This window comes from Panthera pardus, unplaced genomic scaffold (genome assembly GCF_024362965.1).
Source record: "Panthera pardus isolate Hobbes unplaced genomic scaffold, ASM2436296v1 HiC_scaffold_17, whole genome shotgun sequence".
NCBI classification, from domain to species: domain Eukaryota; kingdom Metazoa; phylum Chordata; class Mammalia; order Carnivora; family Felidae; genus Panthera; species Panthera pardus.
Genome location: NW_026526732.1, coordinates 127,800,326 through 127,872,414, shown reverse-complemented (window position 1 = coordinate 127,872,414; position 72,089 = coordinate 127,800,326). Strand labels below are relative to the sequence as shown.

Genomic DNA, 72,089 nt, shown 5'->3' with positions numbered 1-72,089 from the left:
CGGTAATACTTTATGCTTTCTCTCTCTGCTCCAGGAACTTAAACTAGAGCTTTTATGTCCAAGGAGATATTAAGAGTTACTCCCCCTACATTGAGGAGGCCCCTGCATATGACCTGGAAGACCCCAAAATTCAAGGGGCCCTCTTGTGCATAGAATGGGCTGGCTCCTGTAACTGGGAAGGTCTTGGCTCCAGAGATTGCTGATGTTTTCAACCTAGGGGAGGAGGCATCCATGCCTGAAAATTCTGCTGGCAACATCTTGCACCATCTGAGGGAATAATGCCTGGAGCTGGGGTTGGGAAATGTGGTCTCTGTGAAAACCTCTACACTACTGATACCTTCCAATGACAAAGACACTAATCTTGTTCCAAGGGAGGGACTGGATGCCATCAGAATCTGGTCCCTGGGTCTTAGAGGAATGAATGTATTCTTTGATTCTCTAGCAATCCCACCCACAGAGGCTGCCACTGACAGGTCCCTGGGAATCGTGGATTATATCTAGTAGAAGAAGACAGTCTTCTCTTTTCACCATTGAACAGCAATAAGAAAAGGGTGGGCTCCAAAATACTGCTACTTTTCATAAATTCCCCTTTTTTCCCTGAGGAAACAGCATGGCTAGCCCAGAGTTCTTTCCCTTTATCTCCCCACAAATCTCACAAAGCCATGGCCCACCCATCAGGGAGGGGTGTTCCCACAGAAACTGCAGCCTATGACCCAATTTAAAAGAAGAAAAAGAAGAAGAAATTTTGTGGGAAAAGCAAGAATGATGGAAAGACCTGTTATTTCTTCTTTCTAACTAAAAGGAATAAGCTTAAAGCATGTTAGCCTTGGATAATCATCACTAATACGAGTTTAAAGGAAAACAATGGTACTATTTTAATAGCAGATGACAACATTGAAAACCAGGCAGAAATTAGGGATCAAACTAAAACAGTAGGACCTGGTTACCTATTATGAAAATATAATGTAAAGAATAATATTTGGTGGAATTATTTGAATATATTAAGGAAATGCTATATAAATCTAAGCTTTTATAGTTTATATGTAATATGTAGCTTACAGAAATTGTCTTTAGTATCTAGACTCATATAAATATAAGCAGATTTGATATCTTGGTAATAATAGTAATACATACCTCAATAATTCCTTTTACACCCAGTTTTAAGCCCCAATATCTCTGCAATTATAGTCATCTAATCTCTCCTATGTTTGTATCTCCATCTGACAAATTCATTAGAGACATAATTTCCCCTGTGTGATTCTGGGGGCTGTTGTAAGGATCTAATGAAATAATGGATGTGGGAACACTCTACAAAAGCTAAGAGTACCATAAAAATGATTATTCTAAAAGCAAAAACAGTTCATTATGCTAGGCTTCTTACCAGGGGGACTGAGAAAACACTGATTTTCACAGGAAGAAGAAAATCTATACTTGACCACGTTAAAGACCTAACACACCGGATTTCTCACCCATTCCCCCAGTGTGGATCATCTGTTCAGGAGGCTTTAAGGGGACATCGTGGTGTCAAATACATCGTAAAGTTCGTATTTAATGTACAAAACCTTTCCTTTGCAGCACATTGGACGAGGGTGGGAGAGAGTTAACCAAAGAGAACTGAAAATCACGCTGTAGCCTCTGCTATTATATGCACAAAGTTTCCTGCAAGGAGCAGCCAAGTTCCCGGAGAAGAAAACAAGTGTGTGTATGTGTGTGCGTGCCTGTGTGTGTTTGGCTTCATCATCATAAAGCCCTTAGGTATCCTGTGCCTTCATATCCTTCCCACCCTCCGAAAAGGGACAAAGCATCCACATTTCTGAGTGCAGGTCTCAGAAATCTTTGGGCTTCTGTCTGCAGTTCTGCCCAGTTATTAAAAGGAAGAGTGGGGGAAGGCTGTAGAACCCCATTCCCCTGGCACCCGGGGCTGCTCGGCCTGAAGCAGGTGTGGCAGCGACACAGGTGGTTTGTTTTTCAGGGTCAGGTTGGCACATTTCTAGCCCAGGGCTCTGGGTAAATGTTTAGATTTCATTGTCAGTAGCATAGCGTTCAACTCCACAGCGTCAAAGGCAGGCCCCTGCATGCCACCCTCCTACATCCTTTGTCTCCTTGCCTGGCCTGGTGGGAAGTCAAGAGGTGAGAGAAGAGGAGAGAAAGAAAAGGGAGGGGTGGGGCGGGGCGGGGATGTTTTGCAGCGCCTCCAACTCTCCCCAAGAACCACTTTTCAGGCCCATCAAATTCCTTCCCCTTCTCTCTCCTGTGGGCTCGCCCTGCCCCAGCACTGGGAATCAGGCTTGTTTACACAGCTCATTATGCGCTCTTTGCAGTTGCTATAGCAACCACCAGGGGTCAGTTTATAGAAGGAGAGGAAGTTCACTTTTGGGGAGTTAGCTTTCCAGCTCCTGTGCAAAGCACAGCTGAAAACAAAAGACCCAGACACCCATGGAGGAAACACATTGAAAAGTTTCCTATGAGCAGAAGCATCATTCGGAGCATAAAACTTCACTCAGCAATGCTTTCCTGCTGAAAGGGCTGTTCTAGAACAGCTGATAGGAGAGTGAAGGTCTCCCTGCATCTCCACATTTTCCTCTCCCGCCCTCCTCCCACCCCTTTGCCGTGTCTTAATCGCCCGTAGGCAGTCCTTAGTAGCTAGGAGAGCAAGAGCAGCAACTAGGGTTCATTTAGAGTAGTAAGTTTCATTAATATAATGTATTAACTGAGAATTAGGAAGATCTTTGGAAACTATTACTACTCCCATCGTTCTCATGGGGAAGGAGGCAGCGCGCCACTGGAACAGATTACCTATCTCAAGGTCCAAACCAAACAAAATGGAGCCCCTCCAGCTATAGGGAGCGGGCTGGGAAAACCCCCAGGATGCCTTCTGACTAAAGTCTTTCCAGCTCACACCTGACTAGTTAAACTGATTTAGCAAATAAAAAATACAGGACGCCCAATTAAATTTGATTTTCAAATAAACAGTGAATGGATTTTTGTATAAATCCATTCCCCACAGTATTTGGGACACCCATAGAGTAAATCTAACCAAATCCAACCCTACCCTAACCTTCTTCCTCACTATCACTGCCTCCAAAAAAAGTACAACAGAGGAGTTCTCTCAAAAGCAAATCAAATGCCAGGTGTGTCCATTTAGAATGATCTGCCCCTTGGATTATCTTGCTGAACTTTTAAAAAAAAAAGAAAAGAAAAAAATGAAAGAAAGAGATTATTTGCATATATGCAAGTAGTAAACCAGAGGCAAGTCAACCTACTAACAGGCAGATGAGTTTATTACCTTCCCAGATCCAAACAGCAGCATAAATGACCTGATGGCTAAATAGAAAAGAATTCAGTACTGGGTATCTACTTTTACTTTTTTACCAATAGTCAAAATCAGCTTTCTAAAGAATAATGATTTTCATTTCCTTGACAGGAAAAACATTTTTAAGGTGTTTTTAGTTTTGTTTTGTTTTGTTTTAGTAAATAACATCTGTTTCTGAGTGTTATATTGGGAAGTTTGAGTGGAGCAAAGCCCAGTAGAGCTGGTATACTGTCGCCCTCTGTTTGGTTCTTTGTGGTTTTGGTGCCTGTATGCACATGTCCGTGGGGAGAAAATGAGGTTTGTATTTATCAAACTCACACTCCTCACAGCATGCCTTTGCTAAGAAGACTATGTGCCTTCACCAAGGGAAGGCTGGCTCAATGAAGGTTCTGCTGAGTCTTGCAGAACTTCTGGAAAACCTAGACCACTAGTGGTAATGCTATAACTCATGGCACCTTTACATCTGGTTTTGTTTTTTTTTTTTTTTTTAAGTTTATTTATTTACTTATTTTGAGAGAGAGAAAAAGAGCGTGTGCACGATTTGGGGAGGAACAGAGAGAGAGTGAGAGAGAGAGAAACCCAAGCAGGCTCTGCACTAACAGTGCAGAGCCCAACACGGGGCTTGAACCTGCCAACCATGAGGTCACGACCGGAGTGGAAACCAAGAGTTGGAGCCTAACTGACTGAGCCACCCAGGCGTCCCACCCCTGTTTACATCTGTTTTGACCCTAAATTCAAAAACCTAAAATTTAGGGCAAATAAATCACGAAACATAAGCTTGCGTGAAAACAAAAGCAAATCATAGAAATGATACATTTGGTAAGGCCCCAGCCAACTCAGACTACAAAGGTTCCCACAGCTCTAAACTGAAACACGTAATTAAAGGAAAACTGTCAAGATAAACATCATGTACAATAAAAATGTTCTCACCTGTTGCTAACTCTGAAACTCTCAATACACTTTTCACCAAGAAAAAAACAATGTTATTTTAGAAGGGATGCTTCAAGTCTAAAGCTTGAGTTCTAATCGTGTCTCTTTACTTCTGAATATGACCCTATGAAAGTCTGTGGCCAGTCTATGACTCAGTTTCCCCACAGGCAAAATGCAAATACCGGATCATTATTAAGTGCCCCTTGCCTAACTGAAGGGGTATTGTGAGAATATCTATAAATCACTCTGAGCCATTCAGACAAAAGGCAGGAAGTTATGAAATGTGATTATTTGCACTATTCATTTTTAAACAAGGAGCTTGATTTAGGAGTTGGAATCAGTCGAGTTTAGTTTTGTTTAAAGCACTGTGAAAGGGCTTAATTTTTGAAATCCTATTTTCATTTATTAAAAAAAAATAGTTCTTTACTTTTTTTTCTTAATCATTGTTAATAAATCCTACATTTGCAGCTCAAGCTGTCAGACAGTGTCTCTTTAACACCATTCAACAGCTGTTAAATGGGATAATCACCTGTTTATCCTCATGTCATTAATTCAAATGCTAATTGCACTCCAGACTCTGGCTTTTTTTCCCACTCAAGCCAGACCAAGCACCCAGAGCTCTGAAAGGATGCTACAGTAATCAAGGACCTCTATCTACTTACTTCCAGAAACACAGATGAAATGGCAATGTACACGCACGTGTGAGCGTGCACACCAGTGAATATGCTGTGTATAACAGTGAAAAATTAGAAATGACTTAAATGTCAAGTTACAGTAAAATAAACCAAAGTAAACAACCGTGGAATACAGCATTACACAATTATTAAAAGGATCCTTGTGGATATGGTTAAATAACAAGTTTAAAAATACCTACTTATTTATGGTGAGTGACAAAAATCGTAGGCAAAGCTACTGTATAATGACAAACATGGGGGGGGGGCTTTTGCACAGAAAAAGACAAAGAATATGTGGTAATCTTGGGACTAAAATCAATCACCATTCAGAGGACTAAGAACAAGGACAATTCGAGGGCTAAAGATACAGAAGTTCCTATTTCCTCTGAGCTTCAATTCTGGAGGAGAAGGACAAAATGTACGTTAAAAAGTCAATACCCGGGGCACCTGGGTGGCTCAGTCGGTTAAGCGGCCGACTTCAGCTCAGGTCACCATCTCGCGGTCCGTGAGTTCCAGCCCCGCGTCGGGCTCTGGGCTGATGGCTCAGAGCCTGGAGCCTGCTTCCGATTCTGTGTCTCCCTCTCTCTCTGCTCCTCCCCCGTTCATGCTCTGTCTCTCTCTGTCTCAAAAATAAATAAAAAGCGTTAAAAAAAAAAAATTAAAAAGTCAATACCCAAGATACATTTATACAGTGATATCCTAAGAAAATTTACAAAGAGTTATGGGGTAGAGAGACCAAAGGGTCTGCTTCCATTTGGGTTGTTGGGGAGGAGACACTAGAGACAGTGAGAAGTCCCTGGGGCTGGAATAAGCTTGGCATGGTCAAGGAACAGATGGCAGATCCAAGGGTAGTAGGCGAAGCGCAGAGTGGTAGAAGGTTAGTTTGCAGAGAAAGGCAGAAGCCAGGTCATGCTGAGCGAAAGGTGCAAGGGTAGAAACAGAGAGACCAGTAAGCAGTCACCACGGGATCCTAAGGACAAGAAGGGGAGATGTGGACTAGGGTGGCAACCATGGAGATCAAAAGGGCTGGGTGGACTCAGGAAATGTTTCGAAGGTAGAACTGGTGTGAATTGCTGATAAACCAGATTGGGAATGGGGGTACAAGGGTGTTGAATAAATAGAGAAGAATCCTATACCAATCTTAGATTTTTGATTTTGGGCCTTAACAACTGAACCAATTGTAGGACCATTTCCTGAGCTGGGAAAAACCAGCAAGGAGCAGGCTGGTGGTAGAAAACTAAGAGTGGCATTTTGGTCATTATATGGTTGAAATGCTTATTAGATCTCCCAATGGAGATGTCAAGTAGTTACCTAAATTTTGATGGTATTTAAAGCAGTGGGTCAAGATGGAGTGACGTAGAAAGACCATGTAGAGAGGGAAGACATGCCAAGACTGAAACTAGAGATTGGGCTCCAGAGAAAGAGCCAGAAAAGAGATGATCAGTGAATGGGAAGGAAAGCTAGGGGAGTATGGTGTGCCAAAAACAAGAAAAAGTAAAATTATTTTAAGAGGGGCACCTGAGCGGCTCAGTTGGTTACATATCCAATTCTTGATTTCGGCTCAGGTCATGATCTCGCAGGTTCATGGGTTCAAGCTCTGCATTGACTCAGCGCTGACAGCTCGGGACCTGCTTGGGATTCTTTTTCTCTCCCTCTCACTCAACCTCTCCCCCCACTCACACATACACCACACACTCTCTCTCACAAAATAAATAAATAAACTTTAAAAAATTGTTTTAAGAAACAGAAAGTTATCAGCTGTATCTGATGTTGCTGAAAGTTTGAGAACTAGAAGTCAGCTCTGTTTTGGCAACAAGGTGACCCTTACAAGATCAAGTTCAGTGGAGCAGCAAGAATGGGGTGAGGTAGTGGGTACAGTGGGGCCACAGGCCACATGCATGGGTTTTCCAGGGAAGGGGAGCAGAGCTATGGGGCACAGCCAGAGTTGTGTTGCTGCATTAACAGAAGGCCATTTGGGGAAATGGTTTTAGAGCTCAGATATCTTCAGGTTGCAAAGTCCGTTCCAGTCATCATACTGAAACTCCAAGGTAGTTATTTTAGAACTATTTTTGATTAAGTAACATTATGGGCCTTTATGTTATTAATTAAAGTGACATACCAAAGCGATAAAAATTTCTGAGTATTCTAATTTACCCTTAAATTTAAAAAAACCTACTTAAATTATTTTTAAACGCTGGGTGTCTTCATATGTAAGAGAGAATATGAAAATGGATTTAAACAAATGGATGGAACTTACAACTAAAGAAAAGTTCAGAAAAGGAAAATCATGGAGAATGTAATTTCTTTTAAGAATAAAGGAACAGGTTGGGGCACCTGGGTGGCTCAGTTGTGTAAGCAGCCGACTTCAGCTCAGGTCATGATCTCACAGCTGGTGGGTTTGAGCCCCACGTTGGGCTCTGTGCTGACAGCTCAGAGCCTGGAGCCTGCTTTGGATTCTGTGTCTCCCTCTCTCTCTGCCCTTTCCCCACTCACACTCTGTCTCTCTGTCTCTTAAAAATAAATTAATATTAATTTATTTTTTTTTTAAGAATAAAGGAGCAGGGTGCCTGGGTGGCTCAGTTGGTTAAGTGACTTGATTTTGGTTCAGGTCATGATCTTCTGGTTCATGAGATCAAGGCCTGTGTCGGGGTTTGTGCTGACAGTGCAGAACCTGCCTGGGATTCCTCTCTCCCTCTCTGGCCAGTTTGAAGAATTTTTTAAAAATGTGTAATATAAGCAATGTGATTTTTAAAATCATTGTAAACTCTAGTTTTTTCTAGATCGAATATTGTTTGTGTTATTTTCAGGTACATTTCCATGCTTTGTTATTTTATTTTATTTTTTAGCCACAAGCAAGTCATAAATAAAGTTAGACGTTTCAAAGATGTCTTAATCATTAGAATGGAACAGTGTTTTTTTTTTAATTCACTTTAAAATTGACACATCTAGGTTATACTTCTTTCTGGGATTTAGACATCTACCTACACAAAATGTGTATTTCAATCATGTATTCCCTGCACACCTACTTGTATTTATGATTTTGCCAAGGGGTGTGGAATCCTGATTGGTGTACAAATTAAGACTGGGAAGAATTTATGCTTCTGTATGAGGCAGTTTAAAGTAGTGCTAAAAGTACAAACTTTGCAAAAGACCATGTAGGGTGTCATTCTTAATCACTCTACTTACTACTTGTGTGGTTTGGCCCAACTATTTACCTTTTTGAGCCTTGGTTTAATCCCTACATCAGAGAAATTATAATACCTAACACTTCAAGTTGCATAGGGATTAAATGAGATAATATATGGAAAGCTCCTGGACATGATCTGGGGGATTGGAAAATTCTCACCAAATTTGGGAATCTTGTCTTAGCCTTAAACTAAATGAAGTCCAGACTCTAATACCCTGCCTACATTGAGGGGAGAGACAGAACAGAGTGCTTGGCACACAGACAACATTCAGTAAACATTTGAAGGGTGATGAGTCAATTAACTGGCTAATTAATTAACATAACCAATGACTTTCCATAAATGAACAGCAAAATCACAATGCTTTACTTCTGCAGAGGTTTTACAGTCTCTCCAATGAATGAGTCATGTCTAGAGGGCCATATATTGCACAAGGAGGCATGGAAGCTAAACAGGGCAAAGGTTATGAGCTAAGGAGAAAGAGGTCTCTCTACATTTCCAACCTTTTTGTTCTTTCATCCAATTTGTTTTCAGTCAGTGCTCTAGGCTTGTCTCATTGGCTGCCCACTGCAGTCTCTAAAAAGGGAAGCCTTGGATACCATAATATTTCCACCACCATTCTTCCCACCTTCCCTACCTTACCCCTATCACCACCCAGGGTACCGGATGCCTTCGATTGAATAATGAGTCAAAAGCTTGTCAATCAGAGTCTCCCTCAAAATTTTCAACTGAGAGACATAGACACAACTGACAGATAACGATGAACTCTGTGACCAGCAGAGGTAATGTTGGAAAAGTCAAGGTTAGTGGCATTATTGAGCCACATTCACAAGGAGTAAACAAAGGCAGAAGGTAGAAAGAGAAACAGGAGTGGATGTGTTAAGGAAAAGCAAAGATGAGGAGCCATGTAGCTCCTACTCTGGCTCAGAGTCAGAGTTAGTCTAGGTCTTAGAACTGGGTCCTGAGCTCTAGAGGACCTAAACATTCACAGCTGTTAAGTATCTTCTCCTTTGGCCAGGGACATTAATCTTTGACACTGCTGGTTGGGTCAACAGGGTAATCTGAGCTGTGAAATGGTATATTCTCTGCTCCATCATCTGGCCCATATGAAGCCTTACTGTGAATATATTATTGAGCAATAAGATGGTAGAGCACAGAGTCAACCTTTCAGATACTTATTCCCAATTAATTCATATTGTCTCATCATGAGTTAACAGTCTCAGCTCCAAGGAAAGACAGTCACTTCAATAAATGGTGTTAGAGGGGTGCTTGGGTGGCTCGGGTGGTTAAGCATCAGACTCTTGAGTTTGGTTCAGGTCATGATCTCATGGTTTGTGAAATTGAACCTCAGGTTGGGCTTTGCACTGACAGTGAGAAGCCTGTTTGAGATTCTCTCTCTCTCTCTCTCTCTCTCTCTCTTTCTGTGCCTCTCCCCCAGCTCTCAAAATAAATAAATAAACTTAAAAAAGTAAAATAAATAAATAAATAAATGGTGTTGGGAAAATTGGACAACTACATGCAAAAGAATGAATGAAACTGTACCACTTTCTCATACCATATACACAAATAAACTCAAAATGTAGTACAGGCTTGAATGTAAGACCTGAAACTATGAAATTCCTAGAAGAAAACATAAGCAGTAAACTCTTGGACATTGGTCTTAGCAATATTTTTTTTTGAATCTGCCTCCTCAGGCAAGGACAACAAAAGCAAAAATAAACAAATGGGACTATGTCTAACTAAAACCTTCTGCATAACAAGGGAAGCCACCAACAAAACAAAAAAAGAACCTACTGAATGGGAGAAGATATTTGCAAATGATATAAGCGAGAGATTAATATCCAAAATACATAAAAAGGTCACATAATTCAATATCAAAAAACAAACAAACAATGCAATTTAAAAAATAGGCAGACGATCTGAATAGACATTTCTCCAAAGAAGACATCCAGATGGCCAACAGACACATGAGAAGATGCTCAACATCACTCATCATCAGGGAAATGTAAATCAAAACCACAGAGAGATACCACATCACACCTGCCAGAAAGGCTATCACTAAAAAGACAAGAAATTACAAGTGTAGGTGAAGATGCAGAGGAAAGGAAACCCTCATGCACTGTTGGTGGGAAACCAAACATGGAAAACAGTATAGAGCTTCCTCAAAAAGTTGAAAATAGAACTACCCTATGATCTAGCAATTCCACTTCTGGATATTTATCTGAAAAAAAATGAAAACACTAATTTGAAAAGATACCTGCACCCCTATATTTATCACAGTATTATTTACAATAGCCTAGATATGGAAGCAACCTAAATGTTCCTCAATAGATAGTGAAATATTATTCAGGCATGAAATCTTGCCATTTGCAACAACACAGATAGACCTGGAGGGTATTTTTTTTTTTTCAACGTTTTTTATTTATTTTTGGGACAGAGAGAGACAGAGCATGAACGGGGGAGGGGCAGAGAGAGAGGGAGACACAGAATCTGAAACAGGCTCCAGGCTCCGAGCCATCAGCCCAGAGCCTGATGCGGGGCTCGAACTCACGGACCGCGAGATCGTGACCTGGCTGAAGTCGGACGCTTAACCGACTGCGCCACCCAGGCGCCCCCCTGGAGGGTATTTTGACAAGTGAAGTGAATCAGACAGACAAAGACAAATACACAAATACCACATGATTTCGCTTATATGTAGAATCTAAAAGACAAAACAAACACACAAAACAGAAACAGACTCATAGATACAGAGAATAATCTAGTGGTTGCCAGAAATGATGGGTAAAGTAGGGCAAGAGAATTCAAAGTTACAAACTTCCAATTATAAAATAAATAAGACACTGGATGCAATACACAGCATAGGAAATGAAGTTACGAGTACTGTACCAACCTTGTCTGTTAACAGATGGTAGCTAGATTGATGGTGGTCATTACTCTGTAATGTATATAAATGCTGAATCACTATGTTGTACACCCAAAACTAATACGATATTGTATGTCAACTACACTTCAACTTAAAATAAATAAATAAAGGGGTAACTGGGTGGCTCAATAAGTTGAGCAGCAGATTCTTGATTTCAGCTCAGGTCTTGATTCCAGGGTCATAGGATCGAGCCTTGCATCAGGCTCCACACTGAGTGAGCATGGAGCCTGCTTAAGATTCTCTCTCTCTCTTCCTCTGTTCCTCTTCCCCTTTACCCTGCTCATTCACTCTCTCCCTCTCTCTCTAAAAAATAAAAAAAAATAGGGGTGCCTGTGTGGTTCAGTAAGTTAAGTGTCTGATTTTCACTCAGGTCATGATCTCAGAGTCAGTGAGTTCGAGCCCTGCATCAGGTTCTGTGCTGACAGCTCAGAGCCTGGAGCCTGCTTTGGATTCTGTGTTTTCCTGTCTCTCTGCCCCTCCCCTGCTCATGCTTTGTCTGTCTCTCTCTCTCTCTCTCAAAACTAAATAAACATTAATAAATAAATAAATAAATAAATAAATAAATAAATATAAAAGAACCTATATAAAAATAAATAAATAAAAATTAAAAGCCTGAGCCCTGAAGTACTCAGGGAAACACTGAAATTTGAGGATTTTCTGCCTTTTACTTGGGTGTATTTTTGCAATACTAATGTATCTTTACTTGATTTCCAGTTGTGGGTCTATAACAGCCCAAACCTGGGTCACCATAGCCATGCTGTCCACTTTCCATGACTTGTTCTGTCAGTGAGTACTCATTTCTCACATCCATTGAAGTCTTGAAGGTGCAAGAGCTATTTATTCAGATAAGTCACATAGCATGTGCCAGAAACAAAATTGCTTTCTATGGTATTTAGTCATAGAAAAGGCCAGGTTTCTTTCTTTCATTTTTGTATATATGTAAACTTAAATCTATCGAGTCTAAAGAAAGAAAGGAAGACTGTGCACAAATTCTATCACATTCTAAGTTTGCCTGGGAAAGTAAAAGCAAAACTCTACCAAGGGACGCGCATACCCGTGTTACACCGTGTTCATAACAGCACTATTCACAATAGCCCAAATGTGGAAGCAACGTAAGTGTCCAGCGGCAGATGAATGGATAAACCAAATGTGGCGTATACATACAATAGAATATCATTCAGCCTTAAAAAGGAAGGAAATTCTGACACAAAGGGACAAATACTGTATAATTCCACTTACATCAGGTACCCAGAATAGTCAAATTCATAGAAACTGAATGTAGAGTGGTAGTTGCTAGGGGCCAGAAGGAGGGGGAGTGGGGAGTTAGTGTTTAATGGGTATAGGGTTTCAGTTGGGGATGAATAAAAATTTCTGTGGATGAATGGTAGTGATGGTTGCACAACAGTGTGAATGTAATTAATGCCACTGAACAGCACCTTTAAAAATGGTTAAGAAGGTAAATTTTATGTTGTGCACATTTTAACCCAATTAAAAAAAAAAAAACTCCACTGGGGTGGAAGCATTAGCATTTTGCCCTGCAAAACCCTTTCCACCTACCCATATGTATGGTCTTTATGATAGAGATTTTTTAAATTTACTTTTTTTTTTTAATGTATATTCATTTTTGAGACACAGAGCTTGAGCAGGGGAGGGACAGAGAGAGAGGGAGACACAGAATCTGAAGCAAGCTCCAGGCTCTGAGCTGTGCACAGGACCTGACGCAGGGCTCGAACACACAAACTGTGAGATCATGACCTCAGCCAAAGTCGGACACTTAACCAACGGAGCCACCCAGGAGTCCCTTAAGTTCACTTTTAAAAATGGAGCTCACATAGGAAAAGACCATTTCGGGAAGGGACAGAACCTCTTGCTTTCCTCTCTGGGCATAGAATGCCAGCCAAGTAAAACCATGGTTGAGTTAGAATCTGAACAGGGTCAGTTCATTTTGTTCCTTAAACTCAGTATTTCTCTTCCTCAAACTCCTCTCCATTTCATTGCCGGCACAGAGTGATCAGATCTCCACCCCAGGCCTGTGCTGATGATGTCTTTGGCAGGACTCAGGCTGGAGCTTCCTCCTTCCCCGAGGAGGGCACTGCCCAACTGGCAGCTTTAATGAAAGGCGTTTTGTTTGAGATATATAGAGTACAGTCCGACTCACATGCACTAAAATTGTAATTAATAGAGAGCTTTCATCACAATGAGTGTGAATGTTGAAATGAAAGGTTGAAAGGTTTCACAGTATTTCCTAAGGTACCATTTAAAGTTCCACTTAAAAGGGGTGCCTGGGTGGCTCAGTCAGTTAAGCGTCCGACTTGAACTCAGGTCATGATCTTGTGGTCCATGAGTTCGAGCCCCGTGTCGGGCTCTGGCCTGATGGCTCAGAGCCTGGAGCCTGCTTGGATTCTGTGTCTCCCTCTCTCTCTGCCCCTCCCCTATTCATGCTCTGTCTCTCTCTGTCTCAAAAATAAATAAACGTTAAAAAAATTTTTTTTAAATAATAAAGTTCCACCTAAAGTCTTAAAAGTCTTAATCACTGTTGTTACCATTACTTAAAAATATTTTTATTTTACTATTGATGATTGCTAGAAATGTATAATCGCTCTAAATATATAACATTCCTAAATACGCATGCTTCTTTTGTAGCCCAAATAGTCCCAGGCTTTCAGCCTTTGATGTTTCTCTTTCCTTAGCAATCAAATAAATACACTCAAGCCACCATCTCATGCAACTGCACAGAAACCAGCCCCCTCCCACTATTTAGGATCCCAGGAGGATTTGTGCTCCGTGCACAAATATCAAACCTCTTTTTCCTAGAGATCATTGCCAACTTCCTGTTTCTGGGTCCAGGCTTCATACCAGGTGCTGGGGTCCTCACCACTCTCAGGTACCATTGTCCTATACCTTCTTTCCCTGGGGGCCCCAAGCCTATTTATCCCTAGGACTGCCAGGAAGAAAACACAGAATTCTTATTTTGTTGTTTTCATTGGGTGGAAAATGCTCTCATGACTTAAAGTTTTGCTCAAATGGCACCTTCCTGATGAGGTCTGGCCATGCTATTTAAGATTACAATCCATTGTTCTCCCACTCCTGATCTTCTTACCCTACTATCTTAGATTGTGCTTCCTGGAGCAAGTCTCTGAGACTGGCATGCAGGGGATTCTTGGAGAGTGCTCATGGAACACACATCTGTAAGGAAGTAGAAAGGCAGGGTCAGAAAGAGAGAGAAGCTGGCATCCAACATGGCTGCCATTGAGGCTCAACCAGCCTTCTAGAGAGCTTCCTAGTTGGGATGGTCCTCAGAGTAAAGGGATGGGCCTTTGTATCTCCAGGTCAGCCAGGCAATTCTCCTGAGCTGCATGAGATACAAAGGCCCAGACAATTCTCCTGAGCTCTTGGGTGAACATATCCTTGGGTGAGGAAATTTTCAGAGGCTGAGAGCAATTCCTGGTGAGGGGTGCAGCTCTGACCATTAGCAGCTAATAATAATTCCAGCAGCTGGGGGATGGGTGCACTTTGGCTCTAAAGAAGGGTCTGGGCTGAGCACCCGCCATTCCTGCTCTACTTTTTGTTTTTTCCATGGCTCCCATCTCCTCCTACCATGCTATATGAGTGCTATAACATCCTTACTCTTGCCTCTAGTGTTTATTGATTGTCCTAGCTCCCTCTACCACCGCCCCTGCTACAATGAAGCTACATGAGAGCACAAACACCAGGAACAGTGCCTGGCACAGAGTTGGCACTCCATAAATATTAGTTAATAAATGAAAGGAGTCATATGTCTCAGGTTAAATGCTTAGATAAGACTCAGGGTTACCAGCCATCACTGTAGGGAAGGGAATGGAAGATTTTTTTCTCTCTCTTTCCAGGGTAAATCTGAGGGGACTTTTTTTCCTCCTTCCTATTACATACCAGTGGTTTCTGTCCACTACCAGCATGACTTTCAACTAGTCACCTGGTTTCCCAGGGGCTCGCCCTCCTTACTTGGAAGTGAAGTGAATTCCAACTCCTCTTCCTGTTTACTTATTCTAAGAATTTGTTGAGCACCTGCTGTTTGCCTGGCACTTTCCTTGTTATAATTTTTTAAATTCCAATTCTAGAATTCTGGGAAGGAAGTATAGCACCACATATCGCTTTCTACTAACCGTTCATGAACAGAGAACTATAGATCTTATTCTGAGGAAGAACTTTAGGAAGCAAGTTCTGACAATTTGCAAGAGCACATTCTAGAACTTACAGAAACACACTGTTAAAAAGTCTTCCTCTTTTTTTTAATTCCTCCTGTCATAGTTAGTCTATGCATCTCTTTATAAGGAATCATTTTTCATTGAACTCTGAGTTTCTCTTAGGAAAAACAAAAGTTTATCTTATGGGAGCGCATCCGAGTATCTGAAATATAGCAGGCTCTCAATAAATGTTTGTGGAAAATAATTAAAGGGCCCAAGCACTTCTAGTTTTAAAATCTTATCCTTCAACATTCTCTTTTCCTCAATAAATGAACTTTGTTAAAATAATTAGGGGCACCTGGGTGGCTCAGTCAGTAAAGCATCCAACTTTGGCTCAGGTCATGATCTCGCATTTGTGAGTTCAAACCCTATGTCAGGCTCTGCGCTGACAGCTCAGAGCCTAGAGCCTGCTTCAGATTCTGTATCTCCCCCTCTCTCTGACCTTCCCATGCTCATGCTCTGTCTCTCTCTGTCTCTCAATAATAAATAAACATTAAAAAAGAAAACAATTAGACTATACCCAAACATTGCACTGATATGCCAGTATGCCAAGATACATGCAGCAATATGCCAAGATAGATGATTAGAATCTTACTTTATGTCTTTAGAAAATTAACTTGATTAAAATTGTTTAACTAAAAAAAAAAGAAAAAGAATCTGACTTTGTCTTATGCATACAAAAAGAAGTCAGAAGTATCTATATCTGCTTGTAGATATTCCATCAAGTCTATAACTACTTTGATATAAGTGTTATTACTTTTAAAATGTGGTGGGCCTGGGGCGCCTGGGTGGCTCGTCGGTTAAGCGTCCGACTTCAGCTCAGGTCATGATCTCATGGTCCGTGAGTTCGAGCCCCGCGTCAGGCTCTGTGCTGACAGCTCAGAGCCTGGAGCCTGTTTCAGATTCTGTGTCTCCCTCTCTCTCTGCTCCTCCCCTGTTCATGCTCTGTCTCTCTCTGTCTCAAAAATAAATAAACGTTAAAAAAAAAAATTTTAAATGTGGTGGGCCTTCAGTTTCACGTGAATGATCATGTGCAACCCTTGTAACAATTCTATGATCCATTTCACTAACAAAGGGACTGATGTACAGAGAAGTGGTTTGTCCAAGGTCATAGAACTTGGTAGAATCTGGATTCGTAGCTGGTTCTTTCTCAGCAGTGATTGGACTCCTCTATACTGCCAGAATCAATACTATAATTGATTCATGATATCCATCTTAAGAAGGAAGAGAATACTAATGGAAACACTAATGGGAGTGGGGGGAGAAAGAAAGGAAAACTTACATAGAGTGTTTTGAAAAGTTGAAGGAAGAAAAGTAACATTTAATGGGTATAATGCAATGCCTATGGAGGCCAAGCAGATTATCAAAATATCAGTGGTAGGGGTGGGGGTGGGTGGGATGCCAGAGGAGGTTAGGGCCAGATGAAAATTCCATTCTCGGGTTCCTGGGTGGCTCAGCAGGTTAAGCATCTGAATCTTGATTTCGGATCAGGTCATGATCAGTTCATGAGTTCGAGCCCCACGACAGCATGCAGCCTGTTCGGGATTCTCTCTTTCTCTCTCTCTCTCTCTCTCTCTCTCTCTCTCTCTCTCTCTCTGCCTCTCCCCTGCTTGTGTTTCCTCTCTCTCTCTCTCTCTCTCTCTCTCTCTCTCTCTCTCTCTCACTCTGTCTCTCTCAAAATAAATAAACTTAAGGAAAAAAGGAAAATTCCATCCTCAACTGAGCCATATTGTGTACTTAAATGATTTTTCCGTAATAATTGTCCTCTTTCTCTTGCTCATTTTGTAGGTACCTGCCACTAATTCAATCCCAAACTCAACCAGTTAACTAAAACTCCACATACTCTCAACCAGTTAACTAAAACTCCACATACTCCACTAGGGTATTATATTAATCTTCTCTTGAAATCTTCTGGAGGCTTCTGATGACAAATTGAGACTGATGGCCCAGGGTGCAGCTGTCTTCCCTCTACCCCTTTCACCATTATCATGAAAATCCCTTCCATCTTTTTTATGCATTTGTTCCCTCTCTTCCAGCAATCTATGTCTTCTTGTTTTACTTCCTTGTTTTGGAGACACTAATCCTCTAGTAGCTCCTTCAGTAGCAGAAGAGGTCAATGTTTTAAGCTTACACATGTAGAAAATGTCTTCATTATTCTCCCACACACTCAGTTAAGAGTCTCTCTCCCTGATTCTCATAGGTCAATGCTTTATTTTCATTTAGTATATTTCAGGAATATATTATAAATGTGTGGGTTCAATCTGTCATCTTAACGCTGAAGTTCCAACCAGGCATTTCTAACTCCCAGAACAGAGCATGGAATGCACACATTGAGCATTCCAAAGGTCACTGGAACAAGAGTGGAAGGGCAGGAGGCACTCACACATGAGATGAAAACCACACTATTACAACAAAGAATGGGGAGAAAAAAGGGGACCAAAAATCTCTGGACTGACTGACTTTCCCCTTACTCTTTTGTGCTCCCTCATCACAGAAGACAGGGGCAGCCTCTTCACCTGTTTCACAAGGTCCCTTAGTATTTTCCCAACTGCCTGGAGGTCATCTTCCCTGGTGTGGGTAGACAATCAGGTATGTTGGCAGAACTCTGTCTCTTACCTGTTGGGGTTTCTAGTTTTGCATTTGTTACTTCATTCTTGGAACTGAACAATAATTCTGCCATCCTAAAAGGCATAAGATGGATCTACTGGATCAGAGTAGATTACCTCAATCCCAGGATCCAGACAAACTTGGCCCTAAGCTTAAATCAGGGTCCTGCCACAATCGTTATTGGGCATCCAGGATTGTATGCAGGGATAAAATGGTGCATGAACCCTAAACTGCAAGATAGAGCAGTCAATACTTAACACTTACCAGAGATTTGTTTCCTCAACAAACATTTATTTTAGATACAAAGACCCTTTGATACAAACTACACAAGGTGATAAATGGAGTTCCTCAATCACTGTCACGATCATCACCAAACACATATACACCCACAATTGTTCATGACCCACTCAGTGTCTCTTTTCTTGGAGACAGAAAATCCCCTTAGGTGGGTTTAATAAAAATGCAAATTCCCCCTGAGAGTACTTTCAGAATGAGTAAAAAGAGGTGCCTGAGAAGAAAGAGAACCAAGAGTGAAGGACTGTGGCTCCCACAAGTCAGATGAAGAAAATGGTTTGGGGTGAGCCAAAACTGAAAAGAATTCTGGGCAGGTGTGATGTTAACAGTTAAAAGGGACCCAGTGAACCTGCCTAAGAAGAGAAGGATGGAGGAAGTTAGACTCTTAGGCTAGTTTAGGAAGACTGCTCTGAGTGAGGAGAAGGGAACAGAAAGGGCTAGCAAGCACCAGATAGGAAAAAACAACAACTCACTCGGCAAGCAGCAAGTAGCCAGTGAGAGAAATTCTTTCCTGCTCTTCCCCAACCCCTCATTCTAAAAGTAATTCATCCAGTTCTCTCTTCAGTTCTGGATTTAATATGCACAGATTAGAAAAAAAACATCTCCACTTCCCATCTTTTCATTTTTTACTTTTCTCCAACTTAAAAAAAATTTTTTTAAACAATCATACAAGTTAGAAGAATGGTTCAAAAAATACTCACCCTAGCCACCTAGACTCAATATTCTTCCACATCTTCAGGCTGGAACCCTTTAAATGTGACCTTTCATCCCTAAATACTTCTGTGTACATCTCCTAAGAAGAAAGGTGTCCATCCAAAGATCCACAGTGTAAGAATCCCATCTAAGAAAATTCACAGCACTTCCCTCCTATCATGTAATACCCAGTCTACATTCAAATCTCTCCAGTTGTTCCCACAATGCTTCTCAGAATAGCTGTTCCTTTTCTGTTCTTTATCATCAAATTCTTCTTTGTATTGGTATCATTTTGAACCAGGATCTGATCAGGGTATAAACATACCACATCTGATTGTTATGTCTCTTTTGACTCTTTTAATCTTTTAATATAGATCAATTCCCCCACTTTTTATTCATAATATTGATTTTTTTTTTCAAAAGCCCAGGACAGTTTTGTAACATTTCCCTTATTCTGATTTGGCTGATTGTCTCATCATACTGCTGTTTACCTTATACCTAGTCTATTTCCTCTCAGTTGAAGGATAGGCCTAGAAGCTTGATTAGATTCAAATCAAACATTTTTGGAAAGAGAACTTCATAGGTGGTGTTGTGTAGTTCATGGGGCATCCTCTCCAGAGGTTGTCTCACCGTAAAGGCTCCATCAAGTTTGGTCACTTGAGTAAAGTGATGACCATCGGATCTCTCTGTTGTAAAAGGCACCTTTCCTCTATGCAATTAGTAGATGAGTCTGGACTCATCTGTTGGTATGTGTGAATATCTTGTCCCCCAATAACCCTCCATCCAAAGGTTTAGCGTCTATCCATGATCCTTCCTGATAATAATTATGACCTTAAAAGCCTATTGATTATTCAATGCCTAAGGGATGAGTAGGAAGGAGAAAAAGGAGTGTTGAGGGAAGGAACGGAGGACAAGGCCCACTTCAATTTTCACTGAACTCTTTTCAGTGTCATTCCTCCTTTTAGGAAATGCTGGCCTGAAGCAATGAGCAAAGAAAGCCATAAGCAAGATTCTGTCACTTTAGGAAGAAGTGAATGCATTGCAATGAGTCTAGACATCTACCTTTTGTTCTGAACTTCATCCCCAGCTGTAGTCAAGAAAGAACTAATAAATCAGGGGAGGTATGCCTCCATGCCCTCAAAACTAGGTATCTAGACTATGGATTTCCATACGACCAGGAGGAGGTAGTGACAGATCAGCAATCTGGACATCTTCCTAAAGGGCTTGTTTACAGAACACACTCAAAATAGCTATTTATCCAGGACTTGCAGTTCCAAATCTTTACTTCTTTCCAAATAGTATTCACCACACTGTCCAGAAACAGGTTTCTTTGAAAGAAACAAGTAGTCACTTTGTTGACCTGTTGAATACATGCATTGTCTTAGGTAAATTACTCTCTTTCAGAGTTTAGGAAATTAATTCTGTCCCCCATGAAGAGTTTGATGAATGCCTACGTCAAAGAATATTTCACACCTACTCATATCTTTAAGTCCCTTCAGGTTATCTCAAAGCATATGTCTTTTTTTAAGACATCCAATCCTGAAAACTTTGTTCCAATTCTGGGGCACTCTGGTTCTAGTTAAGACAAGCAAGAACCTAACCCCCAAAACTGAACTTAAGAATTTACTTCAATAAACATCAGGAGCAAATACAGACCCTCTGGCAAAGAGTTTAAAATCTAATAAGAGGGGTAAGTCACATAGAAATTCTATGGTCCACAGTACACCATGAGATGTGGTTGGACATGGGCAGAGCTGTGAGGAAGACAGCCAGGCAGATCACCTCTCTGACTTGAGGAATCAAAGAAGGTGTCTCCTGGGGGGCTCCCCCAGGAATGGAAAATTATTCCCCACAGTATGAACAGACTCCTGGGACGTCAGCCAGTGCTGACTCACCAGGTAATTATGAAAGTCTAAACGTATGCTGCTCTAGACAAGTTATGGTTTCATGACTCCCTGGAGAGGACTATAATTATTTCAAGAAGACCATTTTTTTTAAATCCTATAGTTTAAAAAAAAATGTATTTTAAAAGGACACAAATTCAAATTTGCTTTAGTTTTTTTTTTTTTTTTTAATGGATGCATGATTTTTAAGAAGAGAGACAGAAAGGAATTATATTTTCAAGCTAACAGCAACAGGGTGCTTCAGCTCCTAATGGGTCGGGAATTTGGAATCACTGCTCCAGACAGCAGATGCTAGATAAAATGATGAATAAGCCAAATTCTTCAGATGCTTTTTTTATAAAGGACTATCGTGTCTCTTGTCAGTAATTTCACCCCACCCCTGCCTCCCAGCCTCCCGGGTCCCTACCATCTTTTAAGTCATGTCTTGTATGCTACCCATTACCCACAAACTAATTTCACACAAGCCTTGCATTTTCCTCCTTCAGAAGTGACTGCAGATATGCCGGAGACTAATGTTACAGGGGCTCAGAAACACTCAACTAAACCAAACATTTCAACTACTCAAAAAGGAGCTGACAAGTTACTCAAAACATATGAAATTTTCTTCCAATTACACAATTTCATTATCCATATCAGCAGTGGAGGATTTTAGGTGCTGGAAGCAAATTCTGACCTTAAAAAATAAAATTCAGGGCACCTGGGTGGCTTGGTCAGTTAAGCATCCGACTTCAACTCAGGTCATGATCTCGTGGTTCATGAGTTCAAGCCCCGCATCAGGCTCTGTGCTGACAGCTCAGAGTCTGGAGCCTGCATCAGATTCTGTCTCCCTCTCTCTCTCTCTCTCTGCCCCTCTCCTGGTCATGTTCTCTCTCTCTCTTTCTCTCTCTCTTTCAAAAATAAATAAACATTAAAAAAATAAAAATAAAATAAAATAAAATTCAGGGAGAAAAATGTCAGCCCCATGATTCTGATACATCATAAAGTTGTGCAATTATTTTCTAATACATAACTAATAATATTGTTTCTGATAATGATAGAAGAGAGCATCAGTCTCTTATTTAAAAAGTTTAGGTCTAAAAAAACTTCCTTTATGTTACAGAAGGAAAATTCTGCTTGAAGGGTCTATTCCTGTCCCTTTGATTATCTTCTTTTACTCTTCCCTTTCATCATGAAAAAAAAAATAAATAAATAAAACCTGTGCCCTCTCTTGTTATGTATAACATGTGGCAAAGAAACAATGGGACATGGTGGTGGTCCTATCCTGGCCTCAAAAACAGAAGAGCTGATATAAAAAGTGCCCCTTCATTTTGGTGAAGTTTAAGGTCCATGACACTAACCACAATTTGACTAATGGATTTCCTGCCAGCTCTACCTGAAATATTCTTGCCATGAAAAAGGTCATTTCCCCTCTCCTTTGCCCCCAAACACAACAGAAGTGATCTGAAGAGCAGTCACCTTAGTACCTGGGACCATCAAAAACAGGAGCATTGAATGAATGAAGGCGTCACATGTTAAAGATAGAGTAAAAATAATTAGGAAGAGAACAGCCAGAGAGAGGGCCCAGATTGAAAGCAATCTCCAAGGCAGTGATGTTGACCTTCGTCCAATGGCTTTCTGTGACTTCTATCCCTAGTCACGTCTTTGTCATTAGAAGAAATGTGGGCAAATGTGAGGCTGTGCAGATGGACCTTGCAAGATAGTCTGACAGAAGAGAGGACAAAGAAACCATGAAGCCACTACAAGAATTATAAATATTAGTGTAAATGATGTAATTGCTCGAAGTCTATTTATTAGAGGAGAGACACTGCAAATCGCTTAAAGGATGATTTAAAGAAATACAAAAACTCACATACAATCTAGTACCTTTCTTTTTTTTAATTTTTTTTTTACATTTGTATTTGTTTTTGAGAGACTGAGAGAGACAGAGCACAAGTGGGGGAGGGGCAGAGGAGAATGAGACAGAATCCAAAGCAGGCTCCAGGTTCTGAGCTGTCAGCACAGATTGCGGGGCTCAAACTCACAAACTGAGATCATGACCTGAGCTGAAGTCGGACACTTAACCGACTGAGCCACCCAGGTGCCCCAAATCTAGTATCTTTCTAAACTTGAGTTATTGAATAATTACTACTTGATCTAAATCTTTTTTTCTTCTGTTTCTGCTTCTAACTTTTCTGCTTTCTTTGAAGGTTTTAAAAATAAAAAGACTATCGGCACTTTCCTTTGTATATACCTTGCCATAAAGAAACCCCTGATCTGTCAATAAGTGATCAGTAAGAACTTCCAGGAAGAGACAACATCACCAAGTTGGTCAGAGCCAAGGACCCCAGGTCAGGCTGCAGGGATCCAATGCTGGTACTGACCCTGACAAGTGGTTTAACCCCACTCCACCTCAGTTTCTTCATCTATACAATGGAGACAACTAAAAACACCTGTCTCATGTGACTGGTGTGTGGATTGAATAATTCAGGTCAAATGCTTGGTACTGTGCCTGAGAGCAAATCAACAGTATGTCATTCCTTGGTGCTATTATGACCATTATCACATGCCTCCAGAGCAATCCCAGCAAATCTCTGAGCGCTGAGATCTTTCTCTGCTTCTCCTGGAGAGCTCTGCAGGAAAGGAATTTCCTCTTCCAGGGAGCTTTGGCTGTAAAACAAATACTGAATAATAAATAATTAAATAACAATTAAAAAAAGAATGTAGACATTTACACAATGGGCAACCACAGAGCAACACTGGCTTCTTCTAATCCATAAATGTTTCCCCTGGCAGCTAGCTTTTTAAGAGTCACTTATTTTCCCACCATTTTAACCAAACAGAAGAATTCAAAAATAAAGTTATCACATGGTTTCCTTAGCATCCAAATTTAACTCAGTTGAAGGAAGGGAAAGAAGGAAAGGACTGAGAGACTTGATGGCTGGTTAGAAAACGAGGAGGAGCATTCTTATATTAAAAATAAGTCCCCTGGGCTAATTCTTACTTAAATGTGTCTGTTCCATATACTAGATTTTTTTTTATTTCTTTGTCCAGTTATTTTCTTTTCTTTTTCTTTTTTCTTTTCAGGTGTTTTGTTCCCTTAAGTAAAGTGTTTTAGTTTATAGTTCTGGGCTTGATACGCCTTTTTTTTTTTTTTTTTTGACACGGATGAATCAAGTCTGCTTCAAAATCTGATTTTTTATCTATATGAGTTCACCAAATGACTAGTCAGCATTAAACAAAATGATCAAGTTAATACAAATCCCCACCAAATTAAACTCTTCTATTTAGTAGCAAAATCAACTACTTTCAGCTCTTGGTAGACAACCAAGCTAACATGGATCCCCATTTCTTGACTGATCAAAAAGTCCTGTCTCAGGGTTCCCAAAAGGTCCTTGAGGTTCACTAACTTTCCACATAGGGCTCACCTGAACCTTGGGTGACCCACCTCTCATGTGTACCCTCTAGAGTATCCAGTGGTTGAGTTCTCTCCCTACCCAAGACAAAATTGTGAAGGGTCTGGGGTGTGGACCAGTTAAAATCACAACCGCTCAAGGCACAGCAGAAATGGGCAGAATTGCCAGCCACAGCGCCTCCAATGGTCTATCGTCCTTCTGTAGAATCATCTGTAGAATTAGTTTTACTTATATTGTGATTCTAAGCATTAAATCTTGCCACGAATCCTTTATTGCTCAATGTCTACCACCCGCCAAGAGGTAATAAAAAGTTGAATCAGATGCTCCTTTCTTAGGTTCCCAAGAGCTAATAATTTAAAATACAGATTATTCACAAAGGCTTCATTTTACTCCAAACAGAAATGTGCGAGTCAGTTTAGCTATTGCTTTTAATCTGTTTGGTACTGACATGGTGTGCTTCTCTCACTGTCTACTCATCACCTTCAGAAATGAAGTTCTTCTCATGTATCCTGGCCTTCTTAAGCAAGACAAAGTTAGGAAAATGCCTTAACCAAAGGATAATGCTGAAAAGATTACAGTAAAAAAGAGACTGAGAAATCAGTATATTAGCACTGGTGGCTGAGAACTTACCTTGCTAAATCCATCCCCACTAAGGTTGAGATGATAGTGTCAGTCTGACTGGCAGAGCTGTTCTTAGAAAAACAAAGCAAAAGGTTCAAAGCCACTTCCTAGAACCAATGGCTTTCAGATTTTTCCAGTTTCCAGTCAGAATATATTGACACCTTGACCCAATACCCAGACACATGAACTGAAACAAAGGTTTCATGAGTCAACATCTCCCCCAACTACAGGCAGTGCCCAGTGGTGTTTACCAATTCTGCTTGATTTCACTTTTGAAATGTTGGTTGTGACTTAGCAACTGATTTCACTACACTAATGGGTTGCAGCTCACAGTTTGAAAGAAACATGCCCCAGAAAATCACCTCCTATGCTACATAGGCCAAGCCAAGTGCTTATGAGGCAAAGACCAACGTTCCAGTTCCCATTTTAGTCCCTGATTAAGCACTGTTTCTCAATCACTGGTGTTAGAGAAAAAAGTTATTCTGGCACTTGCTGAAATGGTAAGGAAGACTTTATCCAAGACTGTTGCAGTAGAGCAGAAAGATGGAGCTCAACCCTGAGTATAAGAAGGATGAGTGAGGATTTGTTATAGCCAAGGAGAAAAGTGAAGGATCACCAAGAGGAGCATCAAGGGTAGGGGATTACTGCTAACCTGACCTAACATGATTCTTGCTAAGAACTGGCTAGGCAAGCCGAGGACAGGATTGGGGCCAAGGTCAAGGCCGAGTTCAGAAGAGGGTTCAGAGAAGTCTGACTAAAGTTTGGTGAAAGGGAGAGTCCTTTTTACCAGCAGTGGTCAACAGAAAGATGGGCAACATTTTGTTATTACTGTAAGAGGAGAAACCTTCAAAGCAGAAACTGAGGTGATCTCCCAGCAGGCCACACTACCTAATAGCTCAAACATAGCCAAAGGGACTTCTAACCAAATCTCTGACATCCAGAGGTTTCCCTAAGATGACAGGAAAGGAATTAAGAGATCAGAAGAGGAGACTTCAGCAAATGAAAGATTTAATCAGTTTTTGAAAGATGGAAAGCAAAGAGGAAAATGGTAAAGATTTAGCAATTAGCTGCAAGTGAGGGTGTGCACTGGTGGGCAAAGGGGTACAAGAGCATGAGAGGTGGCCAGTCCTCCTCCAGAACCTGCAGCTGTCAGCCTTTGAGGAACCAGGCACCCAGAACGACAGGTGTGAGTCTCAGGCCTCGATGCGGGAGCAGATCGAAACCCTGAACATGAGCTGCTCAGGCCTCCATGTGCCCTTTCCTGCTCCTTTCTGCTAGCAACTACCCCCACCCCATACACAGTACTGTGCTCCCACCCACACCTCAGTCAGGGATGGGAGACTGTGCCCTGGAGAAAATTAACCTGGGATTCTCCAGACTTGGGGATGTCAGACACAGTGTAAGGTAGGAATAAGTGAAAATGGAGGACTGGCCAAATTTTTCATCCATTTTAAGTTAATTTGTGTGTATGGTGTAAGAAAGTGGTCTTGTTTCATTCTTTTTGCCTGTGGCTGTCCAGTTTTCCCTACACTGTTTATTGAAGAGAGCATCCTTTACCCATTGTGTATCTTTGCCTCCCTTGTCATGAATTGACCATACATGCATCAGTTTATTTCTGGGCTCTGTACTCTGTTCCACTGATCTGTGTCTACTTTTAATGCCAATACATACTCTTTTGATTACTATAGCTTTGTAATATAGTTTGAAATCTGGGAATGTGATGCTTCCGGATTTGTTCTTCTTTCTCAAGATTGCTTTCTCTATTTGGGATCTTTTGTGGGTCCATTCAAATTTTAAATTGTTTTTTTCTATTTCTGTGAAAAAAATGTCTTTGGAATTATGATAGGGATTGTATCGAATCTGTGCATTGCTTTGGGTAGTATGGGCATTTTAACTATTAACTCTTCCAACCCATGACCATGGGATATCTTTCCATTTTTTGGGTGTCATCTTCAGTTTCTTTCATCAGTGTCTTATGGTTTTCAGGTCTTTACCTCCTTGGTTAAATTTATTCCTACATATTTTATTCTTTTAATGTATTGTAAATGTGATCATTTTCTCAATTTCTCCTTTTGATAGGTCATTGTTAGTATATAAAAATGCAACAGATTTTTGTATATTGATTTTATACCCTGCAACTTTACCAAATTTGTTTACTAACTCTAACACCTTTTGGCAGAGCCTTTAGGGTTTTCTATATATAAAATCATGTTGTCTGCAAATAGTGACAGTTTTGCTTTTTACTTTTCAATTTGGATGCCTTTAAATTCTTTTTCCTGCCTAATGGCTCTGGGTAGGACTTCCAATACTATTTAGAATAAAACTGGTGAGAGTGGGCACCCCTGTTTTGTTCCTGATCTTAGAAGAAAAGATTTTCACCATTGAGTTTGATGTTAGCTGTGGGCTTGTCATAAAACAACTTTACTATCCTGAGGTATTCTGTTTATACCTACTTTGTTGAGGGTTATCATAAACTGATGTTAAATTTTCTCAAGTTTTTTTTTTCCTTTTCTGCATCCATTGAGATGATCATATGATTTTTATCCTTTATTTTGTTAATATGGTATACCACCTTGACTGGTTTATGGATATTGAACCATCCTTGCATCCCTGGAACAAATCCCACTTGATCAGGATGTATGATCCTGTTACTATATTGTTGAATTTGGTTTGCTAATATTTTGTTGAGGATTTTTGTATATATATTCATTAGGGATAATGGCTTGTAATTTTCTTTTCTTATGGTGTCCTTGTCTGGTTTTGACATCAGGGTAATGTTAGTCTCATAAAATGAGTTTGAAAATGTTCCCTTCTCTTCATTTTTTGGGGAGAGTTGAGTATGTTTTAAATCTTCTTTTAATGTTCAATAGAATTTACCAGTAAAGCCATCTGGTCCTGGACTTTTGTTTGCTGGGAGATTTTTGATTACTGATTCAATCTCCTACTAGTAATCAGCCTATTTAGATTTTCTATTTCTTCATGATTCAGTCTTGGAAGATGGTATGTTTTTAGGAATGTATTCATTTCTCCTAGTTGTCCAGTTTGTTGGTATTCAATTGTTCATAGTAGTCTCTTTTGATTATTTTTATTTCTTTGATATCAGTTATAACTTCTCTTATTTCATTCTGATTTTATTTATTTCATTCTGATTTTATTTATTTGAGCCTCTCTTCTTTGTGAATCTAGCCAAAGTTTTCTCAATTTTGTTTATCTTTTCAAAGAGTCTGCTCTTAGTTTCATTGATCTTTTCTATTGTCGTTTTGGCCTCTATTTCACTTATTTCCATTCTGATCTTTATTATTTCCTTCCTTATACCAACTTTGGGCTTAATCTGTTCTTTTTCTCATTCTTTTTGGTGTAAAGTTATATTTTTTTTATTTGAGATTTCTCTTATTTATTGAGGTAAGCCTATCTCACTATAAACTTACCCCTTAGAAGTGCTTTTGCTCCATGCCACAGCTTTTGGTATATTGCATTTCCATTTGTGTTAGGGTATTTTTCTTTTTTCCTTTTTTTATTATTTTTTTAAATTTTATTTTCTATTTTTTAAAATTTACATCCAAATTAGTTAGCATATAGTGCAAGAATGATTTCAGAAATAGATTCCTTAATGCTCCTTACCCATTTAGCCCATCCCCCCCCCAACTCCTCCTGTAACCCTCAGTTTGTTCTCCATATTTATGAGTCTCTTCTGTTTTGTCCCCCTCCTGTTTTTATATTTTTGTTTCCCTTCCCTTATGTTCATCTCTTTTGTCTCTTAAAGTCCTCATATGAGTGAAGTCATATGATTTTTGTCTTTCTCTGACTGACTAATTTCACTTAGCATAATACCCTCCAGGTCCATCCATGTAGTTGCAAATGGCAAGATTTCATTCTTTTTGATTCCCCAGTAATACTCTATTCTATATGTATATATATATATATATATATATATATATATATATATATATATATATACACACACACAAACATCTTCTTTATCCATTCATCCATCGATGGACATTTGGGCTCTTTCCATACTTTGACTATTAATAGTGCTGCTATAAATATTGGGGTGCATGTTTCCCTTTGAAACAGCACACGTATACCCGGGGATAAATGCCTAGTAGTGCAATTGCTGAGTTGTAGGGTAGTTCTATTTTTAGTTTTTTGAGGAACCTCCATACTGTTTTCCAGAGTGGCTGCACCAGCTTGCATTCCCACTTTTCTCCTTTGATTTCTTCATTGATCCATTGGTTATTCAGCAGCATGTTGTTTAATCTCTACATATTTGTGGGGTTTTTTTCCAATTTTCTTCCTATAATTGATTTCTAGTTTCATATCTTTGTGATTAGAAAAGATATGTGATATGATTGCAATCTTCTTAAATTTATTGAGACTTATTTTGTGACCTTAATATATGATCTATCCTTTTGTGGCTTAATATATGATCTATGTCATGCACATTTGAAAAGAATGTGTATTCTGCTGCTTCTAGGTAGAATGCTCTGTATAGATCCATGAAGTCCATCTGGTCTAACGTGTCATTTAACACCAATGTTTCCTCATAGATTTTTTGTCTGGATGATCTATCTATCTATCGATGTGAGTGTATTATTAAAGTCCCCTACTATTATTGTATTGTTATCAATTTCTCCCTTTAGGTGTTCCTATGTTTGGCGCTTAAATATTTACAAACGTTGCATGTTCTTGTTGGATTGACCCCTTCTTTATTTTTTATTAGTCTTTGTTTTAGAGTCTGTTTTGTCTGATACAAGTATGGCTACCCCAGCTTTTTTTTATTCCATTTGCCTGAAACATCTTTTTCCATCCCTTCACTTTCAATCTGTGTGTGACCTTCCATCTGAAGTGAGCATCTTGCAGGCAGAATATACATACATTCCTTGAGATCATTTCCATAGCCTCTAGATGTGTGATGAATCTGAAGCTTGCCCCTCAGGATGAAGCTCCAGGGCAAGAAAATAGGCCTTTTTCAAGTTAAGACTAGGGGTGCACCTCATTCTGCTGTCTCTATGGTGCTCTGGGTGTGGTGGCCTGCCAAGAACTATCTCTCTGATTGTTGCAGACCCATAGGGCCCAGAAACACAATCCCACTGGCCACCATACCCAGGAGCTCAAAGGGCATCCCCTGTGTGGTCTGCACATGCCCACAAGCTTTGATAGCGCTGCAGGAGTGGTATAGAAGCAGGATGCTTGCCTGATGGCTTGGGCAGTGCTAGGGGAGCAGCACAGGAGGGGGCACTCACCCAGTAGCTCCAGCAGGGCCAAAGAAGCAGTGCAGGGGCTACACACATCCACCAGTGCTAACAGATTAGAAGGAAAGTACAGAAATGGCCCCCATTCGTGCTGGCACTAGCAAAGTAGAGGGGACAATGCAAAAATGGTGCTTGTCAGCACCTCTGTCCTCAACCTGAGTCCAAGCAGGTTACTGCCCCTCTAAATGCTATAAGATTAGCAAATGGGGTGCCTGGGTGGCTCAGTCGGTTGAGTGCAGACTTTAGCTCAGGTCATGATCTCGCAGTTTGTGGGTTTGAGCCCCACATCAGGCTGTGGGCAGACAGCTCAGTGCCTGGAGCCTGCTTTGGAGTCTGTGTTTCCCTGTCTCTCTGCCCCTCCCCCCCCTTCTATCAAAAATAAATAAACATTTAAAAATTAAGAAAAAAAAATTAGCAAATGAATCTCCCTCATGTATGGTCTAGGCAGTTTTCAAACTGTTGTTTTTGTACTGTGTCCCAGGGCAAGTGAGTTTGTGCATGAGCCCTTTAAGAATGGAACCCCTGTTCCCTGTGGGTCTCCTGGACATAGGTTTCATTGGTTTTCAAAGCCAGGTGTTTTGGGGCCTTGTCTCTCCAGCACGGGTCCCAAAGTTTGAGGTGTCTGAGGTGGAGCACAAACTCCTAACTAATGAAGGAGAAGCTCCTTATTTGTAAGGTCCATTCTGATTGTGGGCTGCGGCACCAGAAGTAGGGTTTTTGCAAGACCGCGTCTTTCCTCTCCCACCTCTCTCCATGTGGTCGTTTTATCTTTTGTTGTGGAAGAGCTCTTCAGCTAGTTTGCAGGCCTTTTTTGGAGGGAATTTTCCCATATGTAGCTGCAGGTTTGTTGTGTCAGTGGGAGCAAGTGAGTCCAGGATCTTCCTATGATACGAACTATCCTTGTCTAACCACAAATCAAGTAAAGCATAGGGTAAATACATTTTTAGACACATAAGGACACAAGAGAATTTACCTTATGTGTCTTCTTTCTTACGAAGCTGCTAAAGGATGTGTTCCAGCAAAACAAGGGAGTAAATTAAAAAATAGGAAAATATAAACTCCAGGAAACAGGAAATCCAGCACAGGAGGGCCAAAGGGAAGTATCAGATGATGTTAAAGGAGAGTCCCAGCATGGTGGCCAGCTAACAGAGGGCTCCAGGGAAGGGTCTCTATGAAAAACTTGTGAAAACTAAAATCATAGTTTCTGATTTTAAATAGAGATCTCATGTTTAAAAGAAATACATTATAAAAATATGTTCACCCGCCAGAGGAGGAGGCGTGTTGCACATCAATTCTTGACCAGAGAAAATCTCCTGACTTTTATTTACAGACAAGTACATCTGAAAATTGCTTTGTGCTTAGCTAGGCCTTGAGATGATTGGGCAGCAGAGATGAACCCTGTGGTCCTCAGCAGGTCAGAAGTCAGACCGTATAACTAAACGTCAGCAAACTTAAAATGCACTATTGAAGGGGTGATGATAAGACACACCTGAAAGAGGTCTCAGTCATTTGTTTAGTAAAACATTTATTCTCTACAAGTCGTCACAATATTTGCCAAGGACAGTAAAACCTTTAAGATCAATGAAACAATCCTGAACTGTTCGCATCACTTTGTTAGTGGGTTAGTTATGATCTTAATTTCAGAGTGCATAGATCAAGTTCTGTTTATTGTGAAGGCTGGCTTCCTTTACACACCTTCCCCCCCCAAGAAAAAGATATAAAAAGCTAATAATGTTTGAGCCTTTGAGAAACAACCCCTAAGGGCATTTATTAGATCTGATGAAGCAGGTAGAAATAATTAAAAGCAGATATACAGAAAACTAAGGCATTTTTTAGAAATAGGCAATTAAATGCAGGAAAAACAAAAATTTGTTCAGTAAAGAAAATGTAATCATAATTTATAACTTACTACTAGGCTATGTAGTCAGCAATATTTATGTAGTTTAATAACGAAGTAAACGGGGCACCTGGGTGGCTCAGTCAGTTGAGTGTACAACTTCGGCTAGGGTCATGATCTCACTGTGGGTTCAAGCCCTGCGTCAGGCTCTATGCTGACAGCTCAGGGCCTGGAGCCTGTTTCAGATTCTGTGTCTTCCTCTCTCTCTGCTCCTCCCCTGCACACGTTCTGTCTGTCTGTCTCTCTCTCAAAAATAAACATTTTTTTTCTTTTTAAATAATGAAGTAAACAGTATATTGTGTGGGGGTGGGGAGGGGTAAGTGGTGTGAAACTGTAACACAGAAACTATTTTCAAAGTGTGGACAGGGCTTAGGAAAACAAAGATAGGGAAGTACCCTGAGCTAGCAATAACAGGGGGTCATTGCCATTTCTAGGCCTGAATGTTCAAGGGCAAGGGGAGGGGCAATTATCAGAATCCCAGAGAGCAGCTGTACAGATAGGGCTGTCTGCCAGAAGGGGAGGAGGGGTCCTATCCAGAAGAATAAATATCTCATCTCCTTTACATCCCTCCAATCCAATCTCTTGTTGATGCCTCCATTAACCAGAGGCAACCCAAAGCCAGAGGATTAGGGAACCTGTGCACTTCATCCACAAAGGTCAGCCTCCCTGGGAACCGACTGGATAAAAAGAGGTATATCTAGAAGAGGTAGACAGTGTTCAGCAGAGAGGTAAAACTTAATGACTAGAAAACAATAATGTCTAAAATTAACACATCAAAAAACAGTACCATTAGCCTGTTATTTAAAATTGAACTAGCCAACATTTTGAAAGTGGTTGCCTCTGGGTTGCCTCTGGAAAGCAGGAAAGCGATTGAGAGAAGGTGTACAAGAAAACACTGTTTTTCATGATCAAGCTTAGAATGATTAGAGTTTTTAAATATTTGTTTCTATTACTTGATTAGAAATAAAAAATAATAAAATATTGCAAAATGTTAAAAAAGACCAATAAAAAAAGAGAGAGAGAGAAAAGAAAAGAAAGTAGGCATAAAGGAGAAGAAAAATGTACCAGCTTTGATTTTTGAATCTGCCTGTGGGAACCTAGGTAATCTTGTCACTGGGCCTCAATTCTCTCAGCTGAAAAGCAAAAAGGGTCCCTATCTCAGAGAGTGGTGGAGAGATTTGAATGACACAATGTGTATAAAACATGTGACACAGGATGAGTCCTTAGCTAATCAGAAGGGGGGATACCCAGAGCCATAAAGAGAGGGAGCAAGAATGTTAAAGTTGCTAAAAGACAGTATCTTTATACTTGATTGAGTTCTGTCTTTTACAGCTTCTCTTGAAACGTCAGCATCTAACAGAGTCTGGCTAATGTCAAGTGCTGGGTAAAAATCTGTGGAAGTGTTCTATCACAACACTGCTAGTGTTACTTTCTGCCTCTCTCCTTGATGTGATGTAATAGGACAAATCCAAGGGCCTTTTGATCTGTTTCTCAAGGTTTCACCTTGACCTTGACCTTGCAGTCAGTCTCAATCCCCTGATTTTTCCAGCTTACCTTCCCTGCAGCCCCCACCTACCTCCCTGCGGGCCCCCAGCCTACATCTTACAGCCTTCAGTCTACCTCCCTGCAGCCCCTGCCTACCCCTTGCAGGCAGCCTCCTATGCCATGTTAATCCTTTTTGTATGTGGAGCTTCTCAGACTCGTCCTCCATCCCTAAAGCTTCTCCCCCAGCCTAAGTATCAAGTTGTCTGCCCTCTGCACTTTGGAGTCTCTTCTGTGAGGTTGTGGAGCAAGTGGGGCTAACCCTTTAGTGGGGGAAGGTCCATTAGAACAGCTCTGCTGCTGATGTTCCACCAATGGCTTCACAGCAGGAAACGGAGGCCCAGCGGTGCTTTTCTAACACAGTGATGGCGGGATTGACATACCACAGATAACATGAAGATGGTAGGATTGAAGCACCATGGATGGTATGGAGAAGAGGCTCTTGTAGTTATGTCACAGGGTCAGTCAGTCCTGCCTTCACCTACTCACACTTGGAGAAATGCTCCAAGGAAGGGTTCTGATGTCACCTTCTTGCTGCTCTCTGGTTGCCCCCACGAGACACAATGGTCTGGTTGGAGAAAACAAAATCCTTTGAAACTGGTATTTGTTAATAGTATTCACCAACGCGGGACACGTTTTTTGATGGCCTTTCAGTGAGCAGTCCTTCTTCATTGCTAACAGAGCCCTTAATATGGTAGTGACTCCTCCTTGTCAATGGCTGCCTCCTCTTTGCCATCATTGGTCCAGGAATATACATGTGTCCAGAGTCTACCTCCAGGAAAGATCTCTCTCCCTGATGAGAGAGCTGCAGGAAGAGGAGGCCTTTTGCTAAGGCCCTCCTTGCTTCCTGCCCAGGATTCCCAGGTGTGTGAGGCAATACAACCTCCAGCTGAGGCGGCCATCTCTGATTGGAAGGTGGGATGTTGCTGACACACTGAAGATGGCAGAGGAGCAAGACAGAAAAAGCCAGACCCTCAATGAGATCAGTGAGTCACAAACTGTCCCTGGGCCCCTCCTAATGGTCTAAGCTATTACTGGATTTTCTGTCACTTGCAGCCAAAACAATCCTAAATGATGCAATGTGTATGCCATTAATAGAGATAAGAGAGTAAGTTTTGTCTGTTTCATACTGTCTGAGTGAGTGTGGGTGTCTTTTTGTTCAAAACTCAACTCTACATTGGTACTTGGGGGCATCTTGCAATGACAACTATTAGGTCTGTGAGTGGAATCAAAAAACTTGTACCATCAAAAGAACTGACATAATCATGCCTCACATTCACAGCCCAGATACTGCACATTTTGATAGACCACAGGGTCAATGTCACTTGCCTTCTTCCTAAGGCCAACAGACCTGATGCTACGCTACATTCTACAATTATGAGTTACATGGCTCCTATGACGCTGGGAGATGTCTTCTAGAGAGGCGTTCCAGGCTATGTGGAAAAAGAGGAACATATCTCCTACCTGCCACAATGACAACAGACACTACAGAGGTGGGACTCACTGGTGAGTCTCTTTTGAGGAGAACCAGAAACCCTGCCAGGTGCCATCTTGGCCTGTGTTTATAGAGAGATGTTGCCTGCATTCCATCTTTATAAGATAGAATAAGTAGTACCATAGAAGGCTCTAGAATTTTGCAGCAGCTTTGGAATTGTCGATTTCCTTCATAATAGGTGGATAATAGAAGGCACCTATGTCTTTCAGAGGAGGAGTTAACGTGAAACAACACAGCCAACCCTCTAAGAATAATGGAGACAAGTTCTCAAATGTCAGTGGGCACAAGAGTGACATAGAAAGTGTGTTTAAAATGCCACTTCTGACCCCCACACACAAATTTTCTCCCCCACAGTGAAGAAAATAACGTTGATCACTGCAAAACTTTAAGCATGCTGAAAAGCAAAAAGAAAGACAATTAAAATCACCAGAAATCCCCCTACTCTGAGAAAATTCACCATGATAATGTTGGTGTCTGTCCCTCTGTTTGCCTTTCTGAGCATTTATATGCACCCACAAGCATTAATTTACAAAAAGTCAGCAAAAATGGTTATTATCCTAGATGCCCTTTTTTTATATATAAAAAAAATTCTTATTTATTTAGTTTGCCTTTCCTTCCCCAGAAAATCAGTGTTAACATTCTGGTATGTGTCCCTCCAGACTTTCCACTTGTTGACGGAACTATACTAAAAACACTGGAACAAAGACAGTATTATTTTTGTCATTATTTTTATATAAATATGTGACCATGTTATATACACACATTTCTTCTTCCTGCTTATTTAACTTAACACTTCACATCAATTAGTATAGAATTAATTCACCCTTTTAACAGCTGTATAATATTTCACAGCATGAATCACCACCATTTATTTGTTCATTGCCCCATCAAAATAAGTTTGAAATAAAGACCTAAATTTGAGACATTAAAACATAAAAATCCTAGGAAAGAGCATAGGCAGTAATTTCTTGGACATCAGCCAAAGCAACATCTTTCTGGATATGTCTCCTGAAGAAAGGGAAACAAAAGCAAAAACAAACTGTTGGGACCATGTAAAAATAAAAATCTTCTGCACAGCACAGGAAACAATCAACAAAACTAAAAGACAACCACTGAATGGGAAAAGATATTAGCAAATGATGTATCCAATGAAGGGTTAATATCCAAAACATATAAAGAACTTCTACAAATTGACACCCAAAAAACAAATAATCCAATTTAAAAATGGGCAGAAGACATGAACAGACATTTCTCCAAAAACGACATACAGATGGCCAACAGACCCATGAAAAGATGCTCAACATCACTCTTCATCAGGGAAATGCAAATCAAAAACCACAATGAGATATCACCTCACACCTGTCAGGATGGCTAAAATCAACAACACAAGAAACAAGTGTTGGTGAGGATGTGAAAAAAAAAAAAAAAAAAAAAGAACCACTGTTGGTAGGAATGCAAACTGGTGCAGCCACTGTGGAAGACAGTATGGAGGTTCTTCAAAAAGTCAAAAATAGAACTACCCTATGATCCAGTCGCACTACTGCGTTTTTACCCAAACAATACAAGAACACTAATTCAAAGGGATACAAGCACCCCTCTGTTAACAGCAGCATTATTCACAGTAGCCAAGATATGGAAGCAGCCTAAGTGTTCATCAACAGATGAATGCATAAAGAAGAGGTGTATGTATATACAGTGGAATATTATTCAGCCACAGTGAACAAAATCTTGCCATTTGCAATGACATGGTTGGAACTAGAGACTATAATGCTAAATGAAATAAGTCAGTCAGAGAAAGACAACTACCATATGATTTCATATGAGAGAGAGAGAGAGGCAAACCAAGAAACAGACTTTTAATGACAGAAAACAAACTGATGGTTATCAGAAGGTGGGTGGGTGGGGGATAGATAAAATAGGTGAAGGGGATTAAGGAGTACATTTGTCATGATGAGCACTGAGTAACGTATAGAATCATTGAATCACTATATTGTACACCTGAAACTAATATAACACTGTATGTTAACTATTTGGAATTAAAATTAGAAACTTAATAAAAAAAACAAGGTAAAAGACATAAAATAAAATAAAGTAAAATAATAAAAAGTAAATGAAATGCTGATTCTGGGCCTCCACTCTAGAGCTTTGATTCAGGAAGTCTGGGCTCGGGCCCAAGAATCTCCTTTCGAAATAAACCCACATGGCATTCGGTAGAAGGTCCTCAGACCCTTTGAAAAACAGTTACAAATCACTGAAACCCACAGATTATCCAAAAACTTCCATTTTTGGCAAAGATCTTAACTCATCCCCTTTCTCCTTCCTTCGTGTTCTAATTTCATCTATCAACTCTCTCCTTCATCCCTGCCTTCCCTCATACCCATGCACCTCTTCCATCTCCAAATCCTAAACCAGAATTACTAAGATGTAGTGAGAACTCTGAGAGTTATTTTAGCACACCAGAATGTATGCTTCCAGAAGTCTCTATGAAGCACACACACTCTTCCTCAGGTAAGCTCACATACATCTACAGAGCATTTTCCAGGGGCAAGGAAACCAGTGGTGTCTCATTTCCAGGGGCAAGGAAACCAGTGGTGTCTCAATCCTTTCTGTTCTCCAAGACCCTCTTCTGCTTCTCTTGCCTCCATTTACCTTCACCATTTCATGACTGTCCTCGGGAGAATCCCACAATCCCTTACGCTCCTCTTGAGTTATCCAACCCAGACCCAACCCCCACCCTCATTTTTCTTCACTCCCCCTCCCTTCTCATCTACATGCTTTCCTCTGTGGCCAATCTGATCGCAAAGTTCCAAATGTCTCCTTGCTGTGGCTGACTCCTAAGTCTCTCTCCTGGTCCAAGACCTCTACACCAACCAACCACCCCACACCAGCACCTCCAACCCAACATGCCAAAACTCAACGCACTCCTCACCTGTGTTTCTGACACCCCTGGCTTCCCTGGTTCAAGACCTTGGAGTGATCTTTGACATTCCCTCTTGGCCCCACATTCCATCCTTTACCGATTTTTACTCACTTCTCCTTTCCTGTTTCTCTCTGTGTGTCCCTTTCTTTTACATCATGAGCTTTGTTTTTTGTCTTGACTTCAATCCTAGCCAAGGTTCTTTGGTTGCCAGAAAGAAATGACCAGTCAACCCGAGGGGATTATTAAAAGGCACAAGAGGATCTCACAGACACAAAAATGGAAATGCAGCTGGACACAGAGTTAGACTTGGAAGGCTTTGGGGATAAGGTTGTTGCTGCTTCCAGCTCCTTTTTCCCTCTCGGGCCATTTGGTGCTTCTGTGGATTCCTTTCTGTAGACTTGTGCCATTGTCCAGCTTGTCTTTACCTAGATTGTTTATGTCCCCAAATGATTGTCCCAACCCCTCATGTGCTCTGGAGACTAAATGCAGGCTCTGCCATTTGGTTCAAACTCTAAAGAGAGGTTTGATGGACCACTAAACCAGCCAGCCAGGAGATTTAACCTCTAGACTTGCCACAAATCCAGCTTTGATTCCAGCATCTGAATTAGTCCAGGTAGAATTATGGGTGTTAACACAGGTCTCTAGGTGTGCTCCTTCAGCAGTGTCTATTGATGAGGACCATTCCCAGACAAAGGGGTTGTTTGAAATGTACCCCACAAAATTCTACCACAGTGGTTCCCGGAAGCTGGGTTACAAACTAGTGGCATGTCCCAACCAAGTTTTTACCTGTCTGTTATGAAATTATGAAATGCTAAAAGTAACAATTGTGTGTGGGTTACAAACTAGTGGCATATCCAGAACCAATTTTTTACTGGTCTGTTATGAAATGAGAAAAGTAACGTGTGTGTGTGTGTGTGTGTGTGTGTGTGCATGCACGTGAGCACATGTTGGGAAGAGGGATCATATATTATATAAGGTTTCAGATGTCCTTTTTGGAAAACACGGTCCTTTACACAGAGATAATGTCCTTTCTGCTTATAGAGGTTGACATCTCTTTGCACTTATGAAACGGTAGTGGCTTAGACGGTTGTTGTGGCTGTTTGTGCCGTTATTTAGAAAAATAAAATGTTGGGATGCCTATCTCAGTCCCTTAAATTTGGGGGTAAACATGGCTGGCTCATGAAATCTGAATGTCTTAGAAACATTATACTGTGTCTTGACTATTTGAATAGCTTCCTACATGGTGTCTCTGCTTTCAAGATCTCTTTCCCACCTACCTTGGCCATCACTGTCAAGTTAATCTCCCTAAAATGTTTTTGAATATGTTTCCTTGTTGAAGTCTCCAAGGGCTTTGCAAGGATTATGAAATAAAATAGAAAGTCCTTGACCTCTAGAAACTAGTTCCAACCTGAGTTCCCAGCCCTTTCCCGATGCCCTCATCCACACCTGTCATGTGTTCCAGACAAGGCTCCTTCTTATCTTTCCTACCCCTGCCCCTTCCCACTGTCCTGCCCTACTTTCCAGCCTACCTCCATGAAGTCTTCTGGTACTCTGGGCTAAACTGAATCTTTCCTGACTCTGCATCCCTTTATTAAAATATTTATACATTCTTAGGACACTTATTACAATCTGTGCCACCAGATATATCTGTGATATTTGTGCATTTCCTATATACCCTACTAATTGTAAACCCTTGAGAACAACTACCAAGCCTATGGAGCAAGTGTGGGGAAGGTGGAGTCACAGCACACAGGATTCAAAGTGTGGCTCTGTTCTGTGTGATTTTCAAAATGCCACTTGACTAGTATGAACCTCCATTCACTCATCTTTAAACTGGAGAGGATACTGCCAACTGTTCAGAGTCATTGTGTGGTAAGTGACATCACCCATTAAAGTCCCCAGGCTGTAATCATTGATTAATAAAAATGGTGATTTTTTTTTCTTGCTTGAATACAGTGGACAGTCATAAAAGATTTGTCCAACTGAGAACCTCATGAATGAATACATCAAAAAGGAGGCCTATTTAGGGTCCAACAAGGGATATCACTATAAAATTAATATTAACCTTTCTATGTGATTCATAATTTGCCTCTGGGGAAGGTTCCAGTAAAAGAGTTAAAAACATTTGAGCAGCACAGCACATGGGAAGAAGTGCCATGCTTTCCAAAGTGACCACCTCAAAGGACAACGCTCAGGTGAAAACATACATCTTGGCATGTTTTTGTTTTTGTTTTTGTTTTTAAATACAGCTCCTCTCCTTTGAGGCCACACCTCATAAATGGACCTGTTTGGTTTTGACCATCTCTCTGTCCTTTGCTCAACCTTGATAGACTGGCTAGTGACCACCTAAGTTGCTCAAAATCGGGCAAAAGATTGCGAGATGTGGAAATATCTGGATGAACCATCTACTGCTGAACTTCCTGTTATGTAAAAATAAACATCTTCACGAAAGAAGTCACTTTTTATTACTTTGCTGCTAAAGACATCCTAGCTAACACAAACACAAGAAGTGATCTTACCCCGGTCTTTCATACCCAGAAATCAGGCTGAGGGCACAGAAGGTGTTTCAGGATGTCCACAGGGAGAAAGATAAGGGAGAAGAAGAACATCGGTAGTCCTTTGAGCCCTGTAGCTCTGCATCAGCCACTACTCTAAACTTCATACAGGCCTAATCTCCCGTGGCCCTCACAGCATCCCTGGGAGACAGGTGGTCTTTCTGAGCCGTTTACAAGCAAGAAAACGAAAGTGCTGAGAAGTTAAATCAATTGCCCATGTTACACGGTCATCAAGTGGAACGGTGGGATTTTCTCCCAAGCAGGCAGGCTCTAGGGTCCACCTGGTTTATCACTAGTAACAGAAGGTCCCTCCAGATGCCATCACTTGGGGACAATCGGGTCTGAAAGGGCCCACAGTCTTCACTTTGGGGCTCACTCCAGGGGAGATGGTGAACTAGTCTGAAACACCACAGGCACCTCGTCCACACCTCAAACCCTCCTCATGGCATCCGTGCCGCACCCCTCTGTGAACCCTGGCTTCCTCCCTGCTCAGCCCCCAGCCCTGCCAAGTTCATCACCTCCCACCTCTTCTCCTTTGGGACCCTGGGTTCCCTACTTTCTTTCTCGCTGCTGTACACAGTCCTACAGCCTCCTCCTCCTCCTCCCTCAAGCCTGCTCTTGTAGACGCTTGTATCAAGTCCATGTGTCGACCCCTGGACATGCTCTAAAGGTGACACAGGGAGGTTGAGAAGAAAAATCAAAATAACTGACAACAGTTAGAAAAAAAAAGTGCAAAACCCCATATCCCTACTCAATAAATAGCCACTAAAATCATGGTAACTGTGCCTGATTTTAAAAGATGTGTTCAGGGGGCGCCTGGGTGGCTGTCGGTTGAGCGTCCGACTTCGGCTCAGGTCATGATCTTGTGGTCTGTGGGTTTGAGCCCTGCATCTGGCTCTCAGCTGTCAGCATCAAGCCCGCTTCATATCCTCTGTCTCCCTCTCCTTCTGCCCCTCCCCTGTTCTCTCTCCCTGTCTCAAAAATAAACATTAAAAAATAGTAATAATAAAATAAAAGATGTGTTCAATTCCATACATTTAAAGCTCACATACATTATCGTTAAGATGTATTTAACACACTGTCTTTAATTAGAAAACTAAAACCTCACAAACACAGTAGCAATAGATTTAGAGGATTCCATTCTGAATATGGTCAAGGTAACAGAAAGTGCACTTTCCTACTTGACAAAGCACATCTCAGGGACATGGGTCACAGGATGACATCTCTTTGCTTCCATGACAATAAGCACTGATTAGGTTTCTGGTGTGTGCTGAGGCCCCAGGGAAACCAGCTGACGTGGTGCTTGGTAAGATGATGAGAGATTTCTCTTGCAGAGCTCCCCCTCTCCCCAAAAGGTGACACAGCACTTCATAAACAATTATTACCACTGAGTGGAGGCACTGGGAAGTGGGGTGACACTTAGTGGCAGCAACCCACTGGGACTCGGAGCTTCTGCTACTCAGCTGTTTCTCGGACATCCTTCTTGTCTGTCTCTGTGGGTAAACCACTCTCCCTCCACACTACGCACAAAGAATGCCTCCTTGAGCCCCCAGGACACAGCCACTTCTCACTGTATCTTGTAGCCACCTGGCTCACTGTGTGATCCTTCATTCTCAACTTCACAAGGAAGACCATTCGCTTTATTCATCCTTGGGATCCTCACCCTCTCCTTCAAAACTCAACATTGCAGCTGGCCAAAGAAGCTACTGGAAGTCCGATGAACTAATGAGGCATGGAGGGATGGTAGAGTGTTCCGCACTAGTGAGAACTTTTTGTCCACTCAAGGACTTTGCTCACAGATGGTCTGTGTTCTCGTCCTCACCTCTCCCTCCCCATTTTGACTGTAAAGGAACATAGAGATGGAACGAGTCTCATCAATGATACAACATTCTTCCTTGGGTATTCCTTTCCTGCTGGGTAAAGCTTTTCAGAAACTGGCTTCTTGGCTTTTATGTGACCGGAAAATTTTGCAAGAACCAACTGTGGTTCTAAGGAAAGATTTCACTAAGCAAAGTGGAAGTCCTCCCATGGCTGCCTGCAGACTGCCAGCAACTTCCCCTATGGCACCTCAGGAGAAGAGGAGGAACCCTAGCTGAGCACCAGGATGCTGACCTGCTATGCATCTTGCCCCACCCAGGGGAGAAATGTGTAAGAAGAAGGTCTGGGCCAAGAGCCCCAAGGCTTAGAGAGAGAGAGAGCTGCCAGAGGGCCTACCTTCACAGTTGCTGTTTTCCCTGCTTAGATGCCCTCCCCAGTTTCTTCACCCCACCCCCCCCCCAGACATTCAGTTCACTCCCTAAGGGAAAACTCTGTGCCAAATGTCACCTCCTCCAGAAAGTCTTCCAGGCATCCTTCCAGCCTGAATCAACCACCCTTTCCATGACTTTCCCCAGAAGCCTTTGTTTATAGCCGTATTATACTCTGTATATTGTTCTATTTGTTAGCATTTTAGGTCTTTCTGTTGGACAGCAAACCTTTCGGGTCATTGATTGATATCTTAATCATTTCCTTCCCTCTGTGTACCTTTTTCCTCTCCAATCTTTCTCTCTGCCTTTCTCTGCCTCTCCATCTGTCTGTCTCTCTGTCTCCCTGTCTCTGTCTCTCCCTCTCTCTTTCTGTCTCTGTCTCTGTCTCTCTCTCTCACACACACACAGAGCATTGCTTGTCCCCAGAACTTTTTGAAAGAGCCTTTTGAGCAGCCCAGAGAATCTCTTCTCCACTTCCACAGGGAGGTGTGACTAATTCCCTCCAGTGCTTAAAGGGGAGAAGCGAGTTTCCAATTCTATCTGAAACATAAATACTGAGCTTAAGCCACACCAGTTCTGACCCCTTTTATGGCACAGGAAAATATTCCTCCTCTCTGGGACAGCTGCATTTTCCAAGTCACCTTTGAAAATAACACTCACATTCTAAAAAATTAGAGTAGCACTTTTTATTTTTATGTTTATTTTTGTAACTCACTTTATGACCATATTATTTGCTCACAATAATGAGACTCAGAGCCGTAATAGTGAAAACCAGAAAAGCCTTAGAGAAATATTATCCACCCCTGCCAATTTACAACTGTGGAAATCGAGGCCATGAGAGATAAGGTGACCTGCCCATGGTCACTCAGCCAGCTGGTGGCAGGGCCAGGACTTGGGCCAGGCCCCTGACCCCACAGAGTGCTCTGCTCTCTGATTGGGAGTTCAATGGACAGTGGGTTTTGTTTGGGGTTCTATTTTTTTTTTATTTTTTAAATATCTTTATTTATTTTTGAAAGGGGGGGGGGGAGGGCAGAGAGAGGGGAGACACAGAATCTGAAGCAGGCTCCAGGCTCTGAAGCTGTCACCACAGAGTCCAACACCCGCTGGAACTCAAGAACCAGGGGATCATGACCTAAGCCAAAGTGGGATGATTAACCAACTGAGCCTGGGTTTCCATTTTAAAAGCAGAATTGACCATGTCAAATTTTACAGCACTCTCAGGCCTCAAGGTTCAACTACTGGAATAGAGACAAGAGACTGGAAGGGAGGCACCACTTCCCTGCCTAAGCGGCAGAGCGCGGGCCCTGGGGCTTGGCTAGGAGCTGGGGCCTGCCACAGCATGCTCCGGGCTGCCTGTCCCCCACCCTGATCCTGCAGCGCCCTGCTGCCAGCAGCCCCGTCCTGCGGTTTGGACAGCTGGGCTGCGCTCAGTTACATGTGGGAATTCCCTGATCTCCGGGGCGACAAAAGGAAAAGGGGGGATTGGATGCCCCTCTCTTCGCTCTGCAGAACAGCCCTGCTCCTGCCCGACCCAGGACCTGTGCCGAGGGGTAGCGAAGAAAAAAGAAGAAGAAGAATATAAACTGGACAAAAAGCGTTAGTGTGTGGTTGAAGTTTGGGGCTGGGGAGAGGGGGCGCCAAGAGCCCAGGCTCCAGGGAGGAAAGGGGAAAAGGTTAGGGAAGGACCTAGAAAGAAGCGCCACCACGAATCAGGGAACCATGGGGGCTGAGGAGAGCTGGATCTGGGCATGAATGAAGGACTAACCAAGTAGTGACAAAGCCCCGGCTGCCTTCCCCTCCCTTCAGTCTGGAGCGACGCCTGCTTCACTTCATCCAGCCGAAAACTCCGCAGCCTGGGGGTGGGAAGGCGGAGCGAGTGGAGGGAGGGGACGGGCTCAGGTGGGCAGCTGCGCATGCGCAGACAGAGCTGCCGGCGCAAAGCCAGTGCCAACGTCTCAGAGCCCTTCTGGCCACCTCACTTCTCATCACCACCTTACTCCCGGCTGGCCACCTCTTCTCCGAAGCATACTGACTCAGTGCAGCCTAATCCTCCAACTCCCACCTGACATGCTTCTCCCAAAACACACCTGGGAGAGCGATGACCTCACTACCTCTTTTCACCGAAATCCCTCCCTTCTGTAACCACGTCTGTAACCACGTCTGCTTCTGTGCTCAGACCAGCCCCTGTAGACTCGTGGCTCAGTTCCGCCTATGCCTGCAGGGGGAATTGCAGAAACTCACCACCTTCCACCTTTCTTCCCCACCCGGAGTCACTGTTTAATCCACGTGGATGCTGGGCCCCTTCGCTGCCACCTCTCCCCGAGAGCATGTCACCCTGACAGCTCCTGGAATCAATACAGAACCCACACCAGGAGGCTGCTGGGGTTCCTCAGGGTTACCGGAAGCTTGTGACAGAGTGGTCATCACCGCCTGCATGCTCAAGATGTCCTCTTAATCCTTAGCTATGACCGTGTTGTTTGTTGGGGGAAAAAAAAAAAGTCAAAAGATATTATTCTTCAATATAAACTTTTTTTTCTTTAATTTATTTTTAAGTTTATTTTTTTTGTTTTGAGAGACAGAACACAAGCAGGGGAGGGGCAGAGAGAGGGAGAGACAGAATCCCAAGCAGGCTCCGCACCATCAGCACAGAGTCCAATGCAGGGCTCAAACTCACCAACCATGAGATCATGACCTGAACTGAGATCAAGAGTCAGACAATTAACCGACTGTGCCACCCAGGTGCCCTTCTTCAATATAAAATTTAAAGGGAAAAGATTTGAGGGAATACCAAGGGACGGTGATGGGGTGGGAGGGGAAGGAGGTGGAAATGAGGCTATGGGGGAAGTTTTAGTCAAGGTGCTATTCAGAGAGGTCAGTGGAGAAGGGCCTGCTTGGAGACAGCCGTTCTGAGGCTGTAGAGTGGCACCTGGAAAACCAGGCCAGCCCTGGGGATGGGGGGCTGCCTCCCATAGCATCAGTGCAGGGATCCCCTTGGGAACTGAAGGGGAGGTGAGGCTTGCCCTGAAGGTGAGTGTGGTGGCTGACAATGGAGACCATTGTGCACCAGGCCTGATGCTTTCACACTTTCTCATGTCCAGCACAGCACCCACCCACCTGGCTCCTGGGACTGTGGCAAACACCGATACACAAAAAAGAAACCGCAAACCCCCATGGTCTCTCCACTGAGACTGCAGAGGCCCCACCGTCCGGCCAGGATGCAGAAACATCCTTCATTGGAATGTAGCTCAGAGGAAGCACGTACTTGGCATTGCTGGTGTTAAATTAGCACGCACGTGCTGGTCCTCATACAGGAGGCAAAGCGAGCTGCTCTGGTCCCAGGAACTGGGGCAGAGGGGGCTGGGAAGAACAGTGACTCAGGATATGCCAGGGCCTTTCACTACAACCCGATCAGGTCTAAGTAATACCCTCGTTTTACAGACAGGGAAACTGAGGCTCTGAGAGCCTCATGACAACCTTGCACAGTACCTGGGGCAGCTGAGATTTGAACCCCTTCTCTTTGCATCACCCATGCTGCCCTCCAGAGGGCTCAGCAGGCAGCTTCTAGAACTGTGTGGGAAGAAGGTGGGAAGGAAGGCCAGAGCCACCTCTGGTTCACAGCTCCTTCACTATTCCCACCCCGACTCGGGCAAGGGAAACCAAGAGAGTGCAGAATCTTTTCCTGGTGCCCAACACACCCAGGACACGCCCAGGACATGTTCCAAGGTTGCGTGGAGGCTTCTCTGGTGACAGCATCAAGGCCAAGGCCAGAACCAAGTATCTCACAGTGCTGAGACACACAGTGGAGCCAGGCTCCTCCTTCGGGGCAGGAGAAAATGCAGCAAGATGACGCACGAGGCTGGGCTGTCTGAGGAAACTGGGTGGTTTCAGTTCACACAGGTTTGGGGAGGCACCAACTAGTTTCAGTTCAGGACCAGCCAGGTGGGGAGGGAGCCTCCCTCCACAGTCTGGCTCAGTCCCGATGCACGATGCACAATGCGAATGCACATAGGGGAGGCCAAACCAGCCCATCCTGATCAAATGTCTCTGAAGGGTCTGTTCTCCTAGGAGACCAAGTGCCCCCTGGCAGAGGGGGAGGGGAGGCTCTTGGTTTGACCTTTAATGTCCTGCAAACTGGATCCTTTTTGTGTCTCCCTGGAAGCCTCTCAGACACAAGAAGGGCCATTTCAGAGTGCAGGGGAGCCACAGAAGGTCCCGAGGTTGATGCCAGACTGACGGAGTAAAACTGGAGCACGCGATCCTAGAAGGAACTCATCTGATTTCTTATCTAAGAATGTGGGAGGAGAAGGAGGCAGACTAAGCATGGAGTATCTAGCTGGCCAGGTTTTTGTTTTAATTTTTTTTTTTTTACATTTATTTATTTTTGAGAGACAGAGAGAGACAGAGCGTAAGTCGGGAAAGGACAGAGAGAGAATGAGACACAGAATCCGAAGCAGGCTAGCTGGCCAGGTTTCTAGGACAAGGGGCAGGGGATGATGAGGTGCAGGCCAAGGTCAGCATGAGGTGTGTGCAGCCCTGGCTGGGTGGAAGTCCTGCTGTCAACAGGAACCCACCTTCTTGCTCATCTTCGTCTGCTGCTATTAAAGAGCCTGTGGTATCCATAGAAACTAAACGAGCCCAGTCTGAGGGTTGGAGATCCTCCTGCCCCTCTTTCTCTTTCTCCGTTCACCCTCTCATCTCTCCCATTGCTCTGCTCCCCCCTTTTTCCTTCCTCCACATCTCTGTGTTCCCCTGGAATGCTCCCCACCCGCATTCACCTATCCCTACCTCTCTCACATCCCAGCTCATGTCTGTTTAAAATGATGACCCACTTCGGGGACACTCTGCTGTGCTAACTCAGGGCCTCTCAACCTTGGCCGCTGTGGCACAAACTGCCAATTGGCCCTAGTAGTCTGTTCTTTTAGCTAATTTTTAAAAAACTTTTTCACTGTATATTTATTTTCCAGAGACAGAAAGAGACTGAGTGCGAGTCCGGGAGGGGCAGAGAGAGAGAGGGAGACGCAGAATCAGAAGCAGGCTCCAGGCTCTGAGCTGTCAGCACAGAGCCCAACACGGGGCTCAAACCCATGAACCGTGAGGTCATGACCTAAGCCAAAGTCGGACTCATAACCGACTGAGCCACCCGGGGGGCCCCGGGGCCCCTCTTTTAGCCAGTTTTTAAATGGTCGTAAGACCACCAAGAATAAAGATGACACTTTGTATCTATGTGTGCTGCTAGGACTGAGTTCTGGCCAAAGGGAGGTCAGCAAGGGTGTCATGTGCGAACTTTCCTTTCATCTTCCTTGTTAGGTATAGGGACACGATGGCTGGAACTCATGCAGACATTTGGGCCTGTGGAATATATCACAGCCAGTTTATGTATCTTCCGGATCTGCTCAAACAAACTTTCTCTGCTCGACACCACTAATAATCCTCTGAGAGGATCACCTGACCTCAACCACATTCTTGTAAGTCGGAGAAGGGTTTGGATTTTCTAAAGGGAGGCCAGTTGAATTCCATGCCATCTTGTGGCAGAGGTAAGGGTGCCGTGACATTTCACCTGCTTGGCGGGGCCGGGCCCATTGTTGTGGATGTTCCCGATTCCTCATGTTGCCTGCAGGTACAGCCCAGCAGCACATTACTTCATGCCTCCCATCACATCCCTTTCACCTCCTGCCCCAAGGCTTCCCTGTTGCTGCTGAGGAGCAAGACACCAGAGGACCTGCTTACCTGAGCGGGGACACTGTCCTCCAGGCCAGGCTCTGTTGTGCCCTGGATGAGATGGGCAGGTAGAGAGCCCCACTGACTCCTAGTCACTCACTGGGCTCTACATGCCTGGTTCTGCCGCTGTTTGGAGATCTGGCTTTCCCTTGAAGGAGATGCCAGACAGTAGCACCTCGAAGTCCAGGGACCCTGCGAAAGTCAACTTTGACCAAAGAGGACCAGTCAGACAAATTCTTCTCCCTTCCTCCTCCCACATTTCCTGGTCCAAGCCCCGATCGACCTTTCTGGAAACATCCCACAAGACCCAACAGTTGGCTGCATTTGCCAAAAGCTGTGATGAACTTAGTGATGCAGTCCTTTGTAGTTCACTCTGTCCACCTCTGCCTCACTCTCCTTCCCCCTCCATCTTGCTTCCTGGGGCTGTACTCTCCAATAAAGTGTGAGTGCCTTTGCTTTTGCCTCAAGCTCTGGTTTCTGGGGAACCTGGGCTAAACTAGGGAGACGCATGGGGGATGGTAAAGAAGCAACGTGGAGGGATCCAAAGCCCTGAGGATTGTGAGACTGTCATCCCCATCCTGGCTGCACACTCTCAGTTTTTATCTGACAAACAAAGATCTATCGTATTTAAGCTACAACTATTTTGGTGGGTTTTTTTGTGTGTTTTTTTTGTTTTTTGGTTTTTGGTTTTTTTTTTTTTGGTCACTTGTGACCTTCCCCTAATAAATGCAGCTGCTCGTGACAACCACTTCTGAGCTCCAATTCCCTGGAGGAGTGCGTAGCCCATCATTAAAATATTTGTGTCCCTCTCTCTTCATATTTCACTGTCACTGGCATTGACTTATTTTGATCCACACAGCACTCCTATGAGGCAAATGGAACAGGTATAATTATTCCTTTCCATTCGCCACCTTTCCCACCCAACTCCCTCTTAAAAGGATAAGGAGGGGGCGCCTGGGTGACGCAGTCGGTTAAGCGTCCGACTTCAGCCAGGTCACGATCTCGCGGTCCGTGAGTTCGAGCCCCGTGTCAGGCTCTGGGCTGATGGCTCGGAGCCTGGAGCCTGTTTCCGATTCTGTGTCTCCCTCTCTCTCTGCCCCTCCCCCGTTCATGCTCTGTCTCTCTCTGTCCCAAAAATAAATAAAAAACGTTGAAAAAAAAAATTAAAAAAAAAAAAGGATAAGGAAATGGTACCTCTTAGAAGTATAGGATTTGCTTAATGGTGAGAACTAATAAGAGAAAATCTGGCTTGCAGGCCATTAAACCGGACTGCACCACCATTTCATCCCTACCCTTCAGAGGTCACACAGCTGGGGAGTCGGCAAATCTCCCGTTCTCCTTCCAGGCACACCACGGACTGCCTTTCCTTCCCCCTTGAAGTTAGAAGTGGCCTCGTGTCTGACTGAGGCCAAAGCAATGCCTGCAGAGGTGGTCTGTATGCAGAAAGAAGCTCTAGAAAGCAGCGATGATTCACCAGGCATTTTTTTTAAATGTTTATTTATTTTTGAGAGAGAGGGAGACACAGCATGAGTGGGGGAGGGGCAGAGAGACAGGGAGACACAGACTTGGAAGCAGGCCCCAGGCTCTGAGCTGTCAGCACAGAGGCTGACACAGGGCTCGAACTCACGAACCGCTTGCTCATGACCTGAGCCAAAGTCTGGCTCTTAAGCGACTGAGCCACCCAGGTGCATTGGTTTTACATCTGGCCTGGAGACCAGTAGACCCAGGGAAGGTGCTTACTCTGAAGGCCCAGGTATGGAGCAGGGCCCCAGCCTGCTCACAATGGACATGTAATGAGAAAGAGAAATAAACCTTTCAGATTTTAAGCCACTGAGATTGGGGGATGCTTGTTCACTGCACCATAACCCAGCCCAACCTGACTAATACACGCATTAAAGGGGCAGGTCGCATCCAGAGATTTGGGCTCATTTGGATTTGTTTTCAGAGGGGACAAATCAAAGCCAGTATTATTAAAATGTCAAAGATCTTCTCAAATTCTGACTACTCTGAGATCCTCAGGAGGTTGTGTCTGTTAGTTGAAGCATTTGTAGAGAGAGTTCTGGAAAACCCTGGAGATGAAAGCCAAGGACGTGCTTCCATCTCAGCGCTGACAGGCCTGCACCACACAGAGCCATTTCCGGGTTTCTACTGTCAAATGCAACGGCTTCCCTGCCGTAACCGATGGTCGGGTTAGACCTTCCGACTGCCCAGAATGGGTTTTTAAAAACTGTTTTTGTACCTTGCGAGGAATTTATAGTTTTATCCTTGAAAAGAGACAAGCGGCCCAACAAGGGCAATGAATATGTCTCGTGTTCTCCAATTCCATGAAGAAGCCTTCCCCTCGGAACCCCATCAGCTCCTGGGCCATTCTGCCCCCTGGGTGGAGAGAGCTGGAAAAAGGAGAAATGGATCCATTCCTCTTTAATTTTTTTTTAATGTTTATTTATTATTGAGAGACAGGGAGAGATAGAACATGAGCAGGGGAGGGACAGAGAGAGAGGGGAGACACAGAACCTGAAGCAGGCTCCAGGCTCTGAGCTGTCAGCACAGAGCCCGATGTGGGGCTCAAACTTACAAACCGTTAGATCATGACCTGAGCTGAAGCCAGTCACTTAACCGACTGAGCCACCCAGGCACCCCTTAGATCCATTCCTCCTTAAAACCCCTCAACCTATCTGGAACCAGCACAACTCCCAGAAAAAGGGTCCACAGATTCCCTTTCCAGTGACTATGGACGTATCTGAGGATGAGAAGAGAGAATCTGCCTCCATGGGGAGCCAAGCAGCCCAGCACAAGCCGGCCCTTTCTTGTGAAGCCATGCCAACATCAGGGTTGCATTTCCTATCCAAACCCTTGGCCCAGGAGTATTAAACACTTTGAGAAGGACGTGGAATCATCACTCAAAACAGTAAGATGCCAGCTTCTTTTGAGCGCGTGATCTTTGTGAAAGCTTTGTGCGCAGCAGCTCTATTTGGAGCTGACACTGGCCCAGCCCAGAGCCCCTGGGGCAGGTGTCTTCCTGCCCAGCCCCTGTGCGTCACTTTCTCATTGTCTGCACACCTTCTCCTGTCTCTCTCTGCAGCCCCTGAGGGCTCCTGCAAGCCCTCCTTCATGCAGCAGCTTCCAGTCACTTAGCTCCATCCTGGCCACAAAATCTCTACCACTTAATTACATAACATAACGTGTGATGTTTCATTGTCCCACCTTATGGTAAATCACACGGGACAAGAATCAAGCCTTGTTTCCTCTTATTTCCATGCTCTCCTCCCCACAAAGATTTTGCTGGGGTCCTGATAGTTATTCACCAAGTACTCTTTCTGCTTCATTTCCCGTGGAGGTTGAACCCAAGGCTGTTTTCTAATCTTAATTTTTTAGAATAGATGTCAAGGGTCAAAGCACCAACAACCTACTCTACGCAAAATAATTTTTCTAGGTATTGTTTGCTGCCAAACACCAGTTCACCAAAAGACTCTAAACCTATTTCTTTTGGGGGGGGATGAAATGACCCACATGCCTCTGAGTCCTTGGCACTGAAAATGTTTTGCAAGCTTATCTGAGTGTCCAAGGAAAATTAAAAGATCTTTCCAAGACTAAAAACATCAAAACTGACCAAAATTCAGAAAATCTCTGAAAGAAAAGCCCACACACAGTTCCACTACCTCTGTCCTGAGCCACTGTCATCTGTCATCTCTCAGCTGGATTATCGTGAGAGATTCCGAGTTTGTGTCCTGCCTGACAAGGTTACTCCCCATTTTCTACCTGGGATAGTCGGCTGGTATGATGTGTTTGCTCTACAATACAAATTTCACTGGGCAAGACCCCTCCTGAAAATCTGTCGATGGTATCCAAATTCCTTAGCATATCATATAAGACCCTCACCACTTGCTCCAACCCCAACTCCCACCTTCCCCTCCCCAGGGACCAAGATTTATTATAGGACTTTGGCAAATGTCCTGGGCTTTCTGACCTGGGGTCCTTATACTTCACACTTTACTCAGCTGGAATGCACTCGCATGCCCTCTTTTCTTACACTCCATCTCCGTTTAGAAATCAGCTGCCTCCCTTGAGCCTCTAGAGCTTCCAAGACAGAGTTCAGAGCACCCACTTCCTCCCAGGTTATCACACTGACCAGGGAAGCCTGCTTCCTCACCAATGCCTCTCCTTAGACAGAGGGCTGGACACAGTAGAGGGACAACCTCTAGCCCATATTCACCCAAGTGGGCACATCCAGTCTCCTGTACCACTTTCACTCTTGTCTCCCTCTTTGGGGAAAAGGAGTATTGGGGGGAAGAAGAACAGTCGGCTCAAAAGTAAAGGTAATTTTCAGTAAAGTAAAAAAAAAAAAAAAAAAAAACCACAATACAAGAAACAGTAAGAAAGAGAAAATAATATCACCAAATACATTAGGTGGACTTACGTCAATGCACAGTTGAGTTATCTAATTGGGCTGAGCCATAAAGAGTGTTTGAAAAAGAGATAGATATGATTTCAGTAGTGCCAGGAATTCTGGGCACTAGAGGAAAATGGGACATGTCAACTCCTGCCCCTCAGTTCAGGGCAGGAGGGTGGACTGTCTTGGTCTGCAGACCATCAGGGCAGCTGGAAGGCCACTGACAACTCTTCTACTCTTGGGTTGCCTGTTAGTCTCAGACTCTCATACCCTATTTGAAAAACTATTGCCTCCAGATTTTATTTATTTTTATTTTAACTACATTAATCATTTGTTGAATTATGTTCTACATCAGACCAGACCAGTGCTTTCTTGTGTGTGAGGTACAGTGGATCATGGAGACTCATGTGCATTTCGTGGGGGAATACCAAGGATATGCCTTTTTAAAAAATGTTTATTTATTTTCAAGAGACAGAGTGTGAGTGGGGAGGAGTAGAGGGAGGGGGACAGAGTATCCAAAGAAGGCTCTGCACGGACAGCAGCAAGCCCAACAGGGGGCTCAAACCCACGAACTGTGAGATCATGACCTGAGCCAAAGTGGGAAGCTCAACCAGCTGAGCCACCCAGATGCCCCAACAAGGATATGCCTTTTAATGAAAAAGTGGATGAAAGCTTAGTGTGCCGCATATTGAAGGCCTCCTCACACCACCTAGAAATTGCCTGGCCCATCAGCTACACCAACCAGGAGGCTCATGAGGACAGTAAGTGTGTTCATATAGTTCCCTGTGTTTCCAGATTCATACTGGGGGTTCATACTAGTCTACTATGTTTAATAATACATACTAGATGCTCACAGTAACATCTATTTAGAGTTGAAATTTTTGTTGCTTGAATGAGATAGTTAATTACAAAAGGATGAGTAAATCAATGGAGGAATAAAGTCAAGGAGAGATAAAGAATTGAAATCCAAATTATAAGCCAAAAGGAGGCTTTGAAGTGTGATGGAGGTTCTGTTAACATTGTGGAAGGTAAGAAATGCTGCTGTGAGCCTGGCTGGAAACAGGTACTTGGGTGACAGTGTAAATAAAAAGTATTTAATTGCATCAAATGTCACAAGGACAAGAAAAAAATCAGAGATAAATACAGCAGACCTGCTCTACCCCATTAAATTATTAGCATCAGAAATAAGCACAAAAACAAGACATTCCTCACCCAAACTGTCTTGCTCCATAGCTACTAACCATTTGGTAATCATCAAGGTGTCAAGACAAAAATTTTCCATCTAGTCCTCAAAACCTGCAGGATCAGAAACCACTCCAGGTGTTTCAAACAGAAGGAATTTAATATAGGGAGTGATCAAGATCAACAAAATATTGGAAGAGCTGAGAAAATGAGGAGAAAAGGTAAGGTTATCCAGAGATACATAACATTAGGAATCTGCTACCAAGTCTAGGGCTGAAGTCAAAGATTAAAAGTAGGATCACCAGAGCCCACAGGGCTGCCCCCAGTGGCTGCTGGAGTGCCTGCCCCTCACCACCCACCACTGCAGCAGGCCAGGACCCCACACTCAGCTGATGTAGTGGGAGCTCAGACCCCAAGCTCTCCTCCTGAGGCTGCCACAGTTGTTGAAAGTGCACTGCCTGGGCAGGAACCAAAAAGCCCCAATTTTGCTGCCACTGCCACTTCCAGAGGCAACAAGACAAAAAGTCTTGTCTCCTTCCAATCAAAGGACAGCACCTGCCATGCAGACACTGACAGGACCCGAAATGACAAGAGAATCTGGACAATGTAATTTGCAAACTTCAGCTTCTGCACTACAAAAGGGAGCACAAAGGGGTAGGAACAGAGAGAAGTGGGACAGGTCCTGGGCACAACCATAGTGTGGGGGTCTCCAGGTTCTGTGCAACAGATGAGAATGTGTGTGCACACATGTGTACACCAGTATAGGTAAAGGTGAGTGCACACACACACACACACACACACACACACCTGTGTCTGAGAGGCAAGGGATTATTATTAAATTTACATGCTCCTGGTTCAGTCTAGACATGTCTCAAAACAACTGCTTCAGTTATGTCGTTGGGCTAAATAATAGCATCCTAACCACCCAGGGAGATGTGTTGCCTCAGTCTAGAAATCACTACTCATTAACCCAACTCCCATGGGCCAGCTGGTCCTTTCTGGGCCTTCCAATAGCTCAAGTGGAGGAAGCATGAGTGTTCCCTATGCTCACGAGGAGTGAACACACAATTCGTCACTCCCAGTTCCCAGAGCACTTTTACTATTAAAAACAAGCTGAATAATGGTATATTCAAGGGAATATACCCCTGCACAAGCAGGGAAGGGACAGAAAGAGAGGGGAACAGAGGATCCAAAGTGAAGCAGGCTTTGGGCTGACAGCAATGTGATCCCAAAGTGGGACTGGAACTTTCAACCATGAGATAGATCATGACCTGAGTGGAAGTCAGATGCTTAACCCACTGAGTCACCCAGGCACCCCTCCTCCCAGTACACCTTTGAACCTGAGAACATCCAAGAGAAATTTCTCCTCTGGAGACTTTAAATTAAGATACATTTTGGGGCACCTGGGTGGCTCAGTCGGTTAAGTGGCCGACTTCGGCTCAGGTCATGATCTCACAGTCCGTGAGTTCGAGTCCTGCGTCGGGCTCTGTGCTGACAGCTCAGAGCCTGGAGCCTGTTTCGGATTCTGTGTCTCCCTCTCTCTGACCCTCCCCCGTTCATGCTCTGTCTCTCTCTGTCTCAAAAATAAATAAACATTAAAAAAAATCATTAAATTAAGATACATTTTGAAATAATAAGAACTTTTAAGTAATATGAATAAAAATATTATTTTTATAAATATTTTTAAAATCCCTCCCTAGAAATCTTTCTAATGACAAAGATGAGGGCACTAAATGGTCTCCTGAGGATTTTTATTGTGCTTTCTTGGTTTGGTTTGGACTGGGGTTTTGGGAGGGGGCTCTCTGGTTTCCTTTTTTTTTTTTTTTTTTTTTTTTTCTTATTTTGAAATAATTCCACATTACAGAAAAGTTGTAAGAGTAGTACAAAGAACTACCATATCCCCTTCACCCAGATTACCCCATTTGCCCCTCTCTCTCTTTCTCTTTCTCCCTTCCTCCCTCTCTCCTCCCCCCGCCCCATCTCCATTGGTTCCCCTTCTGAACTATTTGGAAGCAAGCTGTAAACCTGATGCCCCATCCCTCCTACATACTCCCGTGTGTATTTCCCAAAAGCAAAGACACTCTCCTGCATAACCACAGTACAGTCATTTACAGCAGGAAATGGACTTCGATAATGGCACTGGCTTCCAAACCAGAAACCCCATTCAGTTTCCACCACTGGTCCCCGCCATGTTACCTTTCCCTTTCTGGTTCACAACCCAATCCAAGATCATGCCTTGTATATAGACTCCATCAATACAGAAACCACACAGCCTTTTTTTTTTTCTTTTTTTGCCTCTCCTGTCCCCTACAATCTCAAGAGCACGACCTTTCATTCTTTAGTTGAGCCCCAGCAGGGTCAGCCCAATCTTTCCTCCCCAGCCAGCCTCGGAAGTGACACCAGCTGTCCTGGAGCACCTCTGGGGCACCCTGGGCCCACATGTCCCACCTGCGGTATTGCGCTCTTGGTCTGCTGGCCAGCTGGGTGGCTGGGTTTTTCCCTCATAAAATCAGTCCCTGCTTTCAGTCAGTAAGTAGCCGATAGAGTTTTGTGGGGAGACCCTCCCAGACAGTGCTTTGCTTTCCAATCACAAGGCACTGGTGCCTTTCTCCCCGTGTTCGGTTCACACCCCATGCAGATTCCTTTTAAACTCTCGCAGCCCAGGCGTGCCTGGGTGGCTCAGTAGGTTGAGCATTCAACTCTTGATTTTGGCTCAGGTCATGATCCCAGGGTTATGGGATTGAGCCCAGCCTTGGGCTTTGCATTGAGCATGGAACCTTCTTAAGATTCTCTCTCTCCCTCTGCCCCGCTGGCCCTGCAAATAAAAAAATAAAATAAACTTAAAAAAAAAAAAAAAACCTCTCCTGACCGGGTTTGGCCAGCTGTGTGCCTATTCTGCTGCAAGAAAGCCAAGCCCAGGATTTCCAGACACCTGGATGCCAGTCCCGTCTTAAGTTCTCTGAGCCTCAGTTCCCAGATCCAGAAATGGGCCCTAAATGGGCCCTAAGGACTTCTTAGTTTCCTTCCAGCCTTGGCACCATCCACCTTCACTTCTAATGCTGCCTGGAGGCCCCAGTGTCTGCACTCCCATTGGCTTTTTGGCAACACCCCTGGGGAAGAGGTGTCTCCTGGAATCTTCCAGTCCAGTGGGCAGAGGAAGACAGCAGGAGCTTTAGTCTTGGGTCGTGAATGGCCACGTGACCTCTGACCTCCCACCTTGCTGAGCCCCCTCTTGGAGAGGGATTGTTATACTAGGGGCAAGTCCACATTCTCATGCAAATGATCATAGCTTCTATGGCAAGAGAAGAGGCCTTCACTTCACTCCTCTCCCTGTCTGCTTAGAAAATTAAAACAGAAAGAAAGAAAGAGAGGGAGAAAGTAAATTTGCAGCTTATTGCTGCCCCAGGACAGGAAGTGGACAGGTAAAGGGAATACTCAAAGGGGTTTCTTCTTAAATGTTGAACATGTTCTAAAATGGACTGTAGCAATGGTTGAACACCTCTGAATATACTAAAAACCATTGATTTGTGGGCTTTAAATAGGTGAATTTTGTGGTACGTAAATTATCTTGGTAAAGCTACACACACACACACACACAGACTGATGACAAGAAAGCACCATCAGAGAACTCTAATCTCTCCGTGTTGATGGATGACACTGGAAGATCATCCAGATGTGGCCCCAAGTGAGGTCAGGTGAGAGCCAAGAGGTGTTGGAGGAAGGGAGACACTCAAGTTGCAGGGGTAGGGGTGGGGAGTTAGAGCTGGTGTAAAGACTGGGGGGATGGGAGGAGTCTCCTGAGCAAAAAAATGTTACTCCTCCCCAACTGGGCAGATGTGGCTGTATTAGTCGATCTCAGGGCCTTAACTGGTAGATCAGCAACAGGATAGTCTCACCCCAGATTAAGTCGTGCAAGGATTTCCAGCAAGGAGAGGACCTGGGATCAGGCTGCCCACCACCCCTCTACCCTGTCAGCTCTAGAAGTAACCCCTCTATCATCAGGTGATCTCAAGGATTCAAGGAAGTGAAAAGTAGATCCTTCTCCAAATAAATGATAGATGCTTGGTACATAGATACATCGATGATAGATGATAGATAGATAGATAGATAGATGATAGATAGATGATAGATAGATAGATAGATAGATAGATAGATAGATAGACAGACCTTTGGTTGATTCCAAAAATAATATAGTGAGGTTATCATAAGGAGTCAAAAAAATCATGTTTTGGATCTAAATTTGACAAATTCCCAGCTGTGTGAGGCTGACACGTAACTTATGTGTACACCTCACTTCCTCGTCCATAAAATGGGCACAGAAGAGGTGCTTGCTTCATGGAGTTGTGCACATTAAAGAAGAAAATGAACATGAAGCAGTGGGTCAAATGCCTGATACTCAGCAAATATTCGCTATTACCAGTTTTCATCTTTATCTTTTTAAAAAAATATTTATTTGTTTTGAGAGAGAGGAGAAAGAGTGTGTGAGCACAAGCAGGGGAGGGGCAGAGAGAGAGAGGGAGAGAGAGAATCCCAAGCAGGCTCTTTGCCTTCAATACAGAGCCGGATGTGCGGCTCAAACCCACAAACTGTGAGATCGTGACCTGAGCCAAAATCAAGTGTCAGATGCTTAACTGACTGAAACACCCAGGCCCCCCTAGTCTTTATCTTATCATGAGTATGAACTCCATGTGCATCTAAGGAAACCAAGAGCCTAAAAGTGGGGGCTGTGATCCAGATCTGCACCCTGACGGGCTCTGCTCTGCAGGCCATGCACTGACTTCTCCCTGGGAAAGCATTCACCTGAGGCTGTCAGAATAAGCACTCCCAGCTCAGCTGGATACAGATGTGGGGGCACTGCAACCCTGACACAACACAGCCTGAAGGGAGTAAGTCAGAGATTTGAGGTCTCATTTTATAGTACCCAACCTCTGTGAGAGAGACACTTTCACAATGGCTGAACGCAGCTCTGGGGGCAGTGGTTCTCAATCAGGGACACTTAGGGGCTAGGCACTCAACCTCCCTTTGGATTTCCACCCTCCACTCAGAAGTTCCTGATGCCTGACTGGGAACCAATATAAATCATGTCATTGCGATCTGGAGTCTTTTCCTGCTACAGAAAGACAGAGAGTATAAGAAAAAGATGTTTTAGCTTGGAAACAGCAAGAGAAAGCTCTCCCTACAAAAAGTACCCAGGGCCAGGAGTGAAGACAAGGAAAGAGTTTCCTAGTGACTCAGAGGCTGGGCCAAGGTCTAGGATGCCTTGATTTCAATGGGCCCTTTGCAGGTGGACGGACAGGTGAGGTCAGAGTCTGAATCTAAAGCCTTTTCTGGAAATGAGACACCTCCCTCCTTCTGAACTCATTTCCTCCTGGGCTTTATTCAAGCAAGGGTTTCTTTTGAAATAGGAGAAGCTGGGCACCCAGGGTGGGACTGGGGGCCAAGCAGGTCCAGTCACCAGCCTGCAGGCTGCCAGGAGTACAGACAAGGTGGTCTTTTAGCCTCCGGGGAAACATCGGTGCTGCCTTATCTCTAGGTGAGCACACGGGGATCCCGCAGAGGAGGAAAGGACCTGGTGTGGGCAGGGACAGGAAAATAGCTCAGCTTTGGGAGCACAAGGCACGCCCTCATCACCAGCGTCACATCTTCTTCCCAGCCCTCAGATATGCACACAAAGCTGGCATTTAGAGGAACCGTGCACACACCTCAGAAAGCAGAATTGGGCACTCTGGCTTCAAAGGATCCAGCCTCTCCTTGCAAAACAACTCAGCTCTGAATAGCTGTCTGGTACGTCTATCTCTTGAAATGCCCAGATTTGGTTGTTCAAATGATGAAGTCTTTATCAGACGCAACAGGACCACAGCAGAATGGCTCATAAGCTGGTGGTTTATAAAACCAGTATCTTTGTCTTTAATTACACTCATTGTTATGCTCAGAAATTAAAGGAAAAACACAACAAACCGGAGATAAAAGGTTGCCTTTTTATACCAATATGTGTTCAAGGACTTTTAGAGCTAACTGGCGAAGACCAGAAAAGGACCAGGCACATCCCATCATGAGGCCTGGGGCACCTGATTAATTAAGTAAATGCAGAAACAACAATTCTCAGAAAACTTCTCAGGAAGTTCCCTGAGAAGTGGGTTCATTATTTTGTATCCCAAAAGCCCAGGGGTGAGGAGTCCCTGATGGGGGGGGGGGTAAATCTGCCCCAAAAATCACTTAAAGGAGGCAGTGAAGTCGGTACTCAGCAGCCTCAAGTCTGACTTCCTGGCTAAAAATGGGATCCGCTGTTTATTGCCTCTGTGAATCAGTCGGAGACTCAGTTTCTTATTCTGGAAAATGGGCATTGCAAATTGTACCTGTACTGTTATTACACAATAAGTATTAAAAACAGTGCTTAGGAGATGTGGAAGAACTCAGTGTTAAAGATGACTAGGTCCACCTTCCTGAGGTTACAGATAGAGAAAATGAAATGCAGAGAACTGGGACTAACATACTTCAGACTCCAGTCCAGAACCTAGATCTCGCGGCTCCCAGAATAGTGGGTTTGGAGTTATTATTATTAACCAATCAAAAGACGCCTAGGTGGCAATACTTTTTTTTCCCCTCCGTTAAAGCGGGGGTTGTGGCAAAAGATGTGGGCTCTAGTCGGCTCAGGCTGCTCAGAGATGCATCCTCAGCCCCAGACGGTTGGGAACTCCTAGAGACTGGGGGTGTGTGTGGCCACAGTGTAGACCTAGAACCACTTGCCCCTGCCCTGGGCTTTCTGTGGCATTCTACCAGGGAAAAGCAAAGCATGCCACACTGAGCTTATTGCGTTCCAGGACAGTCCTGTGGGGTAATGTAAGGCTAGAAAAGCAGAGAGATTTGCCCAAGACCCCATGAAGGATGAGTGAGTAGCTAGGGTGGCATTCAACCTCTCGTCTCCTGGCTCTAGGTGTGGTGTTCTTTTTTGTGGACCACAAATCCTTGACTTCCATGCCATGGCCCCTCAAGGAGAAGGAAATGCGGGGCAATGTGAGGCGGAGAGTCCAGGAACAGAGTGAACTTGGCTCTCTTACAATTAGAGAAGAAAAATGTCTGCTGCGCTGAGGTCACTTGGGTTTGCATAGACTATTTCGAAAGGATCAAGTGATTTAAATATTAGTAGTGTGCAGATCAAGTCAGTTAACCCACAGGCCAAATGGGGGCTGACCTCACTACTAAAGGACACAGGTTTTCGGGGACACAAAGAATAAAAATGGGAAATGTATATTCTTATAAAATGTAGTGAACCAACGAAAGTCCTGATCAAATAATATTTCATAGTATTGAAATATATTTCATAATATTTGGAAAGAATTGTGAAGGAAAAAGTTCACGTGTCTCCTGAATTCCATGATGAGAAAAGAATAACGGTGACACTCTGTTACCTGCTAGCTCAGAAGATGGTTTCCTCCATTGTTCCTTCCTTCCTCTCCTCTTTCCTCTCCTCTTTCCTTTCTTCTTTTCTTCCTTCCTTCCTTCCTTCCTTCCTTCCTTCCTTCCTTCCTTCCTTCTGAGGGTCATTAAGCAATTATTTATGTACTCAACAAGTGCTACAAATCTCCATTGACCACTGAGAGATTCACTAGGTGAGGAGACAGAAGAGGCTGGCCCTAGTGGACCAGCATTCTTACATTCCTGCCACATTTTTATTGAGTGCTCTACTACACAGTGATCCCTGAAAAAAAAAAAAAAGTCATTTCATACTAGCTACAATTTTCCACTCTACGAGTATTCCCAATTTCACAGGGATTTCTCCATAAATACTCACAAATCCTCATTTTCCTCTGGAGAAACTAAGGCACCATAAAATCAAACAGAAATAAAGTGACATAATTCCCATCAGAGAGCAAGTCAGTGGCAGAAATAAGTAAAACAACAGCTACAATCACAAACATGGTAAAAAAACCCAAGTTCAATTCGGAAATAAATGCTGGGATGCCTGGGTGGCTCGGTGGGTTAAGCATCTGACTCTTGATTTTGGCTCAGGTCATGATCTCATAGTTCATGAGTTTGAGCCCTGCATCAGGCTCCATGCGGAGAGCATGGAGTATGCTTGGGGTTCTCTCTCTGCCCCTCTTACATTCACTCTTTCTCAAAATAAATAAATAAATATTTAGAAAGAAAGAAGGAAAGAAAGAAAGAAAGAAAGAAAGAAAGAAAGAAAGAAAGAAAGAAAGAAAGAAAACACTAAAGAATCTAATCTACTCCCATCCTACTCAAGACTACATACACCTTATCTCTGACAAAAGGTTGTCCCATGCATTATCATAAATTTTTGTTCTAACTCCATCAGTAAAACTAACATTTTAACTGTGGAGAATCTCCTAAAATACTACACGGGTGCACGTTTGTCGGTTTTCCTAGGATAGATGTTAACTGTAAGACCAGTCATGAACACAGGACTCCTTCTGTCCTCCTCCATTTAGCCTTGGATCATGAGAAATCTTGGTTCCTAAAATGCTAACAGGTCAGGGAGCAATAATGGTTTTTTGTGCTGTGTTGTTCAATACCATGGAAGGCAAGCTGTCCAGGGAATTTTAAAAAGTTCAAAGAGATTCAGTTGGAAGTTGCTCTCAGAGGACTATTACTTTTCAAGATCATACGATCCCAGAAGAGCATTCCTTTGCAACGCTAGCCCAGGTGGCCACCTGCACTTTTTTATTGTTTCAGAGTAGTTGGAAGAGGCACAATGGCAGAGACAGAGCATGGTGGAAACTTTTCACATTGCTTCATGGAGTCATTCGGCTCTGTCACCTACAGAATTCCTCCTACACCTCCATGGAATGCAAAAATAACGTGAGCTGGGAAATACATAGCATTCCTTGGTCAATGCTAATGCCCCCTTTGGGATGTTTAGCACACACATTACTTTACAGAAACCTGTTTCACTCTGCTTAGTTCATCACTTTCTAGACTTACTTGGTCATGGAAATCTTTTTCCTCTAAAACCCATTAACAGATTTAATAAAGATTTAATAGAACCTCTTGGATTCTATGAAACATTGCCTAAGAAAATCTTAATTGAGTCCAAGCTTCACTTTCTCTCTCTCTCTCTCTGTCTCTCTCTCTCACTTTGTACAAGGATCTCAATAAAATACACCTAGCTCACGAAAGGTGCACAATGTTAACTGAGTTAATGAATGCATTGACAAATCAATGAATGAGTGGCTCTGTGGGTTTACCATTAAGGTCTCACGCACTCCAGGGAAAGCCTTGGCAGCAGTGAGCCTGCCACTCGCCACCCACTCCCTGCCTCCAGATGGAGAAGCTGTGGGAGGGGCTGGAAAAGGCCCCCTGGAAATGCAGGCTCACAGTGCTGCAGCCACCTCTGTGTCCTGCCAGCCTAAAGGCAATGCTGCCAGTACTTGAACTCTGGGCAGGGCAGAGGAAGGCAGAGGAAGCGCTGGAGCCCTGGGGTTTAACATAGGATCATGTTGCCTTAGACTTTGTCAGTGACAGGGACTAGAAGCCTGACAAGCTCGGCCATCTGGTTGGGTCCCATCACCTATCAAAAACAGGATCTGATATTTGTGTAGCATGGAAAAAAAAAAAAGAAAAAAAATGATTGTGCTGCAAGTCCACAATCCCTTATCTAAAACCGCTGGGGCAGCTGTGTTACAGAATTCAGAATTTTTCCGATTTTTAGAAAGATAATGGGGTGTATATACCCCATATTGTATAACAACACTCACAGAGGAGCACTGCCCCATATGCAAACAATATTTCTGCAATGAAACATGAAGATTCATGATAAGGGAGATAAATAAAGCCTATTAATAGTTTCAAGTCAGTTCAGGTCAGATTTTGTTGGCAAGTGGTATTAGGTATACAAAATGCTTTTGGTTTTCATAGCTTTCTGGATCTTAGGATTGTAAATAAGAGATGGGAGTCTTTAATGTACTTCTTGCCAGAAAGACACTTGCCATGAAATAAAAGGGGTGCACAGTGAGTCTGAGTTATAAATCCAAGGACTTCTCTTTACAGATAAACCACACTGCCAATGCATCACAGAGCTTTTATTTATAAACAAAATATTCCTCAACATTTCATTTCTGATCAAAATGCTTTGGACTTCGCTTTAATGTTGTTTGCTTTGATTTGGAATCTACTCTAGAGGGAATCCATCCATTTTTGCCCTTGAAGGATTCACAAGGACTTTAAGCTATTTTAACTACAATAAGGAGGGCCCCGAGAAAGAGGGGGTTTCCAAGGCAAAGGATTGAAGACCAATAGTTTAATGAGTCACCAGTAAATGTCCAAAGTCACCAAAGTGCCTACCATTTGGTGTGAAAGTGATCACATGGTTTTTAACGTGCGCAGTGGCACCATTTCTCTCCGTATATGAGTTGTGAACTCAAATACCAGATTTTGTGACTTCCAGCTTCATGGCCTCAGATTCTAACATAGAAAGGATGGTTAAATGCAGACTATCTCCTGTTGCAATTCACAACACGATCAAGTATTATTTGCCTTAATAAATAAAATATTAATGCTAGCCAACATGAGGTACTTATCCACAGGGCTAATCAAACAGTGACAAGTGTCCCGACTTCAAAATGGTTGTCAATATCCAATCTAGTACTCAGATCTCCATTGGAGTATAATACCAGAGGATCCGGCCTACAGAATAGCTGTAGTATATTCACTGGTGTCCAGGCAAAGTTGGAACACCAAGATTGTATCTTCTCTGCCTCAGGCCATAGGTCCACTTACATATAGTAAGTATTTTGCAAAATCAAAGTGCAACAAAGGCTCTCAGGTAATATTTACTTTATGCCTTTACTTCAGACAAGATGGCACCCAACCGTTCAGGCCCACCTTGTTCACTTCTGTTTTCAAAGATCTCCCAACATAAGAACCACCCATGCCAATAATCCATCCTGGGTCTAAAGTCCCTCAATGTCAGTTTGTGCTAATTCAGCCCCAAGTTCCTGGATAATAGGCCAATTATGTTATGTCACTAGAAACTTAGACTCACCAACCCACTGAGACTTAATAACCTCAAGAAGGGAATTTCCTAAATCTCATATCCAGCTGGGGATTTAGAACAATGAGTTCCTCTCCATTAATCTTTCATTCCTGTAAATGCTGAGGGTGTCAAGAATGGTTGTGTGTTTCTCTCTAGGTCTTCAGAGGTGAGAACCTTGAGGCAGTCAAGTGGCTACAGGACATGATGCCAATAGTGAAGGCCACCTGTGTCCAGCTGCCAGATAGCATTTGGTTCTAGCAGCTGGGAGGTAGAAGCAAGGACAATCCAAGGACCATAAACAGAGGAATGGCATGCAGCTCCCTGGGCAGTCAGAGCTTGCTCAGAACCCAAGGGGAGGGAAACTCAAACCTGAACAACTCAGTGGCCAGAGACCCTATGGTTGATGCCTAGCTCTCAGTGTAGGAAGAGACATTCCTACTCTCTGGCAGATGGTGACCCAATATGAAGTGCGTACACAAAGGACCTATGAGTGTATGTTGGGTGAGGATAGGGCAAGGACCCCAAAGAGAAGGCAGCCCCTCCAGGTACCATTCTGCAGGCAGCCCACACAAAACCTTAGAACAGCATCTGGCACACAGTAAGTGCTTAATAAATAAAAGTGCTCTCTTGGTTTCCTGTCCTGTATCTCCAACTACCATATTCTTTTTTTTTTAATTTTTTTAACATTTATTTTATTTTTGAGACAGAGAGAGACAGAGCATGAATAGAGGAGGGTCAGAGAGAGGGAGACACAGAATCTGAAACAGGCTCCAGGCTCTGGGCTGTCAGCACAGAGCCCGACACGGGGCTTGAACTCACGGACCGTGAGATCATGACCTGAGCCGAAGTCGGCCGCTTAACCGACTGAGCCACCCAGGCGCCCCTCCAACTACCATATTCTTGACTTCTCTATCAGTTGAGTCTCTCAAGTTCAACCACTTTTCCTTAGAAACACTTGTGTAGAAATCCCTACGCCAGAACGCTGTTGCAAAAGAATTGGTTTTAAAATAATAGACATTAAAAAAAAGATCGATTTATATAACATTCTTGAAATAACTGGGGCACCTGGGTGGCTCAGTTGGTTAAGCGTCTGACTTAGGATCAGGTCATGATCTCACGGTCTGTGAGTTCAAGCCTGGCATTGGGCTCTGTGTTGACAGCTTGGAGTCTAGAGCCTGCTTCAGATTCCGTGTTTCCCTTTCACTCTGCCCCTCCCTTGCTCATGCTCTGTCTCTGTCTCTCTCTTAAAAAATAAATAAACACTTAAAAAAAAGAAATAACAAAATTATACAGTTGGAGAACAGATTAGTGGTTACTAGGTGTTAGGGATGGAGGAAGGTATAGCGGGATGGGAGAGATCCTTGAGGATGGACCTGTTCTGTACCTTAATTGTGGTAGTGATTACAAAAATCTACCACCTGTTTAATGTGATAAGACATTAGATGTGTGTATAAGATGTGTATGTGTGTGTATGTGTGTATCACACAAGTATACACACATCTTATCACACACACAAGCACACACACTCACATATATGACTACATGTAAAACCTCTGAAATCTGAATACATTTGGTGGATTGCACAATTGTCAGTTTCCTGATTTTGATATTCTGTCTAGTTCTGCAAGATGTTACCACTGGGCAAAACTGGAGGTACATGGGACCTCTTTGTACGTTGTTTCACAACTTCCTGTAAATCTATCCATAATTATTTCATAATCAAAAAAAATTTTAATGATCGAATCCACATGAGTGAATTATACACAATTTGTTAAACTATTAAGACAAACATAAATATATGTGTAGACAAACCAAATAACATGCACTGTTTTGTTCTGCTACTCATTTTCTAAATATCCTTCACTAAGAGATTGGGAAAATGCTTATCCAGAGCCATAACCTTGCAAAACACCCTGCATATTGTAGTCACCGTGAAGAGTACATTCTGACATTGGGCAGTACATAACCTGTGCGCTAATCCACAGCACCTGCTTTTAGCCAATTCCCGCAAAGTGATGTATATCAATGACTGATTCTTTTCTTTCATTACCTTGGTTTCATGATCTATTTCTGTATCTCAAACTGCTCTACCTTTCAAGTCAGTCTAGATTAGAATAATCACAATTTTGTAACAGCGTTGATATTCTGATCACATAGAATTCTGTTTCTCAGTCTACTTGCTCCAACTTCATATATAAAAACAGAGTTTCTACTCATTTATTCAAAGCTTTCTATGGAGTACTTACTATGAGCTGTAAAGATTAATTCTCTGTATTGTTATGAAGCATAATCACTAGATACCCATGCAATGCTCCAGTTTAGGCAGTTTCTTCTTCTTTACTGGTTGCTCTGCAAAATGCATTCTACCTGGAAATGGCTTCTCTCCATCGCTCTGGTATAGATCTAATTACCTAACTTATTGGCAGGAAGAGAGCTTCCAGGGTGAAAGCTACTTGAAACAGGACTCCCCGCTATGCAGAAGGTGATTCTGTATTTCATTACAAGGTAGACCATCAACTGTGGCTGGTATCAGGCTTTTGTCGTTCATCCATTTCAACCTATTGATGTGTGGTTCATTCATGGTTATGCTGTTCACAGCGGGGCTGGTTCCACTGGTTCCAGGACGAGCCCTGTGCAGACTTAGGGAGGGGGAACAGGTGGAGGCAGGGGAGTAATGGGCCAGAGTGAAGAGGTGGTTGCAAGGGTAACATTGAGAAGAGGTGAGGCAGGACTCCCCTTTGTCCAGAAGGGTGGGGCAGAGCAAGAGCTTCCCCTAGGGCATGGAACCCACAACCAGCACAGGCTCTTTCCTGATGTGTTCCTCCCACCCCTCATTTCCCATCAGACACAGGTGCAGGGGATGCACAAAGGCTACTTTCCTGAGCAGCGAGTTGGGACAAAGCCAACAGGTGATCTCAGGGTTTGGCACTTTCCCTGTGCTCCTGCAAGCAGACTAACCATGAAGGCTTGATGAAGGTTTAGAGATGAACGACAAAGGGGTGAGGCGAGGCGGGGCTGACCTTCCAGCTCCAGGATCCAAATGTTTTCCTGGAGCAACTTTGATCTGAACGCACACACATTCACTCACACACATGGGATTACCAGTCACCAACTTCCCACCCCCACATGCAAGCCCTGCTCCATGGTGGGCCTGAGCCAGAAAAAAGGCAGCACAGAAGAGGGGCTGAAATATTCACCCTTTCTCAGCCTTTAGAAAAGAACATAAAAAAGGAAGAGAGAGAGCTGTCTGAAAAAGAAGATTTTGCCTGAACTCCACTGACCTTGCCAGTACATAATAAAATGTTGTGTAATTTTTAAAGAAGAAGAAGAGGAGGGGAGCCTGGGTGGCTCACTCGGTTAAGCATCTGACTGGATTTTAGCTAGGTCATAATCTCACAGTTTGTGAGTTCGAGCCCCGCATCGGGCTCTATGCTGACAGTGCAGAGCCTGCTTGGGATTTTCTATCTCTCCCTCTATCTCTGCCCCTCCCCTGCTCATGCTGTCTCTGTCTCTCTCAAAATAAATAAATAAACTTAAAAAAAATTAGGAGGAAGAGGAGGGGAAAAAACTCCACTAGCCCTTCACCATTAGACAAGTTTGAATCCTAGCTAAGTCATTTACTAGAGATGTGACCTTGGGCAAGTGACTTTACCCCTCTGTGCCTCATCCTTCTCTTTTGTAAACTAGAAATGATGATGGTGATGATGATGATAGCAACCTCACAGGAACTGGGGAGGTTTGAAATGGGGTTAATATATGGGAAGGCACAGAGCAATGCCTGGCAGGTGGGAATGCTCATGGCACAGAGAGCCCTCTTCATACTCCCGGCTCCCACAGAGATTCAGTTTTGTCTGCTTCTTCCTGCATGTGCTTTTTTCAAGGTCCCTCTTAAGCACTTTCCTCCCCATCCTTTTTCCCCCACTAAGAGGCAGCCCCATCCCACAATTAAGAGCATAGCTTTGGATTCAACTCCTCGCTCCCCACATCCTTGCTTAGGCAATTGCTGGCCTCCCTGTGCCTGGGTTTCCTCACTGCAACCCGTGTCCTGCAGCCTGCCTCTTGGACCTAGTCACAGCCTCAAGGACCCGGTATGGAGGAAGTGCTGGCATTTCCTGAGGAGGAACTCAGCAAACAGAGGCGGCCCACTCAGAGCTCCCTTGCACTGCACCAGAGTCCCCAGTTTTGCTGTCACTCTTGGTTGCCCCTTCCATCCTTCCATCGTCTGCATCGCATTAAGCTAGTGCCAGGAGTGGCCATGTCATGGGCATTCATTGCCTTCCCAGCACTGTGCTACGTCTCTCCCTGTAATCCTGGAAAAAAACCATGAACTAGCACCTGCTCTCCACCTCCAGAGCCCCCTCTGCCTTTCCCAAGACAACAAGGGAAGTTAACAGTGTGTTGCTGTCAAGATCAAGAGAGACAGATGATGCACCGTGGGGAGGCAAGAGGACAGAGTAAATGATGGAAGAGCTGTCAGTGAGAGGACCTCCCTGTCCGGCCTACCAAAACTGAGGGGGTTTCCAGGACATGGCAGTTTCACTGCTGAGACTGGGAGTGTCCTGGGCAAACAGGGGTGGCTGGTCACACCAACAGTCCAGCCATCCATAATGCCCAGGGTTCCCGGAAAATAGCCATTGTTGCTGTGACAGTGGCTCAGAAACTGAAGTGACAATTTTAGGAAGGTAACTTCGCTGAGCCTCAGTTGCCTCACCTGTAAAACAGGGCTAACCATGGCCACTCTTCTTACAACACTGTCATTGAGAAGAAAAGGGATCTAGCGAGTCACACATGTGACATTGTGAGCCCCCATACAATTGGCTGGGATGTAACCTTGTCCCCCAGCCAGCTGCTGACCCTGGCTGCCCACTTACTCTCCCCAAATCTCAATGGCCTTGCCTGTCAATTCAATTAGAAAGCAAGGTTAAATAAATTACATAAAGCTGGCCTTCTAATTCCAAGCCCTCAGTAGACACAGATCCCTCCCTCTACAATATTCACCTTTTCCAGTCTTTAGGGAAGAAGAAAAAGAGGAAGGGAGAGAGCAGGTGGAAAAAGAATACTTTGCCTAGACTCCACTGACCAGGACTTGTGGGTAAAGAAAAGGTTGTATAATTTTTTTAAAAAAAGGAAGAGATCGAAACCTGACTCAGACTGGCTGGAAAACCCCAGTACCCCCTGCCTTTACCACCAGACAAGGAAGTCTCAGCCTAATGATGGTGGAAGGGATTTTGTGAAGGACAGACAGGCACAGTAGAGAGGGGGACAGAAGTGCCCCAGCTTTGATCCAGTGCTTGGATCTGAAATGTTGGATCACCACGCATGCGTGACTCCCATTGGCCTGCAGAGCATAGAAATGTCTGGAGGGGTAGGGTGAGGTGGAGCAAAGCCACCGTCCTTGCTTTGCAAAGGGCAGAGAGCCCAGGCATCTCTGTGAGAGCATTTGGCCCCGTTCCACATATTGTGGCCTCTAAGCCCTGGGTGCAAACTCCACACCACTCCCGGACCCCGGCGTCCGTGGCCCCAGTGCTGGGGGCATGTTTCTCTTTTCCCCTTCCAGGCTATCGTTGTCTGGCCTCGTGAAGGAGGAACTGTTCTGGCAATGGTCTCAGAGGCCTTTATGTGAAGGTCAGTGGCTCCCATGTTGCTATTTTTTAACATTTATTAAATGCCAATGGCATGCTGAGCTCAGGAGAAAGCAGAGGTGGATAGGGTGGGCAGGCACGAACTGTGCTGGAGATAAACAAATACGCTGCATTCCAGAGCTCTGAGGGAAGATGCCCCTCAAAGCCCAAAGCTGCTCTCAGCTTTTGTCACCTGTAGGGGCCTTCTCAGAAATTTGCACTCCAGTGCTCAGGGATAGGATAAATCAGAGCCTAGGGATGTACTGGCTGTCACTGTAACCGCTTGGCCACCAACAACAGCATTGCCAGCCACTTCCCAAATGGCATGTTTCGCCCTCATGGCCCTTTTGGCTCCCTCCACTCCAGGCACTCAATGATAAAAGAACAGCTGGAGGCAATGAAGAGCCCACAGTGTTCTTCCCAGTTGCCCGAACCTGGAGCTCTGCCTGTGCTCTCCCCCAGGTCTAAGAGGGTGGGGATTCAATTTGAACCAGAAGGAAAAATCCATCACTTTGGAATGGGTCATTAGAGCTGGGGGTACAGGGACCAGGCTTGAAGGACGAAATCCATGATTTCCACGGCCTTTAATCTTGTAGCTCGCCCTCACCCCGTCTCAGTGTGCACTCCCCTTCCTGGGCGTGGTACGGACACACACGGGGGGGGGGGGGGCTGGGGTGGGCAGAGGGGTAGCCCCTGAGCTCTTACATGTGCGGAATAACAACTCTGGGAGGAAGCTGGGTCAAACCCCAGCTCTACCCTGACTTGGGACAAGTTCTTTCTCCTCTGGGCTTTAGTGTCTCCATCTGTGAAATAAAGAGCTGGTATGTGATGGGTTTGAAAGGTCTTCAAGCTCTAGTATTCACTCAGCGGCCCCCCTTCTGGCAGGAGACGCAGGTGGAATATGAGGGTGTATTGGGAGGACTGTCTGGAAGATTCCATTGTGAGAAATACTCTTCCACGTCTCCCCATCTCATTACTCACTTGCTTGACCTTGCCACATCCTCTGTGTTTGGCACCCGAGAACCCCACCCCCCAGCACACATCGTTGCTCACCTTGCAGTGTGTCACGGCAGCCGGGGCCAGGGAGCCGGGAGCATGCCTGCAAGTCATTGCCCATCGCCCCTTCCCCAGGTGCCACAGCCAGGAGTGGCCAGCTCGTCATCTGTTCCTAAGCCTGGGAGCTCCTTGAGTTACAAATCGGAGAGCACATGGAAATTGAAACAGGAGAAGCCGCGAGCAGGGGCCAGAGGGCTCCTGGGCCAGCTAGGGAAAGACAACCCAGGCCGAGCAACCACATTATTTATTGGTGCTCTTGGGGAGACATATATGGTTAGGAAAAGAACCTCTTCATATCACAAGACACAGTCCCGCTGTTGTGGGGCCGGCCAGAGCGCCACCAGACTTACTCAAAGACAAGTGTCAGGCGTGGGAAGTACTGAACAATCGCCTGTGGGCATCGAGGTTATTTTTTCCCAAGGGCTTCACAGGATGCGGGGTTCTGAGAAACAGTGTTCCA

The 72,089-nt window shown here is 43.6% G+C and overlaps 1 long non-coding RNA gene across 1 annotated transcript; it reads right to left on the bottom strand.

Annotated features, from left to right (window-relative positions):
* Positions 1 to 22,623: 22,623 nt before the first annotated feature.
* Positions 22,624 to 71,817, bottom strand: LOC109249432 (uncharacterized). The gene is made up of 4 exons (XR_002072559.2): positions 71,627 to 71,817; positions 48,397 to 48,592; positions 24,769 to 24,825; positions 22,624 to 23,392 (listed from the first exon to the last, which is right to left on the bottom strand). It is a non-coding gene; the product is annotated as an uncharacterized LOC109249432 (long non-coding RNA).
* Between the last annotated feature and the right edge of the window lie 272 nt (positions 71,818 to 72,089).